The sequence below is a fragment of the Cupressus sempervirens genome, chromosome 2 (genome assembly GCF_028749045.1).
Source record: "Cupressus sempervirens isolate cs-2001-9-10 chromosome 2, ASM2874904v1, whole genome shotgun sequence".
In the NCBI taxonomy this organism is placed as follows: Eukaryota; Viridiplantae; Streptophyta; class Pinopsida; order Cupressales; family Cupressaceae; genus Cupressus; species Cupressus sempervirens.
In genome coordinates, this window is record NC_143119.1 from 308,638,100 (window position 1) to 308,699,047 (window position 60,948).

At 33.4% G+C, this 60,948-nt stretch overlaps 1 pseudogene; it reads right to left on the bottom strand.

Moving 5' to 3' along the window:
- Window positions 1-12,431: 12,431 nt before the first annotated feature.
- LOC149572316 (uncharacterized) lies at window positions 12,432-59,293 on the bottom strand (annotated as a pseudogene).
- Between the last annotated feature and the right edge of the window lie 1,655 nt (window positions 59,294-60,948).

Below are 60,948 nucleotides of genomic sequence, written 5' to 3' on the forward strand. Positions count from 1 at the left end.
GAGCACATGGAATATTATGATGGTGCAAGTGTAAGATTCGAAAACAATGAACCTTGTAACATAAAAGGAAAAGGATGTATTTATTTGACTTAAGAACTTGTATGTGACAATGCTTATTGGGTTGAAGGATTAAACCATAATCTACTAAGTGTGGCATAATTGAATAACATTGGATTCAAGGTAGAATTCATGGATGGAAAAGCCAAACTGTTGAATGGTAAAGGGAATTTGGTTGGATATGGCAAGCAAACAAAAGGTAATCAATTTTATCTTGATCTTAGTGAAAGTTCATGTTTTATTGTTCAAGTAGAAGAAAGTTGGTTATGGTACAAAAGATTATGTCATGTAAACTTTGATAATCTAGTTAAGATAAGAAAACATAGAAGAGTAAGAGGTATTCCTAGTTTGAAGAAACCTAATATGAGTCTATGCAAAAACTGTCAAACTGGTAAGAAGGGAAAGACTAGTTTCAAAAGCAAGAACTATCAGCCAGAAGAAGTCTTAGAACCTGTACATACAAACTTATGTGGACCAATTAGAATAGAGAGTTACAGTGGAGAATTTTTTTTCATTCTTTATTGATGATTATTCTAGAATGATGATTGTAATGTATCTAAAAGAAAAATTAGAATCTTTTCAAAATTTTAAGTGGTATCTGGCAAGAGTAGAAAAATAAAATAGAAAGAGATTGAAATGTTTAAGATCAGACAAAGGTGGTGAATTCATCTCCAATGAATTCAATGATTTATGCATTGAAAAAGGGATCAAAAGACAAGTATCAGCCCCTGGTACACCTCAGTAGAACGGTATAGCTAAAAGAAGCAATAGATCCATCATGGATTGTGCAAGAACATTAATAATAGAAAAGAATGTTGCAATCAAATACTAGAAGGAAGTTATCAGCACTATAGTTCATACCATGAATAGAGTACAACTGAAGAAAGATTCAAACCAAACTCCTTATCAACTATGGTATGGTTACAAACCTAATGTAAGTTACTTGAAAGTATTTAGTAGCAAATGTTATATCTTGAAAGAATCTAGAAAAAGAAAATTTGATGTCAAAGGTGATGAAGGCATATTTCTAGGATACTCATGCAGAAGTAAAACACGGAAATGTTTGAATTTGTCTACTCATAAATTCATAGAAAGTGCATATGTCAGAATTGATGAGTTTGTAGAAAAGAGTGAAGAAGAAAGCAATAAAGAGTTAGAGGATTACAAAAGACTTGTTTACTATGAAGCAGATACTCTACCAAATCTATCTAAAAGAAAGGATGCTTCACCCCTTGAGTCCCCAAAATCTCCAATAGTTATCGAGTTCCAGATAGTACAACCCGAATCACAATCTGAAGGACCCAAGTTACAGTCAAAGGCTACTGAGCTGGTTCAAATCAAGTCTAAAGGACTTGCATCATAGGCAGTGGGACTCGAGCTTGATACTGAAGTTCATGATGAAATCAATGAAACTCATTCCAATTCCAAAGAACCTATGTTAGCAAGGAATGTCAAAAGGCATCATGCACCTGATCATATCATTGGAGACAAATCTAATGGAACAATGACAAGAAGAAAATTAAAAGGTACATGTTTACTTGCTAAATTTGAACCTAGAAACACTAAAGATGCATTGGATAATGAAAGTTGGGTTGAAGAAATGAATGAAGAAATAGAACAAATAGAGAAGAACACAACTTGGACTCTTGTTCCTAGACCTAAGGATAAAAATGTAATTGGCACAAAGTGGGTGTTTAGAAACAAGCTAAATGAAGATGGAAAAGTTTCTAAAAACAAAGCAAGATTGGTGTGTAAAGGCTGTTCTCAAGATGGTATTGATTATGGTGAAATTTTTTCTCATGTTGCAAGATTAGAAGGTGTTAGAAATCTACTAGCGTATACAGCACACAGAGGATTTAAAGTCTATCAAATGGATGTTAAATCTACATTCTTGAATATAATTCTTGATGAGGAAGTCTACATTGAACAACTAGAAGATTTTGTAGATCCTACCAAAAGAGACATGGTCTACAAATTACACAAAGCATTATATGGTCTCAAGCAAGCTCCTAGAGCTTGGTCTGAAAGACTCCATGTTTACTTGATATAGATTGGCTTTAAAAGAACAAATGATAACAATAGTATATATATCAAAGAAGGACGGTACAAAAAGATTGTGTTGGTAGAAATATTTGTTGATGACACACTATTTACAGAAAATGATGACTTATTCAAGGCAGTTTTAGAAGAAATGAGTAAAGATTTTGAGATGTTTATGTTTGGAGAGATAAAATTCTTTGTTGGATTATAGATTCAGCAGAAGAAAGATGGTATCTACATTACTCAATCTAAGTATACCAAGGAGATACTAAAGAAATTTGGTATGGAAGATTCAAGACCAGTTGGAACCCCTATGTCTATTGGACATAAGCTTTCCAAAAATGATGCTTCCAAAGAGGTAGCTCAAACCACATATAGATCAATGATTGGAAAACTGCAATATGTAGTGCATACAAGGCTTGATATTGCATTAGCAGTTGGTATGGTGGCAAAATTCTCAGCAAATCCCAGAGAAAATCACATGATGGAAATCAAGAGAATCATGAGATATCTAAAAGATACTGAAGACTATGGCCTGTGGTACAAACTTGGAGGCAATTTAGACTTGAAGGGTTGATTGGGCAAGAAGTCTCGATGACAAAAAGTGTTGGAATTCTTTTAGTGAATCAATTATCCAAGGTCTAAATATACGAAATAAAACTTTTCTTATCTTAATGAACCCATAAAACATTCATATTCATGCATGCATCCAAATGGATATGTGAATACTTAAAACTTTTAGGTTACTATCTAATCAAATTGAAGAAATGTAAAGAATGAAACACAACACATCCATCAGCACACTTGACACAATGATTTAATGTCGAAACCCAATTTGGGAAAAATCACTAGTAACATGTTACTCCTTTTCACTCTTCTAAAGTGATGTCCTATGAAAGGCCAACCCTATTAAAGGTTGCAATACAAACTGTTAAATGTGACTTGGTTAAGGGATTTCAATCACCCTCTTAAGAGTGAGCCTTGTTAAAGGACTTTAGGCCATTCACTTGGAATGCCACCCTATTAAAGGATTTTCCAATGACTATTAGGTCAACCTTAATCCAAAGGATTTACCCTAGACTAATACAATTATTAGAGAGTAACAGTAGAACTTTGATCTGACACAACTTACAACTTCACTTGCAGATTACAGATCTCTATTTAGTCATCAATTATGCTTGGCTTTCATACTTTGCAGCTCCAAAAACTTGTTTGCCCTTCAAGCATTCATCTCCTTAAGCCTTCTTGCTTGGTATGCCATTGAAGACTCTTCTCTTGGATCACTTGAAGAAACAAAACCCTTAATTTCTTCTCCTCCTTAGGTTCTCACACATAACACCAATCTCTCTAGCCTCTTTCTTCATGACCATACATTCCTATATAAAGGAAATTAGAATATTTTCCCACTCATTATCCATCATCCAAATTAGGGTTTTGGATGGATTAATTAGGATACAATGTATCTACCCCATATCTTGTATTTTCTAGAAACTTCTCTTAAAATCCATTTGAATTCACCTAAAAATGGTTTACATAAAATTCTATGCCACCAGCTCATCAATCTTATCTTCTTCCTAGTTCACAAGTTCCAAGAAAACAAACTTGTCAGCTGAGATTTGGCAAATCTTTGATATTTATCATAATGTAGTAGCTTGGCATTATCAATCTTCTGATGCTTGGCACATAATGCATCACTCGGCATCAACTGTAAAATCACTTGGCATCAACTAGATTTTACTGATGCTTGGCATCAACTATCTTGCTCGACATCCACTAGAATTTGCTTTCACTCAGCTCCAACTAACTTTCTTCTTAGCTTGCACTAACTTTTCTTGGCACCTACTATCCACTTGGTCAAGCTTGGCAGACAAACTTTATTTAACTTATTCTTCTAAACTTTCTAAGTGTAGCTAGCCATTTTGTAACCTTAAGTAGATCATCAATACATCATGTCATCATTGTCTTCACTTATACTTCATTACATAATCATAACTCAACCTTTCCTCTAGGTGCTTTTGTTACATCTTATTGATCAAAACCTCCTCATTAATCAACTAAGTGATAGTACTTGAATCTTGCAAGCAATTTTCTTACCAGCAAATAGTAGGTTTGACATCAATGACAAAACAATGATTGAAACATATAATCTTCTTCACCAATCTCCTTCTTAACAATATTTCTAGTCAATGATCTCTTCAATTAGATTTCAACAAAAAGAACACTAGTGGTGGAGCATTCTTTCTTGGTAAAAGACTAGTATCTTGGACAAGAAAGAAAAAAAATGCATCTCTCAACCCACAGTAGAGGTAGAATATGTGGCAGCAATAGTTAATTGTTCTAACATTGTTTGGTTCAAACAATTGTTGACAGGAATGACGATAGAGATCAAGGATCAAGTAGTCAGATACTATGATAACACCAGTGCAATTAATATATCAAAGAATCTGGTGATGCATACCAAAACAAAGTACATTGCTATAAAATATCACTTCTTAAGAGAATTGGTGCAAGATAAAGAAGTCAGATTGGAATATGTTAATACAAAATAGAAAATTGCAAACACATTCACCAAGCCATTACCTAAGGATGCATTTTTGTATCTAAGAGGTAAGATAGGGGTCATTCCTCCATTTGAAGCTCACTAAATGAAGTTTAGTGATGCATTAATCGGACACATTGAAGATTAATTAGTTGGTGTAGTATTGACAAGGGCATATTGCAAATAAATTAGTACTTGAGGTACATTGATATTAATAGAGTTATTGTCTTTGGCATGTGTTTTCAAAGAGGGAGAAGTTTACTAGTTTACTATCATATCTCATAAAAAAATTTAATTATAATGAAAGGGAAGTTTGTTGTAAGAGGTAGAAGTTTGCTATCATAAGAAAGGGAGAAACTTGAGGCAAAAATGGTTCACAATAACAGAGGGAGTTCTCATGGATGTGAATTAGAATGAAATTAACGATATGTTCCTTACTTTATTCTTGTTCCAAAAATTCTATTGTGTTATGACATATTGTGTTGCCATCAATGCCAAAGAGGGAGATTGATGGATACAATTGATTAATTCTATATTGTCTTTGATGTTACACAAATGTCATATCATTATTAGTCAGTAGGTGATCAGCTCATTCAAAAAGTGAAGACAGTTTTTGGTATCCACCAAATGTTCTAGAGTTTGCCTAGTTTAGAAGGTAGTGTATGATGAGTTCACTCGGGCATCAAAGGAAAACCTGCAAAAGATGAGTGTTAACCAAGCTCACTCGGTTAATGAAGGAAAAGTTGGATGGAACTATTGTTAACCAAGCTCACTTGGCTACCAAAGGATCTGTGCAAGTATGCAATGTTCACTGAGTTCAATTGGTTAACACAAGAAAATCATTTCTGAGTTGGTGTCTACCAAGCAAGGTCAACTAATAAAGGATTTTCTTATTTTGACATATTGAGTTTAATTGATTTATCTAATGATTCTAGCTAACTGAGGAGATGAATATTAATTATTCTAAGTTGTATATGAGCAAACTTGACAAAATGAAAGATATAAGTATAAGGTCAAGTTGAGAATTTGAAAGTGTGTAAGAGTGTGAATGCATGGAAGATTTTAAAGACCTAATGATGCAGTAAGGAAGCCAATCAGAATATTCTATAATCTCATGAATCATCAACACAATTTATGAGTAATCTTATGAATCATGTAATCAGAATAAGGCAGCCCATAAGCAAAATATCCTTGTGGAGCTGAAAAGATATATTCAATCAGGAGGGATCAAATACAAACTAGATTTGAGATTTGTAATTAGAAATTTAGTTGCATCAAAAATTAGGTCATCTCATTGTTACTCTCTAACCATTGTAGCAGTGATCTAAATCTCTTAACAGAGTTGGCTTAATAGCTCTTTGTAAATCCTCTAACAAGGTGGCAGTTCTATTGAATTTTCTAAAGACCTTTAACAAGGCCACTTCTAACTAGGTGAATTAAATCCTCTAATAAGGTCATACCTAATAGTGTGTTTTTGTAACTTTTAACAGAGTTGGCTCCTAACAAGGCTCACTTCATAAGAGTGAAAATAGTAACTAGTTGCAATTGATGGTTTTTCCCAAATTGCATTCCCACGTTAAATCTTAGTGTCAAATGTGTTCATGCTATTTAATTTTATGTGTTTTCAACTAAGTTAAATTAATAGTAATCATAGATAACATCTTAATATTTGCAAGCTAAGTAATTACTGAGCAAACATAGTGTTTACCAAGTTACAACATTTCTTTATTTGTCGAGCATCATCAGTATTCAAATCTCAGAGTTTATTTTGTACTAACATCTAAGGGATCTGAGATTTATTTTTGTAGTAACTCATTCACCCCTCCCCTCTCAATCACTCCTCTTATATTTCCAACAGAAGTTGTCTATGTTGCTATGAAAGAAGATTTTGACAAAGATGACAAAACTGCATTAATCTATTATGTGAACAAAAGTGATAGATGGATAATTGATAGTGGATGCTTCAATCATATGATTGATGATAAAGATAGATTTAAAGATATTGATCCATACAATGGTGAATGTGTTAAATTTGGTAATGATATCCCATGTGTTATAAAAGGTAAAGGAATTATTCAACTGACTAACAAGATAACATGGGATAATGTTTACTGGGTTGAAGGACTTAAGTATAATCTATTGAATTTTTCATAGTTGAATAAATTAGGTTACAGAGTTGAATTTCACAATAGGAAGGCCAAGATACATAATTTTGATTATAAGATGATTGGAACTGGTGAGTAGAGAAGAGGTAACTTGCTCTATCTAGATTTATCAAATGAGACATGTTTGTTTCAACAACAATAAGATGTATAGTTATCGAACAAAAGATTATGTCATGTGAATTTTGACAATTTGGTGAATATCGATAAGATGAAGAAAGTAAGAGGGTTGCCTAAACTAAAGAAGCCTGGAAATGCTATGTGTAAACAATGTCAATTGGGAAAAATGACCAAGTCTAGTTTTAAGAGCAAAACATACACTGCTAGTGATATTTTGGAATTGGTTCATACTGACCTATGCGAACCCATTGATGTTCAAAGTTATTGTGGAGATTAGTATTTCATTCTATTTGTTAAATGACTACTCTGTAAATTTGACTATAATGTTTCTTAAAGATAAATCTGATGCTTTTTAGTTATTTAAGTGGTATTTAGCTAGAGTTGAAAAAGAAACAAGGAAGAGTATAAAGTCTTTGAGATCTAACAGAGGTGATCAATTTATTTCAAATGAGTTCATCACATTCTGTAATGATAGAGGAATTAAAAGATAGATGTTAGCACGAAGGACCCCTCATCAGAATGGAATAGCGAAAAGAAGAAACAAATCAAATATGTAGTGTGCAAGAACATTAATAATGGAGAAGAGCGTATCAAATTAATATTGGAGAGAAGTAGTCAGTATTATTTTCTATACCCTGAATAGAGTATAAGTCAAGAAAGAAAGAAGCATCACTTCATGTAGTGAAGAACCTATAGAATATAGTACATTCATCTATGTGGATGATGATGCTCCTAGTACACAAAATTGTTGTCTAGTGTGGAGTCTGATCAGTCCCCAAGTGGTATCAGAGCTAAGTTTTTTTTTTTAGTTATCCTCTATAGGAAAGTCTCACAGTTGAGTGGGATCAATGGCAAACGAGGGTAAGCTGAGGGTTGACAAGTTTAATGGGAAAAAAATTTAGTTATGGAAGATGCAAATGGAAGACTATCTTTATCAGAAGGATTTATGAAATCCATTTGAAGGGAAAACCAAGAATCAAAGATCTATGACAAATGATGACTGGGATCTTTTAGACAGGAAAGCACTTGGAAGCATTTGACTATGCCTGGCACCATTGATGGTATTTAATATTACAAAAGTAAAGACGACAAAAGAGTTGATGGAAACCCTAGCAAAATTGCATGAAAAGCCCTCAGCTTTAAACAAGGTATTTCTCATGAAGCATTTATTTAATATGAAGATGGCAGAAGGTGGATATGTTGCAAATCATTTAAATGAGTTTAATACTATTACTAGTTAGTTATCTTCTGTGGGTATTAATGTTGATGAAGAAATTAGGGCTTTCTTTGCCTGAAAGCTAGAATGGCTTGGTAATAGACGTGAGTAATTCTGCTTCTTGATCTAATTCCCTAAAAAATGATGATTGATCAATTTTATTTTGGGTAAGGAAACTCATAGGAAAACCTTAGGTGGATCTACATCAGGAAGTGCATTGAATGCACAAAGTGGAGGCAGAACGACTAAGAGAGGAAGCAATTCTAGAAATCGTGGGAAATCAAGAGGAAAGTCAAAGGGGAAGAGGTCTCAATCTAGAGGACTGAGAGATTGCTAGTACTATGAGAAACTAGGGCATAAGAAGAAAGATTGTTGGACTCGAAAGAACAATGAAGGAGATAAACCAAAAGGGAACAAGGAGGAAAATATGGTAAGTAACAAATTGGAAGAGGATGTTTTCCTTCTATCTTTAGAAAGTGTTGATGATTCATGGGTTTTCGATTCTAGTGCTTCATTTCATGCTACACCTCATAGAGGTTATTTTATTGATTATGTCCAAGGGGATTTTGGGCTTGTTTATTTGGGGGATAATGTGCCCTATTAGATTGTTGGAAAGGGAAAAGTTAAGATTAAGTTGTAGAATGGAAATCATTGGATACTACATCAGGTAAGACATGTTCCAAGGCTAAGTAAGAATTTAATTTCAGAAAGGCAACTCAATGATGAGGGTTGTGTAGTTACTTTTAATGATAAAAATTGGAAGGTTTCAAAAGGTTCCCTTGTAGTAGCAAAAGGTGTGAAAGTAGACACCTTATATATTTTTATAGGTCACACTATTATTTCTACTTTGATTGTTTCAAAGAAAAATGAATGTTCAGGAACAATTGTTGCATTTGAGTAGGGAGAACAAATTGCTGCTATAGATTCTGATACAACATTGTGGCACAACAGACTTGGGCACATGAGTGAGAAAGGTATGAAATTACTTCATTCAAAGAAAGTTTTACCAGGTCTAAAATGTGTTACTATGGATTTCTATGAAAGCTATGTGTATGGAAAACAAAAGAAGTTCCCCATGAAAAATGAACAAGAAAATCAAGTTGCAAGTTCCCATCAAACAGGAAATGATGGAGTGCAAATAAAAATTGTCAAGCAGTAGAGAGTGGATATCGAGCAACAGACTGAAGATGTCAAGTCATAGATAGGGAATGTTGACCATCAGATAAAAAATGTTGAGCATGCAGAACATGAATCAAAACTTGAACAAGGAAGAGGAAATGAGCCCAAGATTATTTTTCTAGATAAACTTGTAGAAGAACCAAGAAGAAAATTACCTGTGCTAGAAAAATATGTGAGAAGACATCACAAACCTAAACAAATCATTGGAGATGTTGAATCAAGTGTTATTAAAATAAGAATACTCAACAATGACACTTGATTACTTTGTGAATTTGAGCCCAAGAGAGTAAAAGATGCTTTAGACAATGAAAATTAGATTCAAGAAATGAATGAAGAAATTGGCCAGATTGAGAAAAATAATCCTTGGACTTTAATGCCAAGACCTAAAGACAAAAAAAATTATTGGAACAAAGTGAGTTTTCAGGAAAAAACTCAATGAGAATGGTGAAGTAACAATAAATAAGGAAAGATTAATATGCAAAGGATATGTATAAGGAGTTGATTATGGAGAAAATTTTGCTCTTGTGGAAAGACTTGAAGGAGACAGAACTCTCTTGCATATTTAGCCTACAATAATTTCAAGTTATATCAAATGGATGTGAAATTTGCATTTTTAAATGGTATACTTGAGGAAGAAGTGTACATTGAATAGCCTGAAGGATTTGTGGATCCAGACAAGAAAAACATGATATGTAAAATAAACAAAGCCCTTTGTGGATTGAAGAAAGCCCCAAGAGCATGGTATGAAAGATTACATAACTCTTTGGCAAAGATTGGTTTTGAAAGGACAAATGTTAATAATAACCTAGATTTGAAGAATGGTAAGAATAATGAAGTATTATTATTTAAAATATTTGTTGATGATAGTGTATTTGGAGGAAGAGAAGCATTATGTAAATTATTTGTTGATGAAATGAAAAAGGAATTTGAAATGTGTATGTTTGGTGAGATCAAATTCTTTGTTGGATTACAAGTATGTCAAATAAAGTTTGGTATTCTCATTACACAATCCAGATACATCAAGGAGATACTAGATTTTTGGTATGGAAGATTCAAGGCTAGTGAATACACCTGTCTATAGGACATAAGCTATCTAAGAATGATTAATCTATTGATGTAAACCCGACCTTATACAGATCCGTGATTGGAAAACTACAATATGTTATTCACAGAAGACCGGATTTGGCTTTGGTACTTGGGATAGTTACTAGATTTTTAGAAAATCTTAAAGAGAATCCCATGATGGTTGTAAAAAGGATAATGAGATATCTAAAAGGTACAAAAGACTATGTACTATATTAAAAAATAAGTGATAGATTTGAACTTAAGGTTCTCACTGACTCAGATTGGGCTGGGAATATTGATGATAGAAAAAGTACTAGTGGAGGAGCATTCTTTCTAGGAAAGAGATTAGTGTCATGGACAAGCAAGAAGCAGAATTGTATTTTCCAATCAATAGTTCAAGTTGAGTAGTGGAAATTGTAGTGAACTATTCAAACATAATGTGGATCAAGTAATTACTGAAAGGAATGAAGGAAGAGATTACAAATCTAGTGGTTATCTATTGTGATAACACAAGTACTATCAACATTTCAAAGAATCCAGTGATGTACACTAAGACAAAGCACATTGCCATCAAATATCACTACTTGAGAGAATTAGTTCAAGAAAAAGAAGTGAAGCTAGAATATGTGAATACCAAGGAACATACTGATGACATATTCACAAAACCATTACCTAAAGATGCTCATGCATATCTTAGAGGTAAATTAGGGGTGATTCTAATTAGAATTAAACTAGCATATTATTTTAATTAATTATGGTCTCTTATTAATTGTAATGACTTTTCAATTTTTATTTTTCCATTCAATTTCTAATGAGAATGGAGTGACCTTTAAAGTTCCATGAAGATCTATAAAGAGGACCAAGTTGAATTCAAGATCATATGATATGGACATACATCTCATTTTTTGAGATTGCCAATTTATATTAGATCTTATATATAGAGTTCATGGGTAGAAATATCAACCATGGGAGTGCCCAAATCCTATAGAGTTCCTAGGCATACATATCACTCACAAGATAGCCCAAATTTTATAAGCTCGGATACACAACTCCTCCATGAGTTTTTCCAAATTTGATTGATTTGCAGGCATACATCTCACAAGATTTTCCATAATTGTATAAAATTTTATTTAATATTATTAATAAATTGAGTTCTTGATATTGTTTATTATGTGATTACAATATCATTATTTCTTCCTTTAATATTGTCCTCTAAATTGACAAAACCATTCAAATCAATGGTATCAGGGCCAAGTTTGATCATTTTAATTGCATCGACAAGAAAGCGACATGTTTTGTATCTTTGTGTTGATAAGCTTATGTGGTATTTTAGTTCGAGAAGTTCAAATTGATGGTTGGAGCTTTAGTGTATGATTTTCCTAATATGTTGCCTACTCAACTTCTCTTGGCTTGCATGATCTAGCCATCTGGTCAAGGGACCTAATTAGCATCACATTTTTATATCCTTTCAGTTTTTAATTTACAATATGGTGGTTCACATGTGGTAGAATATTTATCGTTAGGGGCTTGTGATATTTCATGTTCTTCATCAACAAATACACCTACATTGATTTAACAAAAAATCATATGTTAGCTTGAAATCTAACATGATTTTGAATTTGTTGATAAATGTAAGGTTTTATTCCCTCCTTGTTTGTCTATCCTGCTCAAGTTTAAATTTGCAAAACCATTTAGTTAAGTCATTGTTGCAATTAACAGAGGGGCAAAGGGAAATTTTTATTCTAGCATGATAAAAGTGATAGCCAATGGAAGTAATTGTGAGCAAGGGCGATAGTGGATGGAACCAAGGATAGGTAAGGGAAAGGCCCAAGAGAGAAAAGTGGTGGTGGTGGTAAATCATTTCAAGATTGAGTATCCCCTTAAGCTTCATAAGTATATATTCCTTTAAAATTTACGCATATCTACCGAACCTTCTCTGGAAGAAGATTCTAGAAGTAGGACTAATAATGAGTCTATGGTAGATGAAAGAGATATTATTAGTAAATCCATAGACAACTTGGAGTTAGATAGAAAGTCTATCTTCGATGAAAAACTAGTCCTTTGTTTGAACAAAGTACTCTGTCACAGAAAAATGATTGGTTGGTAAAAGTTTCTAAGATAGATACGTGTATTCGGTAGGTACAACCTTCACATAATATTCAAAAGCTCCATTGGTATCATGAAGAATGTAAATAGTTCCATCCAGAGGATTTTGTATTCCAAGGTATTTTGGCCCAAAAAAAAGATCATGAACAATGTGACAGACATTAACATGTGTCTCATCCCCAAATATCTTCTAAGAAATAATAATATTCAAGCCATGCACTAAAATTTGGAAGTTTCTAGCAACCCTCTAAACATCCAAAACACCAAAAAAACCTGTCATCCTTCACCATCATCAAGTGCACACATGACATCTTTTACCATTTGCTCAAGATCATTCCAAATCCATGTAAGTGTTTACTATCCTTGTGATGATCAGTTACACCACTATGATCATGGGATGTATGCTCCCTTTCTACAAGATTAGATATATATTCAGATCCAACTGAGAAAGAGAAAGAGGCCTCCTACAGACTTAAGTGTATTGTTCCCGAGGCATGGCGATGAGCATTAGCTCGTCATAATGGAGCCTCCCAAGGAGTTTTTCCAAGCTCCCAAGGATGGAAAAATAAAGTGGTATATTAAATGTCTGGTTACTATGTTGGGAAGTGAAGAGGACATCGTAAAGGCTATGTATAGTATATTTGTCGATCGATTTTATGGATTCGGATGTCAAGTCTTAGAGGATGTAGCGAAAAAAACTTAGAGATACACTTGGAGTTTGGCATCAATATATCAACAAGATATGGTACTATTATTGTTGGAAATAAAAGTAGAGCTTGAGAATCTCACCAATTTTGAGCCTCAGGGTGGTTGTAATGATCCCAGTTTCTCATACTACTTCAAGATAAAATATAGAAACTGTGGAGAAGTGAGTCAAAAAGAAACTTTTGTTACTTTTTCAAAAATGGTGGAGCTCCCAAAAAGTAGAGGCTCAGTACATCTTGTTCAAAAGTAAAAGTTTTGTAGTAGAGAAGGGAGTGTATTGATAATTGGTGGCTAAGGCCGACCATATACCATTAAAGATAGTGAGGCCCAAGCATTTGTGTCCTTAATGCTATTTGATTTTAGAGGATATGAAACTGTGGATTTTCTTTTCAAAGATGGATGGAAAATAGTATCATTTTTTGGAACAACGTATAATTATAAACTTTTTAGAAGGGGATTTGTGGAGTTGAAACTAATGTATTTTTGTACAATAACATGATTGAATACATTTCCAAAGGTATATGAAAAGTCAAAATTGATATGACGCATAAAACTCACTTTCAAGCAGCTTGGTAGAATCATTATTGAATGCACATCCTTTCAAAGGTGATAAGACAATGGGGCCCATTGCCTCATAAGAGGGGAGGTATGATCAAAATTAAACTGGCATATTATTTTAATTAATTATGGTCTCTTATCATTTGTAATGAAGATCTATAAAGAGGACCAAGTTGAATTCAAGATCAGAATGATATGGACATACATCTCATTTGTTGAGATTGCCAATTTATATCAAATCTTATATACAAAGTTCATGGGCAAACATCTCAACCACAAGATTGCCCAATTCCTATAGAGTTCATGGGCATACATCTCATTCACAAGATAGCCCAACTTTTATGATCTTGGACACACAACTTCTCCATGAGTTTGTCTAAATTTGATTAATTTGCAAGCATACATCTCACTTATGAGATTGTCCACAATTGTATGAAATTTTATTTAATATTATGAATGAATTGAGTTATTGATATTTTTTATTATGTGTTTACAATACCATTATTTCTTCCTTTGGTATTGAACTTTCAATTAACAAAATGATTTAGATCAGATTCCCCTAACCAAAGCTACTTAAACAGACAAGGTGCATTTTTTTTTTTTTTTTTTTTTTTCAAAAATGTGCCTGGTAAACTTTTTAACGTGACCGGTAGCGCTGGCGCGACACACCCACTGGTACCACCAACGCTTTGACCTGGAGCTATGAACCAGTGAGGCCACAAATGGGGGACCTCATCCCCATGAGATTTGAACCTGGATGGCAAGGATAACAACGCAACAACTTAACCATCACAACATGCCACTATTGGCAAACAGACAAGGTGCATTGCATCACATGTGCTAATCGAAATATCCTACACAGTGATGCAATAAAACTCTACTTTAGGAAGTGCCTAAGGTAGAAAATTTAGTACAACATAACATATCAATTATGAAAAATGATAGGAATCAGAAAGACACGCAAAATCTACATAATTCATATGTATGAAGACTTTGAAGCTTAGACAACTAAGTGTCTTTGGCATTATTGTCAAAGAGGGAGAGATTACTAAAGGGAGAGAATGTTCGGATAGGGGGAGATTATAATGAGTAAAGGGAGATGAATATATAAGGGAGTTTACAAAATATTTTTATCAAAGAAGGAGAACATAAATGAGAGAGATATATCAAAGAGGGAGATTTATCATTTCAGAGGGAGAAAATCATAAAAGAAGAATCAAAATGATAGAAAATTATTTTGGATTGTATGATAACTAATATATTGATAGTATTAAGATGTTTGAGATGTTTCCATCAATTCCAAAGAGGGATATTGTTGGAAACTTACAATTGGAACAATTTTTATTTTGTCATTGATGTCAAATATATTGATAAGACATATTGCTACCTAATCTAAATGTCATATCTAATTAATTGATGAATAGGATTTGAGAAGTTTATCATAACAATAGCACCTAGAGGAAAGATTGCAGTTATGGAAAGGGAGTTACAATGGACATTTGATTAGATAAACTTTGATAAAGAAAAGTAATTGTTTATGTCAAGAAAGCTAAGCCAAGTCGAGCAATAGAATAAAAGGCTAAGGAATGCCAAGTGTTGCTAGTGTCAACCGAGCCACAGTTAGTGCTGAGAAAACTTAGTGTTGACCAAGCACCAATATCAACTGAGAAAGAATGTTGATGTCAAGCTAAAAGCTTTACAACAACTGAGTAATTCAATGATGACTGGGTGTTAAAAATTAGAGATTGCCAAGTGATAGTATGAGAATGAATTCAAGGAAATTGTGAGATCAAGTTGACACAATTGATTTCTTGGGAGATGCAAATTGTGTTGAAGATAAGATTGATGAGTTGGATCATTAAATTCGAGGAGAGAATTAGGTGAAGACCTAACAAATGGATTCTAAAGAATTTTCTAGAGGATTATAAAAAAGATGGACAAATGTAATGAATCATATCAAACTTGATCATAAACCCCCTATGACCTACAATGGTGATGGAAAATGGTAAAGTAAGAATTTCCTATTTAAAGAGGTATAAAACAAAACAAATTATTGGTCAAGGAGTGAAAGTGTATGTAAGAGGCACATACAAAAAGAGGTGGATTAGAAACACAAATTTGTGTAAGTGAATGCAAAGCTAAAGGAGAAAGCTTGCAGAGATGGTGCTGATATTAATAAGTGAATCTAAGAAGAAGGCTTAAGTGTTTTTGAGAAGAGTGCATTGATTTCTTGAAGGGTTTCCAAGTGAATCAATATCAGAGATGAAAATTAAAGGCTTATTAGTAAGACAACATAAGGACCAAATAGTGATCTCAACCTAAAAAAGTGAGTTGTAATCACACAAATCAAACCTATTATTTTATTTCTAATCATTGTAAATAGATTGTATTGAAATCCTTTTAACAGAGGTTGACTTAACAGTCATTTGAAGACTCAGCAATCTATGTAAAGCCTTTAACTAGGTGACATTCTAAGTGGAATGATAAAAGTCCTCTAACAAGGCCACTTTTAATAGGGTGATTAAATCCTTTAACAAGGTCATATTTAATATTGTTTTTTGTAACCTTTAACATGGTTGGCCCCTAATAGGGTTCACTTCAAAAGATTGAAAAATAGTGACATGTTGCTAGTGGTTTTTCCCAAATTGGGTTTCCACGTAAAACCCTAGTGTCAAATATGTGTTAAATGCTTTATATGTTTTAAACTAGATATTTTATTCATTATGGAAAGCAAGTTATGTTAAGATAATTTTGCAGTAGAGACTGAGCAATAGTAGGACAAGCAAAACAGTGAGTGTTTGTGTTTAATTCTTCAAGTGGTACTTAAGGACCCTGAGTAAATGATTCATACCCACCCCCCCGCTCTTAGTTATTCTAAACATTTCTAACAATATTTATAAAGTCTTGGATCTTTCTTTCTTTTCTCTAAACTTGGTTCACTTGGTTCTCCAAGATCTTTATCCTTTTGCTCGGGCTCCTCTAGTTGATCTGGCTAAAACTCAAGTGCCTATGTCTATGACTCAAGTTGCACTTCTTGTGATTTGAGTCAAGAACTATCTGTGACTTAGGTGCCTTTGTCTATGACTTATATTGCACTACTAGAGAATTGTTAGGTATACTTCGTTGTTGATTAACTTCCACCTTATGAGCTAAAGTTTTAGGTTCCTCTTCATAATAGACAAAATTTATGTAATCTTTAGGCTCTTTGTTGCTTTGTTCTTCATTATGAAAATTCATGAATCTTTACATGGGCACTTTCTATGACCTGATTCAGATTTTCTCACATGTCAAATGTAGTAGGACAATATTTGACTTCATCAAATTCCAAATAGTTCAAATAGGATGCAATATCAATCATCATAATATTATGATCCTTTACCTCTTTTATTTTCTCCATAGACATAGTTTTGGGTGGTGGCACATATTTATTCTCCAAGTAGAACACACCAACATCACTGATGTTTGATATATGTAGCTTCACCAATTCCTAACATGTTGAAAATTTCTATTTTCTTAGATTAGGTATCTCCCTTCTATAAGACATCCTAATCTTTAGCTTAGGTCCTTAAAACCTTTTCCTACAAGCACCAACTACTCTGATACCAATTTTTGGAAATACAAGAGAGTAACTAAGAGGGGAGGGTTGAACCAGTTACCATAAAAAAATTATTTGTCCCTTAGATGTCAATAGAAAATTCTATTGATCATGTAATACTGAATAGCTCAGTTAACACTATAATATTACTAATGCTCGGTTAGCAAAGAAATCTTAAGATTTATTAAATTTTTGTGTCCTTTAGTAACTTAGTTGTGGAAACATAAAGTGTAAGAAAATAGTATGAACATAGATGACACCAAGATTTAATTTGGAAACCCGATTTAGGAAAAACCACCTTGCAACTAGTCACAATAATCTTAACTCTTTTGAAGTGAGCCCTGTTAGGAGCCAACCCTATTAAAGGTAACAAAACATACTGTTAAGTATGACCCTGTTAGAGGATTCAGATCACCCTGTTAGGATTGGCCTAGTTAGAGGTCTTCAAACACTTTAATCTTAAAATATCACCTTGTTTGAAGATTTACAAAAATGACTATTGAGTCAACTCAGTTAAGAGATTTCTTTACTGTTATAATAGTTAGAAAGCAACAAGAACTTGACCTGATTTATGAAGCAATCTTTACAGATTTAGATCTCTATTCTGGCTTGACTTTTGGATCCTTCCTAATCAGATGTTCTTTGCAGTTTATCTTCTACACTTTTCTACTCTTCCTTTTGCCTTAGCTAACATATCCATCTTATTTTTTATTGCACTTCTCACACTTTGTCCTCAAAACTTGAACTTTGTTATATATCATAAGTTAGGACAAGTCAGCTTGATATATGCTTCTAAAATATCAATAAAAATCCAAATAGTCGGCCTCAATTAATTAATTAATTAACAAATACATTATTGTCATGTCTCTATTTTGAGATAGAATTTTAATAATAATTAGATTATATAATGTTAGTAAATAAATAATGATAATAGAGTTATATTAAAACTAATACTAAAATATAAAAATAGGAGATAATTATTAATTAATCTATATTATGAATAAAATCATATTTAGTATGATATTTTAAATAATTAAAAATAATAAAATCAAAATCAATAAATAAAGAAATTAAATTAAATACAAGAGACAATATTGTAGAAAGTATGTTAATTTTCTAAATAGAAATAAATAATATATTAATAATAAACACAAATAAGTAAGAAAATAAATAATGTATCATAGATAATATAAATTAACTAAATCTAATGAAAAGTCAAGAGATATTCAACAAATAGACATAACTCCTTAAAATTAAGATATAAAAGGGAAGAGATTTTATTTTAGAGAGGGAAAAAAGCCAAGAGGAGAAGATAGGAGTTCAAAACGGAAAAATGAAAGAGAAATATATTATGAAGAAAATAAGAAAGTGACTTTTTGAAGAGGTATCAATGATATTGAAAGGACGTGAACCTTCAAAAGGGTCATAATTATGAATAGTTGTGACTATTCAAAAATATTTTAATTATAAACTATTTGGATTTTTCCAAAGAATCTTGATTATGAAGTGTTGCTACTTTTTGAAAGGATTATAACTATGAAGTCTTGTGACTTTTCAAAATATTTCTAGTATGATGGTTTGTGACTCTTGAGAAAGAAGAAACAAAAAGAGCCAAATAAGGATCCAAATGGACCACACAAAGAGGAACGTAAGAGAGGTATGTTTATGGATTATATTTTCTTACTTATAGCTATGAACTTATTTATATTAATTAATCATACTTGTAGAATTATATATATATATATATATATATATATATATATATATATATATATATATATATATATATATATATATATATATATATATATATATATATATATATATATATATAAGGGTAGAATTTGAAATGGATAACACACATGACTTAATAGTTAAAGATTTAAGATCAAGAGAGTCTCTTTTGTGAGAAGAGAGTGATCTTAATATGGTTAATTGTTTAAGATCAAGAGAGTCTCATTAGGAAGATAGTGATCTTAATTTAGTTATAAGGCTGGAATATTCCATAGATGTTAACATATGCATATGTGTCAAGGGCCCTAGATAGCAAAAGTCTCTTCTAGGAAGGACCTTAAAGGGAGCATTCCATAGAAGACAGAGAAGTAACTAGGGATCTAAAGATCCTCAAGAGGGTTATTGATCTTGATGTGGAGATGTCTTTAAGGTTGGGTTAAGATAGAGGGTAGAATAGTGAAATATATTTTTTTATTGTATAAATTATAACATTGGTTTTGCAGATATTATTGTCCTTGCTAGTGGGGACATTACAGTGGTATCAGACATTGATCTTATCATCTTGTGGAGTTAAAGAGGATCTAGAAAAATAATTTATATGAAAGACTAATGTAGAAGGATACTAACTATTAGAAAGGATTCAAGCATATCCATGATAGCAATGTAATAATTTAGACTAAAAGAAATGTCTACTTAATATTAAGAGAAGAAATTATCTAATTGCTTGATGACAAGCAATTTGAGGAAGGGTGGACTGTCATGTCCCTATTTTGAGATAGAATTTTAGTAATAATTAGATTATACAATGTTAGTACATAAATAACGATAATAGAGTTATATTAAAACTAATACTAAAATATAAAAATAGGAGATAATTGTTAATTAATCTATATAATGAATGAAATCATATTTAGTATGATATTTTAAATAATTAAAAATAATAAAATCAAAATGAATAAATAAAGAAATTAAATTAAATACAAGAGACAATATTGTAGAAAGTATGTTAATTTTCTAAATAGAAATAAATAATATATTCATAATAAACACAAATAAGTAAGAAAATAAACAATATAACATAAATAATATAAATTAACTAAATCTAATGAAAAGTCAAGAGATATTTAACAAATAGACATGACTCCTTAAAATTAAGATATAAAAGGGAAGAGAGTTTATTTTAGAGAGCAAAAAAAAAAGCAAGAGGAGAAAATAGGAGTTCAAAAAGGAAAAAGGAAAGAGAAATATATTATGAAAAAAATAAGAAAGTGACTTTTTGAAGAGGTATCAATGATATTGAAAGGATGTGAACCTTCGAAAGGGTCATAATTATGAATAGTTGTGACTATTCAAAAACATTTTAATTATAAACTATTTGGACTTTTCTAAAGAATCTTGATTATGAAGTGTTGTGACTTTTTGAAAGGATTATCACTATGAAGTGTTGTGACTTTTCAAAATATGTCTATTATGACAATTTGTGACTCTTGAGAAAGAAGAAACAAAAAGAGCCAAATAAGGATCCAAATGGACAACAAAAAGAGGAAGGTAAGAGAGGTATGTGTATCGATTATATTTTCTTAACTATAGTTATGAACTTATTTATATTAATTAATCATACTTGTAGATTATATATATAGGTGGAATTTGAAATAACATACATGACTTAATAGTTAAATATTTAAGATCAAGAGAGTCCCTTTTGAGGGAAGAGAGTGATCTTAATATGGTTAATTGTTTAAGATCAAGAGAGTCCTCTTGGGAAGAGAGTGATCCTAATAGCTTAAGATCAAGAGAGTCTCATTAGAAAGAGAGTGATCTTAATTCAATTATAAGGTCAAAATATTTCGTAGAAGTTCACATATGCATATATGTCAAGGGCCCTAGATAGCGAAAGTCTCTTCTAGGAAGGACCTTAAAGGGAGCACTTCATAGAAGACAAAGAGGTAACTGGGGATCTAAAGATCCTCAATAGGGTTATTGATTCTAATGTGGAGACATCTTTAAGGTTGGGTTAAGATAGAAGGTAGAATAGAGAAATGTATTTTATTATTGTACAAATTTTAACATTGGTTTTGTAGATATTATTGTCCTTGCTAGTGGGGACATTACAATTATGTTGTCACTCAGTCAATACTGGGATGGAACACTTGGTTGATACTAAGACTCCTTCGATGTCCAACCACTTGGTCAATACTACAAGCCTTTTGATGCCCAACCACTTGGTCAATGTTGCAAGCAAGAATCCCTATATTAACCAACTACTTGATTAATACTGGAAAGTCTTATTTACCTAACTACTCAGTTAATACTGAGATATACAAGGTTAATACTACAAACTCTACATTCCTTAGTTAATACTAACATTTGTGTCAACATCAATGACAATATGCAATTGAAGAATTATTTTCAACAAACCCAATTTGGGAAAAAACACCCAGTAACATGGTACCACTTTTGAATCTTCTGAAGTAAGCTTGGTTAAGAGCCACCCTGTTAAAGGTTAAAAAACACATTGTTATGTGTGACCCTATTAAATTATTTAATCACTTAGTTATGAGTGGCTTGGTTAGAGGAATTTGGATCATTCCATTAGAATGTCACCTTGATTAAAGGATTTACAAAATGATGGTTAGGTCAACATTGATTAAAGGATTGTGACTTAGATAATGGTTAGAAATTAACAAAGGATTTGATCTATAAAGATACAACTCACTTTTCAAATTTAGATCTCCATTCATCTCATTTGTTGGTTTATTCACTCGAATTCATTATCATCTCCTTCTATGATCTGCTTGGTAACCCTTCAAACAATCACACTTCATCAATCTTCTCACTTTTCCTCTACTACTTTGTTCTTCATGGGTTCTCCACAAAATAACTGATCAACAACAAACCAACCTTAGAAAATATATCTTATGCCTCCTTAAATAGGTATTTTTGATCTTTTTCCACTTAAATATCACTATAGATCTTATAGTTTGGTTAGATTCATTGAATACATCCATCATTTTGTCCTTTTTCTCCTTTCTTGATACTTCTAGAAACTTCACTTTAAATCCTTTCCTTTAATCACATAACAAACTCTATTTATGCATTAAACATGCAAACTCATCAATCCTTATTATCCACATATTTTGACTGATATGAAAATTCAACTATGTCATCCTCAAACTCGATTATTTCACAAACTATTATTTTTCCGACACATGATCATCACGATGTCTTTTTTATCGGTCATCACTAGATTGCTCAGCCTCTATTGTTCTGTCTCACTTGGCTTACACTGGCTTGCTCAATTTTCACTATGCTTAGTCACTACTACATTTTCCCTCTTAAACTTTATTGGCCATAACTATCACTCTGTTAATACTATTAAGTTCCTTAATCTTTTATTTCAACTCCTTCATTGGTTGACTATATTTCACTAGGATTTGCTTATGTTAAACTCAACACTTCCATACTTCATACACTGATTAAACAACACAATATCTTGTCAAAGACTAACTAATCAAGTGCACATTATAATTCCAACATACTTGCTCCTCTTCACACAACAACTTCACTAGTTCATCTAGTTATCTCTTTTTCAAATCCTCTTCATCAATCAACAAATATGGCACTCTATACTATTAGTAAATTTCTCTCCAACAGGTTTGATATCAATGACAACACAATAATTTTTCCAATTGTAGTTTCCAATAATCATAATCTCCCTCTTTGGCATTGATGGCAACACCTCTCATTACCATGCAAATGCAAAAGATATTTTCATAATTTATCAGTAACAACTCCTTCTATGATTTGATACAGAACTTCATTAATATCATTAGTTTCATATTGATTCTCATCTTATGATCATGTATATTTCTCCTTCTATGATGTAAATTGTATATTCTTCAATGCTAGAACCAGTTGTATTACTAACTATATTAGCTCCCTCTTGCCATATCTCTTCTTGTGATTTAGCTTCAGATTATAATCATTCAATGACACCACCTCTAATCATATTCTCCCTCACTCATTATGCTATAGGATGGTAACTTGGCAATACATTCTCCCTCTTTATATGTAGCATATAATGGTAAATTAAATACATTCTCCCTCTTTGACAATAATTCCAAAGACATTCATTCATATAAAAAAACATCTTCATGTCATTGTCTAACTGATATTTCAAGATCACAATCTCTTTCATCTTTACCTTGACTCTTTGTGGTCTCATCTACTTCATGCTTCAGTCCATTATTTCACAATCTTTAGGTAGCTACTAAAGTGTGACTTCCTACATCAATGTGTAAGATATTCTAATCATATCATTTGATGCAATACTGCATCACTTCTCAACTTTCTTTAGATAAGGGAATGACCCCTAACTTGCCTTTTAGATACTCATAAGAATCCTTAGGTAATGCCTTAGTGATCAATATATAAGCTGTCTATTCCTATGGTTAACATACTCTAGTCTCACTTTTTTGTCTTGTACCAACACTCTCAAGTAATGATACTTGATAGCAATGTGTTTAGTCTTTCTATGCATATTCTTGGATATGTTTATAGCACTTGTGTTATCACAATATATTATAATAGGTTTAGTAACCTCTTCCTTCATAATTTTCAACAAATGCTTGATTCACACAATATTAGAGAAATTAACTCTTTCATCAATATACTCAGTCTCTTTTGTAGACTAGGAAATATAGTTTTGCTTCTTTCTTGTCCATGAGATCAATCTCCTTCCTAGAAAGAAAATGTCTCCACTTGTACTCTTTCTATCATCAATTTTCTAGTCCAATCAGTATCTATATAAACCTTTGGCTCAAAATTTTCACTTTTCTTATAGCATAATCCATAGTCTTTTGTTCCTTTCAGATATCTTAGTATTCTTTCATAATGATTAAGTGTTTTTCTCTAGGATTAGAAAAAAAACTAGTAACAATACCAACTGCTAATGCAATGTCAAGTCTGCTATGTACAACATATTATAGTTTTCCAATCATGGACATATATAATGTTTGATTTGCCTCATCTGAATCATCATTCCTTGAATTTTTGTCACCAGTAATCTTAGGTGTTCCAACTAGTCTTGAATCCTCCATTGAAAAAGTCTTCAATATCTCCTTGATATACTTTGATTGTGTAATGTATATACCTTTCCTCATCTGATAGACTTGTAAAACAACAAAGACCTTGATCTCTCCAAACATTGACATCTCAAATCCTTTCTTCATCTCATTAGAAAACTATTTACACAAAATATCATGTCCTCCAAATATGACATCATCAACAAAAATTGCAGCTAGCAATATCGTGTTCTCATATTCACTTTTTAAGTACACATTACTATTATCATGAGTTCTTGCAAAACAAATTTTCACCAAATGTCTATGTAACCTTCCATACCATGCTCTAGGGGCTCATTGCAAACCATATAATTCTTTATGCAACTTGCATACCATATTCTTCTTTCTAGGATCAACAAATCCTTCAGGTTGATCAATGTAGACTTCTTCTAAGATTCCATTCAAAAATGCAGATTTGACATCTATTTGGTATAACTTGAATCCTTTGTAAGTAGCATATACAAGAAAAGTTATCAATTTTTCCAACCTTGCAACCAGGGCAAATGTTTCTCCATTGTCAATTCCTTCATCTTGTGCATATCCCTTACAAACTAGTCTTGCCTTGTTCCTTGTGACTTCACCTTTTTCATTCATCTTATTTCTAAATACCCACTTAATTCCAATTACATTCTTGTCCTTTGGTCTAGGTACCATTGTTTGGGTCTTGTTCTTCTCTATTTGATTGATTTCATCATTCATTTCCTTAATTCAATCTTCATTCTCCAAAGCATCTTTAATTGATTTAGGCTCAACTTCACATATTAAACATGTGTCATTCTTCAATGTACGGCTTGTCATGACTCCTAAATATCTGCTTCTAATGATTTGGTTTGGTATATGATTCTTCCTTACATACCTTTCTAACATAAGTTTAGGTTTTCTTTCCTCTTGTTGTGATTCACTCTATTTTGTGTGTTTACCTTCATCAGGTATCTCTAGCTGCAACTCAACATTGTTTGTCTGATGTTCAATTTCTTCTCTTTGATGTTTGGTTTCTTCTGTCTATGACTCATATCATACATTCTGAAGCTTGACAACCTATTGATGCTCGATAGAGCTTTTCTATTGAACCTCGGTGGTACCTAGCTATTGATTCTTGGCAACCTATTTCTCTTGTTCAAGTAAAGTATTAGGTTCTCCTTCATATATGTAAAGAATTTTTTCTAATCTTTAGGTTCTTTCTTGCATTCCTCTTCATCCTTTTCTAAAAATTCATTGACTCTAACATTTTCACTTTCTACCATATTGTTAGTGTTAGAATTCAAACATCTATAAGTCTTTCTTTTAGTGGAATATGCTAGGAAAATACCTTTGTATCAAGTTTTCCTTTCCTTTCATCTTTCATTATGTAACACTTGCTTCCAAAAACTTTGAAATAATTCACATTAGGTGCATAGCCATACCAAAGTGCAAAAAGGTTTTTTTGTACCTTTCTTAACTTTAACTCAGTTAAGAGTATAGATTGTAGTACTTACATCTTCTCTCTAATACTTATGTGAAACATTCTTCTCCATGATCAGTGGTTTTGCATAGTCCATGATTGATTTATTCCTTCTTTTAGCTATTCCAATTTTCAGTGGAGTTCTTGGTGCACTCATTTGTCTCTTGACTCCTTTTTCATTTTAGAATATGTTGAACTCATCTTATATGAATTCATCTCATCTATCTAATCCCAAACACTTCAGACTCTTATCTGTTTCTTTTTCAACACTAGCCAAATACCACTTAAACATTTGAAATACATCATATTTTTCTTTAAGGAACATCATAATCAACATTCTAGAGAAGTCATCAACAAATAGAATGAAATATTTGTCACCATGATAGCTTTTCACTCAATGAGACCACATAAGTCAATATGAACTAACTCCAAAATATCATTAAAATAATAATTCTTGCTCTTGAAACTAGACTTTGTCATTTTTCCCATTTGACATTGTTTGCACATCACCTTATCAGATTTGTTCAATCTTGGTAATCTTCTCACTAATGCTTACTAAATTATCAAGATTCACATGACATAGCCTCTTATGCCATAACCAAATATCTTCAAATCATGCAAATAGATAAGTATATATCTTTAGATCGGTCTAGATAGAACAAATTACCTTGATCACCACTTCCAATTAGTTCACTAGCAACATCATAAATCTTTTCCTTTGTGTTTTGGAATTCAAATTGGTAGCCTGAACTGATTAACTATGCCACACTCAACAAGTTATATTTCAAACCATCAATCTAATATTTATTTTTACAAATGATCTTATCATTCAATATAATTGATCCTTTACCTTTCACATAACATGGTGCATCGTTTCCAAACTTAACACTACTTCCATTATAATTTTCTAGCTTTTCAAACTTACTTGTATCACCTGTAATATGATGTGAACAACTACTATCAATTATCCATCTATAATTATTGTTTACATGTGAAATCAATACAGTTTTCTCATCTTTGTCGAATTCATATTTTATTACTACATAAACAACTTCTTCATCATTCTCACCAAAATCACTATCTAAACCATCTTCTTCATCAATGTAACAAGATTTCTTACATTTTCCTTTGTAGTCTTTATTACCTCAGTTGTCTCTATTGTCTCTCCTTCCTCAATATTTGTTGTCTTTCCTTTATTCTTTTTCATCTCTATCAAGACATCTTCTAGAAATTTGACCAATTTTGTTACATTTAAAATAGATAATAGAGAGTTTACTTTTGTATTTTCCTTTTCATCTTGGTAGACTCCTTGCTAGTAATTCTTCTAACACATCAAGTTCATCATCTAATTCACTATCACTATCCACATGCCTACTCTTCTTCTTTCTCTTAGATCCATCAAGGGTTAGTTGAGACTTCAAAGAACATTTAATACTAGATGGTGTATAATTATCAAAATTTGATAAGTCAAATACAGTGAGTCTACTGATCAGATAATCCAAGGTTAGTCATTACCAAGTGTACATCTCAATTATTGAATTATAGATGCTCTAATTGCATAAATAGGAAGTAAAGTCCATAGTCTCATCAAATATGATTCCTCCATCTCCTCTAAGAGAATTCACAACCTCTTTGATTTGGCCACAATACTGTGCAATAGTTTCACCTTCTTTCATTCTCATGTCATCAAATTTGCCTCTCAAAATTTTAGCATTAACACTCAACACATTTTTGTCTCCTCCATGGATTTGAGCCAACTTATCCCACATTTTCTTTGTAGTATTGCATTCCTTTACATCATCAAATTCAACATAACTCAAGGAAGATGCCAAATCTATCATCATTTAATTATGCTCTTACTTCTCCTTCATTTTTTCAATAGACATGGGTCTAGAAACTTCAATGTATCCATTCTCCAGGTAGTATAATGCAAAATCTTCAACTCTAGATAGATATAATTTCATTAGTCATTTCCATGTTGGAAAGTTCTCCTTGTTTAACTTAGGTACATATCTCTTGTACATTATGATCTTTAGCTTAAGTCCTTCAAAATTTCTTTACAAGAACCTATGCTTTGATACCAATTGTTAGAATATTCAAAATAACTAAGCAAGGTAGGGGGAAGGTGAATTAGTTATCTTCAGGTCTAGATGTGCCAATTCAAGTTTTACTAACTTCAAACAACTCAAACAAACTCATAAAACCACTTGGTCCATATAGCAACTCTTTAGCAACTTATCATATTCATTTATCGCTTAACTCTATGTTCAGTATATGCCAACTACTAGTAAATAAACAACAATAAATAGCATGCATCACACATATAAAATTCAAACATGTTTGACACCAAATATTTAACATGGAAACCCAATTTGGGAAAAGCCACCAAGTAACATGCTACCACTTTTCACTCTTCTGAAGTGAGCTCGGTTAAGAGCCAACCTTGTTAAAGGTTACAAAATACATTACTAGGTGTGACCTTGTAAAAGGATTTAATCACCTTGTTAACAGTGGCTTTGTTAGAGGACTTTGAATCATTCCACTAGAATGTCACCTTGATTAAAGGATTTACAAAATAGTTGTTAGGTCAACCTTGATTAAAGGATTTTGACTGTCACAATGGTTAGAAAGTAACAATAGGTTTGATATGTAAAAATAAAACTCACTTTGCAAATTCAAATCTTCATTCATCTCATTTTTTGGTTCATTAACTGGACTTCATTATCATCTCCTACTTTGATCTCCTTGGCAACCCTTCAAGCAATCAAACTTCACCAATCTAAATTTTTCTCTACTACTCTGTTCTTCATAGGTTCTCCACAAAATCACCAATCAATAATGAACCGAACTTATAAAACATCTCTTATGCCTCCTTAAATAGGTAGCTTTGATATTTTTTCACTCAAAAATCACCATAGATCTTAGGGATTTCTTAGATTCAATGAATCTATCCATCATGTTGTCCTTCTACTCCTTTCTTGATACTTCTAGAAACTTCACTCTAAATCCTTGTCTTTGATCGCATAAAAAACTCTATTCATACATTAAATATGTCATTCGTCAATATTTATCATCCATACATTTTGACTAGTCCAAAAATTCAACTATGTCGGCCTCAAACTTGATTATTTCACAAACTATTATTCTGCTGGCACTTGGTCGTCATTGCTTCATTCTACTCTGTCATCACTGGATTGCTCGGTCTCTACTATTTTGTCTCACTTGAATTACATTGGCTTGGTTGGCCATAACTATCACTTCGCTAATATTGTTAAGTTCCTTAATCTTTTTTTTCAACTCCTTCATTAACTAACTACATTTCACTAGGCTTTTCCTATGTTTAACTTAACACTTCCATACTTCATACACTAATTAAACAACACATTATATTGTCAACAACTAGCTAATCAAGTGCCCATTATAATTCCAACATACTTGCTTCTCTTCACTCAACAACTTCACTAGCTCATCTAGCTATCTCTTTTTCTAATCCTCTTCATCAATCAACATATATGGTACTCTACACTATTAGTAAATGTCTCAGTAGTGGGTTTCACATCAATTACAACACAACAATTATTCCAATTTTAATTTCCAACACATATAGGTATCTCATACGAAGCATAAATGATACATGGTCCATAAACATATATGCATCTCATCAATCATGCTCATATATATATATATATATATATATATATATATATATATATATATATATATATATATATATATATATATATATATATATATATGTATGTATGTATGTATGTATGTATGTATGTATGTATGTATGTATGTATTTGTATCTGTATATGTATATGTATATGTATATATGTATATATGTATGTATGTATATGTATATGTATATGTGTGTGTGTGTGTGTGTGTGTATCCCACAAAAGAATAAAAGTTTATCCGCAATCCAACAAGTGTCCATCATAAAAATACATAGGTAAGTACGCCCTCAAAAATATGTAAGTACATCATAGTCTCAAAATACATCCATAAAATGCAACATATTAGTGATCATTTGATGGAGGGTTTGATCTCGATGATAGTGAGGATTATGGGTGCAAGAGTGCCAATAGCATGGTGGTCACTAATGTTGGCAAAGCTATATAGTGATCTGCACCAAATTGTATATCATTGTGATACTTTGACTATGGGGAGGAGTATTGGATTTGCAAATCTCCTATAGGTTTTGGCATGGGAGCATATTGTTGTGTTTGGACCAATTGGACAGAGAGATCGATAGGTTAAGGAGCCAAGATTTTATAGTTGGGTAGAGTTGTTGACTTATCATCATATAGATGATTTGGATTACTAGCAGGCTATGATGGATGATATTCGAGTGGTCATAAGGTGACCATATATTGGAGTAGGTCCCTAGGTAGATGACCAGGCATAATTACCTTATAACTTTACTCTAGGTTTTATTTTTGGTAGATGGGACTACATTGTGGAGCAGTACTACCAAGACACGGTATTGTGGTAATTTGGGTTGCCATAGGATGTACCTATAGACCCAATATGGTATCAATGGGTTACAGGTGAGCCTATTACTACAATGGTGAGCACCCCATCAAGTTGGGAGAGCCAAAGTAGTTCCATTTTTTGGGGGAGAGGATGCAAGAGAAGCAAGGAGCGGTTGGTATGAGTTTAGGGTAGGTAGAAAAGTGGAGGTTACATTGGTGGATTGATGGAGGCAGAGAGATGTTGGGGGAGGTGAGGAGATGAGAGGAGTAGAGGAGGAGAGAGAAGAAGAGGAGGGGAGGGGAGGGGAGGAAATGAGTAACAAATGGATGTTGATGGTTGGTAGGGTCTGTAGGTGTCACTTGCTACATAGGTACCTACAGGGGGATCTAGAGGAGGGGAGGACTTGGTCTAGGGGCTAGATACACCTCTTTAGAGTAAGCACACACAGTAACGAGCCAATTTTAGAGAGAGATAAATTGCAAGTTGAGCGGGATCAGTTTCATACTAAGCGAGATGTCCTTTAGGGCCATTTTGATAGGTTACAGTTTGGAGCAAGATGGTTTGTTCGCAGAGAGGGATAAGGCCTAGATGGGGCAGGGTAGACTTGTCAGGAGGTTGGAGTCTTTAGAGGCAAAGAGCGGGAGATTACAGTGGAGGAGAATGGGAGAACCAAGGATGCTACCACCACATTTAGATCCATTTCAAGTGATACCCAGGTTAGATATAGATGCAAGGGACTCACCTCACATCGGTACAACTGTGTCTAGAGAAAGGTATCCTAACACTAATCCTTATACAAAAAAAATTGCACGCCTCATTGGTTGTGTTGCATCCAAGTAAAGATGAAGAGAAATTTGTCCCTATTGGATCCTTAATGGAACGCTAGGACCCACTAATCATTGCACATCCTCTAGAGTCACAGTCACCTCTCCTCTCAAGAGATGGAATGTCATTGTCTTAGAATGCCACCTCTCGCATAATGCAGCAACGATCACCATATATATCCATCGATGAGGTGTTTGTGTGAAATATCCATCCCAATCCAATTGCATCCACCATTTCCCACTCCACAACCAAAAATTGGTCAGCTACCCGCAACACTGACGTATGCCTCTCATGAGATACTAGTGTATCGAGTGACAATTACATCCATAGAATCAAGAAACCTATTAGTCTTTGTCATACCAAATTCTACATAACCTATTTCCTACAAATTTTCTTCATCACCCCTTCCCCCACCCCATCCATCCCACCTAATTTTTTTAACTAAACTCATAGTCACATTAGCAGGAACTCACTTTCCCCTAACCAAATTTGAGTACCCACAATCTCTTATAAAAATCACAATTCAGGCGACATAAACATTGGCAGGACCACTGAGATCAATTTTCCTCTAGTCAAACCCTAACTACCAATTCTCATGTTGACTACCTCTTTTCCCACAAGAACACATTTCCATGGCTAGGAACATGTCACGGTCATCGAGAACATGTTCTTGCACTCAAAATCACGTCCCTGCATTAAAATTTGTGAACCCATAATAAATACAAACAAACCATTTTCTAACCTATTAAACACACCCTTGTTGCAGGACCACGATCCTACACACCAAGCTCACAATCCCACCATACTAGTGTCCACAAGAACATAATTCTCCCCCCCAAGAATGCAAATATCAAAAAAAAAAAAAGTGACAAGCAAAGTTCAAGACCTACCTCTATGTCTACCACTCCTTGTACCCATACTTGTCACACCATCTTTGATCAATGTGTCAATCGTTCATGATCCACCATCTCACTAAATCAAATTTAAAACCAAATCAACAAAGTCTTGCAAGTCAAAATGAGCTCCAATAACCTATAACAACCCTTATGCACCCTCATATAGGACCCTTCAAAGGTTCTTTTTCCAATTTTTTCATCCATGCCCATTTTTTATCCCATTCCTCACTATCTTGCATCCCACACACTAATTTCAACCCTCACTCACCTTTTTGCATACTCCTTCTCACCTAACATTTAACAAATTTTGAGAGGTCGTCGAGTCTCATTTTCTCTCCCTGTCATCTTCTTGAGGGGGGATCACATAGTATAGTCTTTAATCAAGATTGGGGCAACCTAGTTGCTTTAAAACCTTCTTCACATCCTCCATTATTTAAAAGATGTCTTTAAATAGTGTTTAATTAATTATTAACTATTTAATTATTTTAGCATTATCCCCTAATTAATCATTTATTCAATTAATTATATTCCAATTAAAAAATTAACAGACAACCAATAGTCCAATTTATTAATAAAATCTCCCTTCCTCTATTAAATTAAATAATTCCAAAATAGATTTAATTTATCTCCAAAACCCTTCTCTATCTAATTTATTTAATTAATTAAATTCCTCCACCTACAAACTCATCCTCTAAACCAACAATTACCCAAACTCATCTCATGCACCAATAATTCCTCTTTTAATTAAATTATTTATTTAATTAATTAAATCTCATGCACCAACCATTTCTCTTTTAATTAAATTATTTATTTATTTAATTAAATTTCATGCACCCATAATTCCCCTTTTAATTAAATAATTCATTTATTTAATTAAGCTCACCCACCAACCTTTTTCTCTAACAAATCCATCCACCTTCGACATCCTCCAATTAACTAATCCACCTCACCCCCCCTTAATTGAAACACATCACCTCCTCTTCCATGTCTAAAATCCCTCTCCAAATTACTTGCATAAATTAAGACACGATTTATTCTTCCTGACTCAAGCCCAAGTCCACTCCCATGCCACATATCCCTCATCCACCTCTAAACATAGAAGTTCATCTCCTCTACCTATCTTAGTAAACTTAAGCCTATCTCACACCTCACTCATTTAACTATCCATCAAGAATTATTATCTCTTCCTCACCAAATTACCTATAAATTGAATTCTTTGCTCCTCACAAATCATCTAGCTTCTGAGTAAACTCATTCTATTATTTTAAGAGCTAATACTATCAAAGCACTATTTGGCGCTGTTAAGATTTTCATGCACTCATCCTTGGTCATCCATTATTGAAGCATTGAGCATCCATTGAGCACACATCCATCATCATGACCACATCAACACATAAAGGAGGATACAAAGGTATTCAAATTTACTTTCTCATTGTTTGAGTTTCTTATTGGTTTATCATATATGTTTGTTAATTGATTTAGTTTGTTAGACATTTGGCTTTGGCTTTATATCTTTTGCATCTTGATTCTAACACATACAGTCCTATGTGTGCATAATGAGTGGAGTGATCATGTTGGAGTTAGAGCTCTTTTGGTAGTTTTTGGTAATTTTATCCTTATTTCTTGGGCAGACCTTGGAGATTATTTTCATGAGCTCAGGTTTGTGGAAGTTATCTTATGTGATCTTAGACCTGGATCATTGGATGGTATGTGGGCCTATGTCTAATGTTTCATACTCTTATTTTGTCTTATGAGTTAGTTATGCATTGTAAGCTTGGGGCTTGTCCTAAGTGTTAGTTAATATGGTAGGTTGACTTCTAGCTTGAGTGCTTATTTAACTTAACTTGTGTTAGTTTGTGGTGATTGATTAGGGAAATATTGTACATACTCCATAATTCCTCGGTGGGGTTGTTAGTGAAATTTTGCACATGTGTAAAATTTAAGTATGCATATGAGGAAAACACATGAATGTCATTCAAAACATAGAAAATGTCCTTGTATTATTCATTTTCAAATATGCAATTTTATGGAAAGGTGATGGAAATGAAATATCTCACACAAGTCATGAGTCTAACTACTATCTTTCATACATAATGAGAATAAGAAAAATACAACATAGGAAGATAGAGTCAAAGGTAACCAGTCATTTCCTTTCAACCTTTGACTAGTTAAATGTCCTTAGATGATGCTCTTGGTATAACTCTCGATCAGATAGCTCTGGGTCTTCATTCTCCTGCATGGGAAAAAGTGGGGTTAGATCTTTTAAGATCTAAGCAATGACTGATTATCTGCAACTATTTACCCACATATGCAATATTTTTCTTATTATGAATACATATAAAAAATAGTATTCGAAGTGCTCAAATGACAAGTTAATTCTGATATGAAACCTTTAGTTATAATCAGAAACAAGCATGTTGATCTCATAAGGAATAAGTACAAATCACAGAAGAATAGTTTTTGAGTGTCACGAGCCTGTGCTCGAACCTCATAAAATATTCTTTTAGATATCATGGAATGAGATAGTTCAGTACTTAGTCAGTTGCTCTAGAATATGATGAAGAGTTTGCATAACTTGCTTCAAGAAGATTTAAAAAATTGAACTTTACTTTTGAGTGAAAGAGGAGATCAAGCATTATTAATTGCCTAGTTTCAATGAAACAGATGTGGCAAATGTGAAAGATTTTGATGAAAATCTAAGCAAAAAAGGCTAAAGTGCTTCATAAAGAAAAATCTAGCTTAGTAAATTCTAATACTATCAGATGCTGATTAGAGTTGACTGCTACAAAGGAAGACTACAGGGGATTGCAGTTGGGATTCATTATGAACCTCAGGACTCTTACATTGACAGAAACGGAATAGCATGCATTTTGCTGATAGTGTACTCCTATTATTTACTTTTAGTTGGAAAGAATCTACAATGCTATGATGATAGAACATTGGCCAATGCTGATAGTTTTTTAAAACAACAACAACAAGAGATTGTAATATCACAGAGAGAAAATTGACCAACTTCTCTAAATGCTCTGCAAAAGACTTATAAGAGAAAATGTGCAAGGCTGTAAAGAGGAAAATGCACAAACTGTTGTTACAGTAGGTTCATTATTTGTTTTTACATGAAAAAACTATTATTTTATTAATAGGAACCTCAAACATCTACTCAGAATCCTCTGTTGATATGGGAATAGCACTGCAATTAGAAGCAATGGGTTTTTAGACTCAGAACAAATTTGTGTTTGATGTGCTGAAAAGAGTGTTGCCCCACTTTTCACCATATACAATTTTTGCAAAGTGGAAAGTAAACTAATGTCATGTTTTGTCAAAGTTTGGTTGATAGGTCTTTCCTCTTTAGGTGTTGAGTTTCTCCATCGGGTTTTCATCTTTTCCCTTCTCCCGTGTCACATATAGCCCGGGTGGGTATTTCTTGATTATCATGAGTCTTAGGCGTAGTTTAGAAGCATACTCGATGGGGATTCTCGAATTGTGCTACATCATTTGAATTTATTGCAGCTCATTTAGTCTAGAAATAGAGAAAATTGAATTGACAAAAAATCAGGTTCTGACTTCTCCATAGCAAGTTTTCGCACCTCGAGGGTGATTTTTCGCAAAGGCTGGCAAATGCTATTTGTAAGCTTTATTGAAATAAAGTGAATCATGCTATGAAAATATCATTCAAATGATGTCATGATCTCATAGTGAGAATCAATTTAAAGTCTAGAAAATGATCAGAATAGTGATCGACGAAAAATCAGGAAAGAGCTTCTCCGTGGCGAACTCCGAAGTCAAAAGTCAATTTTTCGAAGAGGTGTATGTAAAGGTATTAAGAGAGACATGGGTCCCACCTCTCACTTGCAAAGTTGGTTTCGAGTTTTTTGGAGGCTTAAAATAAAGTGAATAGGGCAGAAGAAGTAAAACAATGGACCTGGGTGAAAAACAAAGTTTCTTCTTCTCCATAGCAGGTTTTCGCACACAAAAGGTGAAACTCTACAACGATCCATAAATGCTATCTATAGGCTGAAACAAGGAAAGGTAAGCCATATTATGGTCAAATCATTCAGAATTATCATGCTTTCATAGCAAAAATTACTCAGAACTTATTAAGATGATGGGATAAGCATCGGCGGAAAACTTAGAAGTAGTTTCTCCTTTGGTGGGTTTTGAACCAAGAAGTAAGTTTTTCGCAAAGGCCTAAAAAGAAGAGTAAAGTTACTAGCGGCCCCATTTTCCATTTGCGAAGCCTCTTTTATGTTTTCCAAGGGTTTGTATTAAAGTGCCTATGGTGTTGATGGTGAAAGCAAAGCTTAAGAGGAAAATTAGAAATATGCTTCTTCGCTGCGGGTTTTCTACCCTCAAAGGCCATTTTTCACATTTCAAAGAAAGTCATTCCTGCAAGCATGGTAAGTATATGAGTCGATTTCTAATTATTTTGGGCAAGTAATTAGAAGCAAATCAATGAATTGATAAGGCTTTTGCAAGCATAATTGAGTTAAGCGAATTTTGCCCTAGGAAGTTCTCCGTTCTTAGTTTTTTGAAAGATAGGTGAAAATGGAAAGTAAACCAGTAATTAATGAGAGTTACCATTGAGCCAATGGAAATAGTGAAAAGACAAAGATAAATCTGTTAGAACCTTTACATCCACCAATCCAACGGATTTACCCTTAATTTCACTTGTATGGCGCAATTTATGAAATTCAACGGGCAAATCTAGGGTTATTTTATAAAGAGGGAAGTAACAGATTTTCAAACTACCATTTCACTGTTATACTGTTGTACTGGATAGTGCTTTCAATTAATTTTCAAAGTTACAGAGTTACTCCTTGTATTTTTTGCAATTGTTTGAATTTCTGCTATCACACATCAAATAAAATGGCAACAAGATTCACGGGTTTTGATGGATTGGGTGGAATTAAGTCAGCATGGTCGACTATCACAAATACTTCACTCCGTTTTTATGATATGCAAGATTTTAAAAGGAGATTAAGAGCAAAGCCAATTCATCCCATAATGGAAAAACTTCGGTGAAGTGGATTAGTGGAAGCAGTTGGGTTCCCTGTAGCAGTACAAGCCTCGGAGTTGATTTTGGAATGCATCAATCGTTACAACCTGGATACAAAGCAGATTCTATTGCTTGACCAAACAGTGCTAATTTCAATTGATCGACAAGCAGTGGTGAATTGCTTGTGGATTCCAGAACAAGAGGATTTCTCTGATTTAACAATGAGTGGAGCCATGTCTGAGTACTCTTTGAAGAAGATGGTTTGGAGGAGGGAGATCATGTAGTCTTGGTTTCAAAAGCTAAGGGGAGCTAAGAATAAAGTCCCTAAAAATCTTTTCAGCACATACCTCAAACCAAAAATTATTGACATTTTGGTTCTATTATATCGACTCAAATGTGAGGTAGAAGCTTTTAATTTTGTAGAGAAGTACTTTTTGGTGCAAGTTATTTGCTTAGACACATAGTATATTGACTGGGCATATGAGGTTAGTGAGCATCTTTCTAGGGCTCTCAGTGTAGCCAAGTTTTATAATTCATTTTATATGTCCTCTTTCTTGATGTACATGTTGGCTTCCCTTCAATTGTGGTCGGGACTCCCTAGAATTGAGAATTTTCCTAATAATGTAAAAAGTTATGAGTTTTATCCATGCTTGCAATTACAGAATACTTATGCAAAATACATCTAGGTAAATGATGCATTCACCATGAGAATTTGCAGGGAACTCCAAGGATGTCTAGAGCGGAGATTCAGTCCAGAAGCGATGGTGACCATCAATCAATTTGGTAGTTATTTCATTCAGTTCTCATCATTTTCTTATTTGCGTCTTGCAGCGTTTGATGGTTTTCCAATGAAACTGCCTAGGTATCCAAATGATATGATCGTGCTCGTGGAGATAGTGAGGCAAGCAATTCAAGTGAACGTGTTGAGCACCAGCTTGAGGAAGAAAGGGTATGAATTCCCTATAAGAGTTGGAGCATACAGTTGTGAAACCAGGTCAGATGCAAAGAATATACTCAAAGCATTCAAGAGTAAGTACAAATTGGAAGAGTATGAAGCAGTAAGGCCCCTATTTGATCCTAATGGATATGCCAGAGATATACTCCAAATTGGAAGCGTAATCAAACATGTGACAACCATGGAAGATTATTGGGAAAACTATAAAAATGCATTGGAGAGTCGAGATCGTGCCTTTGTGAGGTTTACAATTGATCAGGTAAAGACATATGAAATAAATCTAGATGTGGAAGGGCTGGAGGATGACGGTCAAAATATGTACAGTAATACATATATGACTAAGTTGAGGAATACTCCCATTAGTTTCAAACCATATGTCGACATAGAAGAAAACTTCGATGTCATGATGGCAAGAATTATTAAAAGTACTGGGAAGTGGATTTAATGGACAGCTAAGAAAATTCAGAGTAGCAGCGAAACTACTCAAGCTTCTCTAACCATAGCTACTACAACTTCATCTCAAAGTGCCACTCCTAGTGCTACTGCCACAGCCGCTCAAGGACCAGCCCAATTTGTGGGAGTAGGTGACCAACCTCCGGAGAAGAATGTTCCAATAGCCCCAACCTGTCAAGGTGGATCACTACTAGTCATTGGAGCTCAAGCTGAAGCTGAAAAAGAAATGGAAGAACAAAAATATGGATCTCCTGCTCCAGTCTCACCTCCACATGTCACTCCAACTCTATCTCCTCATGTCGCCCCTATCTTATCCCCTCATCATAGCCCTACTCCATCTGTAAGTGCTCTTGTTCTTAAGCCTGTTGGTTCTCCTATTCAAATAGTAGAGATTGGAGATGATAAAAGTAGTAGTAGCGAATCCACTGAGTCCAATGAAGTTGCAAGGAAAACTCAAGAAGAGGAGAAAGCTCCAAGTTCATCTAGGCTTCTTTCTCGAGATCCAAAGACCCCCTTTTCCGCAACTACAGCAACAATGACTCCAATAAAGAAGAAAATGTTCAGCATTGAATCACTTGGAACAACCTCCAAAGTGATTAGTACAGAGTCTTGGCTCAAAGATACTTTGGAGAAGAAGAGGAAAAGAAAAGATGAAAGTTTTCCTTCAAAGGATGTTGTATCTCAAGCAATTCACTCAGGATCTGCCATAGTAAAAGCTAAAAAGTAAAAGACCTTGTCAATATTGGGACAAGATCCAGAAACAGAACACTTAACTATGGAGGTAGCAAAACCAAATAAGGCAGCGAGAATTGAAGATATGACACCAGAAGACTTCACTCTGCATTCAATTGATCTGGGAGAGGTGAGACATGACACAAAGGTAGGCCTATGGAAATCGAGTAATGAGGTGATAGAAGAGCAACTGGAGAACCTCAAGTCATCAAAGGTCAGAATGAAAGCTGAAATAGAAGAGTTGAGAAGATTCATCAGGCAATTAGTTGTCCCATTGGCAACTATTACCAGTGTGCTCACCATTGAAAATCCTTCAGCAGAAGAGGTACAAGCCTTCGTATCATAGCTCCAAAAGGATAGACATTTTGGCCAGATCAAAAAATAATGGATTGAGAAGCTCAGTACAGATGGAGTTGTTCTGATTGATCAAATTGGAAATGTTATCCTTCGGTTAGAAATTGAGAAGGATAACATCACTTCTAATCACAACACTTTGGCCGCAGAAAAGGAAAGGTGTGACAAATGTATTTCTCTCCTAAATATGGTCATCCAAATGAAGGCAAAAGAGGTAGTTGAAGAAAATATTTTGAAGAAGGGTACTGAGCCTTTGTTCGAATGGTTTCAAAACATGCAATTCAAGCAGGAGATGATTCAAGAGGCAGAAGGACTCAAAGAAACAAAGGAAAGGGTGAAGAAGACCCAAGACAGAGCATTTGAGCTCATGCAAGGATTACACACTGATCCACAAAACAGTGGGCAAGGAAAGGCTCTCATTGGGGTGGAAGTAATGAAAAATAACTTCTCTGCATACTTGAGTAATCTATCTAGGATGACTTCAAGCGACTCAAACAGAGTGGTAGAGTTGCAGACACTTAGTGGATATGTACATATGGCATCTGAAGAGTTGACAAGTCAGCTAAAAGTAGTAAAGGATTTGGCTCAAGAGCATTCAAAGTGGCTCTTAAGATTCACCAATGTACATGTGCCTAGTCATGAGGAAATGATCCCAATTATAGTGGTTGCCAGAACATATAGGACGAAAACTGAAAAGGGGAAGAAGTCCAAGTGATTCAGATTCCCCCCTTTTTTTTATTTTCTGTTGTAAATTTTGAAATCTTTGTTTATATTTTGATATGATAAATTGGCATCTTGCCATTTGTCATCAAGATAAGATGAACTGATTAATATTCCCAGTGTAACGGTCATCTCTCAAATCCTATATGTATGAAATTCAATGATTAATAAAAGGTCGGCAAAATTTTTGGTGTGAAGTACTATCTGTTGCAGAGACAATTGAATGGCACTTTATTTCAATCATTTTCTGTTCCAGTAGGTACTGTGATTAGTTAGTATTTCCTTTCTACGTTATAGAGAACTAAGAAAGAACAGAGTTTCATTTCCCCTATTTTCTGGAATACGAATGAATGTAATAAGTATTGTTATAATTCATTTGAAGAAAGGATTTTGTAATTTTTCCCTGATTCATCAGTTGTAGTTTAGATTTGATTTTCAACTTATCTTAGTTTTGTACGAGTGGATTTATGAATTCATAAGAAATGTGGATGCGTGAATCTGTTTCAGTATTGTGAAGTATTCTTGCCTGAATTAAGTTCTAGTTAGGCTTAATTTGGTTTGCCTCTCCTGCTCTTAGGTTAAGAGCATACTCCACATTAGTCTTAGGAATAAAACATAATTCCTTGAACATCATTCACATAGGGAGTTGTACCTCAATTTAGAGGGAAACTAGACATTCTTAGAAACAGTTTCCCAACTATTGTGTAAAGTCATTCTTCGTTATAAGTTTGGGCACATAAAAAGAGGAAAAGAAGAACAAATCTATTTACCAACAAAGAGCTACAAATTTCAGCACCAGCATTCAACAAGGAAAGAGAAAAACACCCAGATTTTTGTTTCTAAAACAATACTCATGCACATTCAAAAAATTGTGCTTCTAGTTTAGCACAGAATGGCAAGCAAAGCAAAGAAAATACTTCTTTCATACAACAAAGTGTGCCTTTTCAAATCAGAAGCAAAAAGTTACCTACAAATATGGTTGAATATGGCGGCTCGAAATAGACAAACAACAAGAAGAAATTACTAAGAATGACTTCGAATATGATGGCTACACCAGAAAAATGTGCTTCCATTCATGGAAAAATTGATGAAATCTCCTCTAGCGAACCTTAGCCGACTCCTTCTCACATTCTCTCCAGCCAACGTGAAACACAAATGAGCAACTTTAGGGTTGCAAATACAATATATTTCCCTTTCTCCATTTCATGAATTTTGAAGTCCGCAGGAACTTTGGTGGTTTTTTATTTCCCATTTCATTTTTTTTACAAAGTCTTGTTTATGCCACGAGTTAGTGTTTTTTTTTAAACACTTATTTCTTTTTGCAAAATGTATGTAAAGTAAAGATATATAATAGTGATATTATAAACTATTTTATATTTTTATTAGAATTTGCAAACCTTTAAACATGCGTTCCTTTTACTATTCAATGTTTTACTATGTCTAACACTTAGGATAAGTGTGACATGTGTTTAAAGGAAGAGGAAGAGGATAAATAATAGCTGAAGACTTAGTGTTTCAAATATTTTGAATTATGAGGAGGGATTGTAGGGATTTCAATTTGGGTTGAATTTAGACTTTGACCAAGCATTTTAGAGGTCTTTATGGCCAGTTAGAGCACTTTTGGAGGATTTTGACATGAGTCATGGGTCTCATTATGACTTAGTGCAATTGTTAGAAAGTGAGTCATCTTCTTGATAAGTTTTGACTCCCTTTTTGGAGGCTTGATTTTTGCATTCGACCCAAAGTTGTTTTGGGGGTACTTATTGAGTTTTGTAACTCATTTGAGGAGTTCAAATTATGCAAAGAAGTGGATGTGACTTCTATTTTGAGTCCTTGGTTTTTTTTTAGAATTTGTAATTCATCTTGGGAAATTCAATACAGGTGACAGGATTTTGATTATGCTATTTGGTCTCAAATTTAAGCCTTCTTTCTTCCTATAGTTCTGTGTGTGTACCAAAATGATTTGATGAAGTAATTTGTGAACTATTATTGTTCCTGGTTAGTTTGTCTCATTTTAGCATCTAGTTGTAGGAAAGTAAGTTTATTTGTAGGTTGTAATATGTGTTTTAAAGGTGAAATTAGTAAATGAGAGGCATCTGTTTTCCTCCTTTTGTTAATTTATCCTTCAAACCTTATTACAAATCACTTATGCAGATCTTTACAGAAAGATGTGTTTTGATGTACGTCAAGTAGCTGTATAATCTTTCTCTGTTAACTGTGTTTGAGTTTTCCATGTCTTTTTGGTGTATCACCATTTCATAGTTTAGGCTGTAGGTTTAGGTTCATTTTCAATAGCTTCTTCCCTTTTCCCTTCAAGTTTAAGTTAGGATCTTGGAAATATTACTGAATATCCAATAGGAGTCGGCCTCGAATCTGGAGGTCTCATTTCATTTGTATGTCCCACGAAGTGAAGTGATTCCCATGTTAAGTAAGTATTACTGAACTCTTTCAGTTCAGTACTGGGTGAAAATCTTGAAACTTAATAGGGGTCTAGGGCTGGGTCGGGCCTTGAGCGAGGGTTTTGGGGTATAGCTGCCGAGATATTCTTTTGGGGACTATTTTATCATTTTTGTGCTAACATGTTGTAATTAACCCTAAAGTGGCAAAAACACTTATATAAAAAGGGACTAGGGTTAGGGATTTTATAAGGTGTGATGTGTTAATTGTCTATTGGAGAAATATTGAGTTGTAAGGGATTACAGAATGTAATCAAGTTGTAATCACTAGATAGTAATAATATTGGACTCATTGTTTGGTGGATGTAGCCCAAGGATTGGGTGAACCACATTAAATCTTGGTGTTTTCTTTTCTCTTCTGTGTGATTTATTATTTTCTAATATTGATTATATATGCATATAATTGTTATTTATGTCTATTGTTAATCCTAACAACTTGTTAGGCCAACCTATGGCTTGGTTGAGTATAAGTGGAGGGTCTTGTGGTGTTTAGTTATTTATTCATGAGGGAGTTGAGCAGGAGTATCTGAGAAGAGTGAAGTTTAGCAGAGTTAGTAGTTGACTGTAGGCTTTGGAAATAAGAAGATTGCTTGGTGGCTTCTGAGCTCAAGTTTAGATTCTTTTTGGGGTTTCATTTAGAGTGTGGTTCTAGGTTAACTTGGGTTTGGATCTTGTGAGGTCTTGCATAATTGTTATTTTAATTGCTTATGTATTTGGCCATAACCTCAAGGGCTTATAGTTAGGCATGTTGGATGTAAATGAGAATATGTGTTGCAATTGATCTAAATCTCCGTGTATTCGTTATATTGTCATTGTGTGTTTATTTGTTAGGGGCTTGGTCATCTCCTTTGGAGATTCACCTGCCTTGCATTGCATTAAGTGGTATTAGAGAAAAGGTTTGAATTGGTTAGTGATTGTTAGGCATTTTTTGTAGAGGGTTTACAAAGATGTTGGAAGATGCCTTCGAGAAGATTGGACCCTAGGGAAATTTAAGATCTCTGTGATGTTGTGGAGACTAAGATTTTAGAGAAGGTTGGATCATATTTCAGATCTAAGATGGAACTAATGAAGAATGATATGGTCACTGAGATCATAAGAGATATAGCTAGTGTACCAAGGAATGTGGGTACTAAAGATGGTTATGAGGAAGCTACTTCAGAATTTGAGGTTGATAGATCTAATGGAGAAGATAGAACTGATCACATGGAGAGATTTGTGGAAGGCATAATTGGTCGGTGGGATAGATTTGAAGCTTGGTTGAAACTAAAGCATAAAATGGATGTTTCTAATTTCTTAGGTACTTTGAATTCTAAGGACCTAATTTACTAAATTGGTGAGATGGAAGACTACTCTAAGTTAGAGGATATTGGAGATCCTCTTAGAGTAAGGTTGACACAAAATAAGTTGAAAGTACATTCTACTTTATGGTGAAAATAATTGCAGAGAGGCAGAGAAGAGGAAGGTTTTATAAAAATCACTAGGTTGAGATTGACGATAACAAAATTGAAGGCTAAGTTCATTCCTTTTAATTATGAACTTGAGGTGTTTAAAAGATTGAATAATCTGAAACAAAAGGATATGGTTGTGAAAGATAATATCAAGGAGTTCTACAACCTAACTATTTGGTCTGGACATAGAGAACTTTCTAAAGAAAATGTGGCTAGGTATATTAATGGTTTGAGATCCAATAATAGGGATGAAATTGGCATGTTGATAATTGATTCAGTTGAGGATTCTTATTAGTATTCTTTAAGGGAAGAAGATAAGTTGAAGAGAAGACATCAAGGTGATTCCCAAGGGAAGAAGAAAAGAAACACTTGGTGAAGGATAAACAAATTGTTGAGGATGAACTAAAACGTGTTGAATAGAGGAACATAATAGGTAGAGGTGTATTTAAATGTACTTCCTTCAGATATAGTAAAGAAGGACATAGATATTTTGAATGTCCCAGTGATGATAGAAAGGTCAGAGATAAAAGAATTGTTGTGGTGAATGAGAATGAGGATTCAGTGAATGAGCCTAAGGTGGAGGATAACTTACTATTTTGACAACTACTGTTTGGTAAAAAGGTGTTGGAACCTTTTCAAAGAAGAATTTTTTTTAAGACTTGATGTAAGTCTAAAGGTAATTGCTAGAATGCAATTGTAGATAGTGGTAGTACTCATAACCTAGTTGCTGCGGAGATGGTTTAGAAACTTGATTTGAAAAGAGCGAGACATCATTTTCATCATAAGATCAGGTGGTTGCAAGATGAACATGATTTGGAATTGAGAGAATAATGTTTTATTGATTTTTAGATTGGGCAGTATGTTGACTAGGTGTTGTGTGATATTGTGGCCATGAGAAGTTGTCGCATATTGCTTGGTAGACCTTGGTAGTATAATTGCAAAGCAGTGGATGATTGTGTCAAGAATGTGTTTACTGTTGAGAAGGGTGGAAAGAAGTTTTCACTAATTCCTTTGCAGAATGCAGAGCTTGGTAGGAGGAACCTATGTTTTGGTAGGCAAGTTGAGTTGAAGGGCCCTTGGAGGGTTGGAGATTAGCATGGGAAACATACTTGTAGCACACCAAAGACAAATGTGAAGATGACAACTGCAAGAAAGGAGTTACGAAAGAGGAAAAAAATCAATAGTGCACAAGATGATAATGTGGAGGACATGTATGTAAAGAACTAGTTTAGGGTTTATGAGTTGAATCTTGGAAGATGTCCTTCCAACTATTGAGAACATCTTTTTACACCTAGGTGTCTGATGCAGGAGCATCTTGGGATAGTGGATAATCCTATAGAAACACTAGGCTTGGTTTTTGTTGACCTTATGTTTCACACAGATAGGGTTATATTTGAGGCATATTGGTGGACCTTGGAGCTTGTGCTAAGTGTTAGTTAATCTACCAGGATGACTTATGGCTTGAGTATTTATTTAATTTAACTTTCTAGGCCAACTTGTGGCTTGGTTTAGTATAAGTAGAGGGTCTTGTGATGTCTAGAGTCAATCATTCATGAGGGAGTTAAACAAGAGTATTTGAGAGGAGTGAAGTTTAGCAGAGATAGTAGTTTATTGTGGGCTTAAGAAAAAATAAGATTGTTTGGTGGCTCATGAGCTCAAGTTTAGATTCTTCTTGGGGTTTCTTCCAAATTGTGTTTCTAGGATAACTTGGATTTGGATCTTGTGAAGTCTTACATATTTTTTATTGTAATTTCTTATGTATTTGACTGTAACCCAAAAGACCTTACAACCAGGTATGTTGGATGTAAATATGATAATTCTATTATGAGAATATGTGTTACAATTGATCTAAATTTTTGTGTATTGGATAAATAACCCTTGTGTGGTTATTTTCTAGGGACCTGGTCATCTCCTTTGGAGACTCACTTACCTTGCGCTATATCAATTAGAGATAAGAAAAAATTAATTGCAATTTAATCAAGATTATAAATAAGAAAAAAAATTGAATTAAATTCAAATAAGTTCACCTTGGGAAAGGTGATTGTGCACATGATTAAGGATAAGACAAGATCAAATATACTTTCATTAAGATTAAGAAGAAGATTAAGATGTACACAAGGACTAGTGAATAAGCTGAAATTTGAATTAAAATAAATTTAATCCAAATAGGTTAAAGGAATATTATCCAAGTGGGGGGATTGAAATAAATAAAATTTATTTAAATAAAGGAGATGGGGGAACTATAAATTAAAATAAATTTAATATATTGAGAGAATAGTGTTCAAATATTGTCATGATAGTGTCAACAACATTGTCACCCTCCCTAAAGATGCAATTATTTTGTTCTTTCCACATGTACCGACAAATTTGTGGGGGAATTATATTCCAAAACTATCTAACAAGTGGATGCTTTGAAGGACAAGACCAATTATAAATAAATTATTGAATATCCTCTATGAAGGTTCAAGCAATATCAAATATTCCAATGATTTTATACCACATTACAAAGGAAAAAGGACAATGTATGAAGAGGTGATTAATACTTTTTGCCTCCTTCAATAGAACACATTAGTTGGCCAACTAGAAGCCACATTTCACCAGGTTATCTTAAGTGAAGATCTTACCATAAATTATTTTCTATAGGGAAAAAATGATTTTTGGAAAAAGATTGCTGTTTCGCACTTTTTCCCAACAAAAAATATCAAATTTATCTCTTTAGCACAGTGGTGACAATAAGGGGATACATTCTCATACACTATAGCTTAGGTCTATTAACCCCACTTAGATTTAAGAGAAATAAAATTGTGAAGAGACTTGTCAACTACAACATTCACACAAAATTGAGCATAAACTAACTTGGATGCCTCAAGGGTGACAGTGTCAGTTGTGACATAATGACTAAATAAGTTATCAATCCATTTAAACAACCACTCATCCCAAAATTCTAGAGGAAGACCTAAATGATAAATTGTTGACAATTGGCTAATGAGGATATGTAATTATTGTCATTTATGGCAACACGTGACATACATGCTTACAGGAAACCTTAGAAATAAAGATACTCAGCTTTTGGTACTCAAAAAATTGTCTAAGTATGGAATTTGGTAAATAGTAGTGTATTGTTTTGTTTATAACTTGGTGCTGATGTCATATTATGACTAGAAAAGTTAGATGGAGATAGTATACATGTTGATGATGATGTGCATAACCTTGGAAGTTAGTATGGACTATAAAAAATAGAGATATTTGTGTTTTAAGTGAAGCAAGACAACATAATTAAAGGAAAGAATTATTTTGTTTACAAAATAATTACTTGTCCAATTAGGGATGACATCCTAGATGTTTACTCTAAGTTGGAAAAATGTATTGTGGTCTTAGTCGACCTAGTAACAATTTGTGCAAAGGCATGGTATTTATGAAAAGGACATCTTGTGAATTCAAGTGTGCTATCTTGGAGAAATTGTGTTAAGCAATTGTATGCAAACTTTTGTGAAAAGTGATATATGAAAAGTTTGTGAAGCTATTTTGTGATCTGAGATTGAATTGAGAAAGATTATATATTCCAGAAGTTTAATTGCTTGTTTGGGCAGTAAGCTCTTCTTGTAATTGGAAATGCATGTTTGGGCAGTGGGCTCATCTTGCATCTACTGTACTACAAGTCCTAACAAGGTTGGAATCTCCTAACAGGGATTCAAAGTCTCCTAACAAGGTTCATCCTCTAACAGGGAACTTATATATCAGTACATTATCTAGTGGATATCATCTGCACCGGGGTTTTCCCTTGGCCAAGGTTTCCCTAGTTAAAAAATTATGGTGTTATGAGTTATCTTTGTGCATGGTTACTATTATTGTTCAACATTACTTTATTACTTTGTTATGTATGGTTTAAAGTAAGAAATAATATCTAGTTGGAAACTGAAGTTTGTAGATTACTGATTCACCACCCCCCCCCCCCCCCCCCTTAGTTATCCCTATTTCTAACAGTTGGTATCATAGCATAGTTACTTAGATCCCTATGGATATGGAACATTTGATGAACAACCTTGAAGAGGCACTTGAACAAATTGATCTCCTTATCAAAGAAAGAGATAAGCTGAAGGACAAATATGAAGACTCCAAAGTATACATTGGACAATTGAAGGAAAAGATTGAACATCTCAAATCCAAGCTTGAATCTACTGAATTTGAAACTAGCGATGATGATTATGCAAAGCTAAAGATAGAGTACAAGATCTTGAAGCATGAACTAAAGATTACAAATCTGAAGTTGAATTTGAGGAGTGATCCTAGCAAAGTTGAATCTGATTTGAAAATTGAGAATGCAGATCTTAGAGCAAGTCTAGCAAAGAAGACATCGGAACTTGAAAGATTGAAAGAAGATCATGAAGAACTTTAGAAATACAATACCATTGTGAAAGGTGAATTAACTTAGTGCAAGTAGCAACTTTAGAAGCTCTATTCTAGTAGAGAAAAGCTTGATGATTCAATGTCAATACAGAGACCTACTTATGATAAGACTAGTCTTGGTTATCTATTTAACATGTCTGTGAAGAAACCTGAGATTTGTTCATATCCGAAAGAAAAAGATAAAACTAATGATAAGATTGAATCTAGTCAATCTTTTGATAAACCTAAAGAAGTTGGACAACACAAGGAAGTTGAAATTTTGGATGAACCAAATAAAATGTAATCTCCTAAGGAAACCAAGTATGAATTTAGAGGTAAGTGTTTTTCATGTAATGAAATAGGTCATATGAAAAGAGATTGTACAAATAAGTCATTTAATCATTTTAAGGACTTTTATTGTCATAATTGTCATGGTATGGGTCATTAAGCAATTGATTATAAGAAACCTAAATATGATAATAATAGAAGGAATAGTAGAATGTCTAGAAATACTAACCTTGCAGATAGAAGAAGATCTAATGAAAAAACATCAAGAGAAGGAAGACCTTATGAGGAAAGAAGATAGATCATGTGTTATAAGTGTAAAAACTTTGGACACATAGCTCAAAATTGTCATGCACCTGATAATCAACAAAATCCTAGAAGTAGAACACCAGCATGTCAGTTATGCAACAACTTCATACATACAACAAAGTATTGTAGAATTGACAAAAACTTTAGAGATAGAAGGAAAAATGGAAAAAACTTCAAAAATAGAAGGAAAGATGGAAGAAATGTTAGAAATGACAGAAGGAACCATGAGAGGAACTCTAGAACTAACAAAGACAATGAGGAACAAAGGAATGTTGTCAGTGAACTTCGAGAAGAACTCAATGAGGCATTTGTAAAAGGATTAGACATCTCAAAAGAAAAGCTAGAAGATGATGAGACAAGAAGAATGAAGTCAGTTATCAAATTCAATTCAATTAAGTTGAATTAAGCTTGTTTGTAGCACCAAAATTTGTAACTTCATCTAGAGATCGAACTAGAGGAAACAAAGTTGGAAAAAGGTGTACCCAATTAAGTTTAGATGGTATCTAAGCTCTCTTGTAATTTGGAGCTTATCTGAACAAGTTACGAAGGAATTAAGAGTTACTAGTATTAGAGATAAAGTCAATTCTATAACAGAAGATGAAAACTATGTTTTTGCTGAAAATTTTGTGAAGTGAAGTTTAGTAGAGCTTTGTCATGATAAAAGAAAGCTATGGAAAACCTCAGGTAGCATTTGAAGATCAAATAGAAGATCTTGAGTATTTATTTGATTACAAAATGTAATTGATAGCTTTTTTGTGTTTGCAAAGTACACAATTAATGCAAGTTCAAGTTGATGGAATAAATGGAGTACATACTTGATTTATACTTCATTGTGATTATATCCGAAATAGAGAGCACTCAGAAGCGACTTGTTAAGATGATTTCGAAGCAAACCCTATTTTTGGACAGAGGTATTTTATCATTTTTCACAAATTTATTTAGTAAAAGTTCATATTTCACAATGTTGAGAATGAGGACATACCTAAGTTGAAGATTGTTTCTGTGAAACCCATAGAAGGAAACCCTAGTTCAACATTATCTATTACTCTGAACAATGTAGTATGTTTGGAAGATGTAGGAAATTATCTTAACAATAACTTTGAATCTATTGGGAGTGAATATATGAAAAAGGATACAAAATTAGTTTTCAACCATGATATGACTATGAAGCCCATATTTGAACATTTGAAGGAACTAGACCTGTTTAAATATCATTTCTACTATGTATTGGACATCGATGAGTGGACTCAGATCATATTAAGTAGAATACATGATGGAAAATTATGGATGCAAGATAGTCTAATTGATATTTTAGCCGACCTTATTCATGAGGTAATTGGTCTTTGTAAACAAGGCAATGTACCCATAGGTGAGAAAATGGTTAAGAAGAAAGTTGAGAGTTATACCAAAGTAGTGTATAATGGAAAGGTCATGATGATTAACACCATTAAGAAAGATGATGTAATATTCATGAGTAGAATCATTGCCTACTTTGTATGTGCAAGTTCAAAGATTGATGAATTATCAGTCGGATCTGTCTATGCAGCCTACAAAATATGTGTAGAAAAGGAACAAGTAAACTGTAGTGAAATTCTAAGAATGCAACTACTTAAAAACCTAGAAAAGATCAAAAGGACTAAGAATGGTATGTTTAGATTCCAATCACTAATTAATCACATATTCTTTCATGTGCTTAAAAGATTTCCATATTTGTCAGTCATAGAGATTATGAAGAGTAATAGATGTACAATGGAAAAGATTACTAATGTATGTAGAAGACATCCTGCAGATAAGATATTGGATAGTGGAAAATTGATTATGAGGCAGAGATTCAGAATTGCACCTGCAATTATAGATAGATTTAAAGATGACATTTGTATTATGGTTGATACAGATTTTACTTATATATAATCAATAGAACCTTGAGAAACATTTCTTGATCCCTTAGGTTATGGATTGAGTGATGATATTGTAGTTGGATATATTGATTTATTGTTGAAACTAGAGAAAGATAAAACATAATATAGATTTGGAACCTATGATGAGATTACCCATTCAGCTCATTAGGAATCCTTGGAGAAGGCTTCTCACAAGAAAATAGAAGCTATAATGAAGAAAGCTTTATTAGAGGCCAATATGACTGAGAGTGAGTCTCAAGTAGTCAGGAAAACCATGAAACAAGGTATATTGAATGTGTAAGCTTTGTTAGTATTTGTTTCAGAGACATCTTCAAAACAAAGCATCCCCTATGCAGCAGTGTCAAATGTGCAACCAAGTGAGCCAAAAAGAAAATCTGAGAGATTAGTGGAAGCTATGACCACAAAGAAGCTCGACAACCCTAGAAGCTAAAGATAGAGAAAATAAACTCAACTATTGCTAATGAGGGCAACTTTGTTTAGATGAACAAATTTTATGATTTGTATAACAACTTTGAGAAAGATTGGATTGATATCTCTATTGTGAGATACATTATAGCTGATAATCTAAAGCTCAAGGATATTGAGGGCATAGTAAACTAGAAAGTCTATGACAGACTTATTGAGAAGAAGGCCCCGACTAGATAAGAAGATTTATAACTTTATAAGTCTATGCTAAGGACTATTTGAAAGACTGACAATGAAGAAGAAATTAAGAGATTATTGAATAATCTAGCACCTTACTTGAGAAATAAAGTGAGACCATTTTTGTTTATGGTGGGTGAGAAAGATAAGTTAAAAAGTGAGACTGTAGTAGCAATAAGTCAAATGTTGACAGAATCTAAGGTAGCATCTTCACCTGCACCCAGAACCTTGGAAGTGTTAGTGAGCAATGACACAATGCATATAGATCAGACCAATGTTACCATTAACATTGAGGATACTAACTTGTTTGAGAGTTCAGAACCACCTGAATCTCATTCCAAGGATATTGAAGATAAACTAAGGCAAATTGAAGAAGAGAAGAGTTTACTAGAAGAAGAGAAAAAGAAAATAGAAGAGGCCAAGTAGAAATTGCTTGAGGATGAAATGAAAAGAAAAGAAGAGGAGAAAAAGAAAGGATTAGCCAAAGAAGAAATAAGAAAGAAAATTGGAAAGAAGAGATTTGAAGAGGAAGAGAAGAGAGAAAATGAAAGGAAGGAAAGAGAAGAAAAAGAGGAAGAAGAAAGAAGAATCAGAGAGGCAACTAAGAAGAAGCAAAGGGAGGATGACTCTAAACCTTCTAGTTCATCAACTCCACTATCACTTACTAGCCTAGCAATTGATGCTGACGATCAAATTGACTTGATCTCATCCTTATCAAAACTCATTCAAAAGAATAGAATAGTGAAGAGCTTGTAGAAAACCTTGATGGAGGTTACTGACAGGCTACATAGTACTCTGGTAGTACAACACACAAAGGTAGATCCAAAATAGAGGGCACAGGTAGTGCTAAAGTCATTTGATGAGGAATTCACTAATTTTTTGAGTGTTGCAAAAACAAAGGAACAAATTTCACATGATGCTAACTTTTTTAGCACCATTTGTCAAAATTTTAAGAATGATTTGATAAGTCTTGATACTTGTATCAAGGAACTGCAGAAGTGTCAACAGGATGGTAAGATACTGTACATTAATTGTACCCTATCTTATAGACTGGCTAAGGATTTTGACAGTCAGATTAGAAGAAAGATGAGTGAGCTAGAAGCTCTATCTAGCTAGATTCAACATTCATCTTGTAAGATTGATGATTTTGAAGGACACGTGGCTAGTATTCACAATGATATCAAGAATCTAGAACTTTAGAAGGAACAAATTTTGAGAAGAGTATCAAATTTCAGAGTGTTTATTGCTCTAAAAGTATCTATTGTTGAGAAACAGTTGGAGGAATGTGTCAAGGCCAAGGACACCTATTCTAACTTTTTGTATTTAGACCTTAATGCCGTTGAGATTGCATCATATGCCTTATGTGTAATTCTCACCCCTATTGAATCTACCAAGGATATATGGACTAAAGGTATGGGTAATCTTAAGGCAAACTTTGATGATCACATGAAGATACTATCAGTGTAAGGCAAAAGTGCAAAAGTTTTTGACAATAGTTTTTGGACAATTTTTTTGACATTTTGACATTTGTCATTGATGTCAAAGGGGGAGAGATACAATAGAAAATTGTAAATCAGGTAAAAAGGATTGTAAAGTATATTGTAAGGGGGAGCATATATAAAGATGGATAATTGTAATAGATGTAATGTGAATGTATTATTTTTGTTAAGTTTTTGTTACTTAGCCAATTTTCCCATTTTTTAGCCATCAATGACGAAGGGGGAGATTATTAATGATTGTCTAATGAGGATATGTAATTGTTTTCATTTATGGAAACACATGATGTACATGCTTACAAGAAACCTCAGAAATACAGATACTTAGCTTTTGGTAATTAGAAAATTGTCCAAGTATGGAATTTGGTATACAATAGTGTATTATTTTGTTTATAACTCATTGCTAATGTCATATTATGACTAGTGAAGTTAGATGGAGATAGTATACATGTTGATGATAATGTGTATAACCTCAAAAGTTAGTACAGATTGCATGAAACAGAGATATTCATGTTTCAAGTGAAACAAGACAGTGAAATTAAAGGAAAGGAATTATTTTGTTTACAAAATAATTACTTGTTCAGTTAGGGTCGACATCCTAGATGCTTCCTCTAAGTTGGAAAAGTGTATTGTGGTCTTATCTGACGTAGCAACAATTTATGTAAAGGCATGGTATTTATGCAAAGGACATCTTGTGAATTCAAGTGTGCTATCTTGGAGAAACTGTGTTGAGCAATTGTATGCGAACTTTTGTGAAAGCAATATATGCGAAGTTTGTGAAGCTATATTGTGATCTAAGATCTAACTATGAAAGATTTTATATTACAGAAGTCTGATTACTTGTTTGTGTAGTAAGCTCTTCTTGTAATTGGAAGTGCATGTTTGGGTAGTGGGCTCATCTTGCATCTACTATACTACAACTCCTAACAGGGTTGGAATCTCCTAATAGGGATTCAAAATCTCTTAACGGGGACTCCTTATACTAAATTTTCTTATTGAATCCTAAAAGGGTCCATCTGTTGGGTGATGCGACGCGCTCCCCTGCCCACAGGTGGTTAATTATGTGGTGTTCCATGTTCACTAACAGTCATGGCTTTTGGTGCAACGGTAAAGGCTTGTTATGAGAGTTATTCTTGCAGGATATTGGTTTATGTATTGTGGATGTCCTTGATACTACATGGATTCACTTCTTTGAGATGTTGTGAGTGGATTGGTTATAGATTTGATATTATCTTTTGCAGTGGGAGCTTCTTGGTATATATGTGGCAGGTATTTCTCTTGAAGCTTGTGATTGCAGGTTATAGATTGGATATGTTGGTGATATGAGAATTCACTTGTTATACCTTTGAGGTATGGATAGTTGGATGGGTTTGGCACTTGTTGTGGGTGCTATTTCAGCTATGGATATTTTGACAACTACGGATACATGTGATTACCTTTGGATCAGGTTTTTTGTGCTTGGAATTTTAGTTGGTACAGGATTTTATGATCTTCTAATGCGACAGGTTGGGTGGTTTTCTCTTTGGATGGCTTCTATGTATGTCCAGTGGGAGTGGCATAATAGGAGGTGAGATCATTCATGTTCGAGATGCTGAATACTTTGATTTTGTTGCGGGTACCAGGATGAAGCACTTGGTGTATTTTGATCCATGATGGTGGATGTGTTGGGAGGGATTGTTCCCTTGTTCATTTGTGTGGCTATGGATTGACCCTATGCAATGTATACAACAAGTGGGAGATTGTTGAGATAATGGGTGTTGCACACATTGCATAATATTGTTATTTTATTATTTTATTTTTATTATGTAATGTTGTACCTAGATGGACGTGCAACATGTAAAGATTTCCATGAAATATTCTTGATGAGTTGTATTGTAACATTGTGATAATATTTGATGTAATTATTTAATATTGGGGGAAAGAATTAAATGCCCAATATTAAATGTGGGGTTAGTGGGTTAGGTAGCACATGGTTTTAGCACATGGTTTATGTAATACCACTTAGTGGTTTTGTGGGTCTTGCTACTATATAAGCAGCCACAAGGGTAGTTGTTGTAGAGAGAGTGACAAGAAGAAGACAAAAGGCAAGAGTCGAGCGGGACAAGGCTTGATAGGTTAGCCAAGGGAGCATTTGTGAAGGTTGGAAGCATGGCATGGGATGTGTGGATTCATGCTTGTTCACATAGTTTGCTCGGTTGTGGCTATGGCCATGAAGGCTTCCATGGTTGTATGGCAATGGTATTTTTGCTGAATAATACATGGTGATGGATGCTTTTGGAGGCTGGGTTTTTCCCTTAATGAGGGTTTCCCAGGGTATATCTTGTGTCACATTTTATGGGTATGTTGTCTATTCTCTTGCATGTGGATTTTAATTTCGTATTTATTTCAGATCTATTATGGGTTATGTGGAAACGGTTATATTCTTTATTGCCAAGTTTTCTTACAAGGATCTCCCCCTCGACGCGCATATCAGGTGCTTATGCGGGTCGGGAAGGCATCGGGGAGATTTGAACCCATGACCAAGCCAAAACTAGGCTCTGATACCAATTGTTGGGCCCACTTGCTGTTGCACCAAAAGCCATGACTGTTAGTGAACATGGAACACCACATAATTAACCACCTGTGGGCAGGGGAGCGCGTCACATCACCCAACACCATCCTCTAACAAAGAACTTATATATTAGTATATTATCTAGTGGGTATTGGGGTTTTCCCTTGGCTAGGGTCCCTAGTTAACAAAATATGGTGTTATGAGTTATCTTTGTGCATGGTTACTGTTACTGTTCAACATTAATTTATTACTTTGTTATGTATGGTTTAAAGTGAGAAATAATATCTAGTTGGCAACTAAAGTTTGTAGATTACTGATTCAACCCCCAAGTAATCCCTATTTCTAACATAAACCCACCCATGAGCCAACCTATTGAGTTCAACACTAGAGTCAAAACTTTGTTTCTAAGTAGAGAGAACCAATGCACATTATCAATAATTCTAGGACCCATTTATGATTAGATTAAGATCCTTATCCATTGTGAAATTGAATAAAAATAACCCAATAGGCATCATCGAGATACATACACTCCCTTTGGGCTTCTAGTGCACATTTACCTATAGAGCCTAGCCATGCCAATGGTAGGCCAAAAAGTAAGGAGTCTCCCAACTAGGAACAAGGGATGAAGAGACCATTTTATCCATAACTAAGTTTGAAGGGTTGATCTCTGAGTCAACCTTTACTAGCAAAATTTGGGGCTAGATAAACTCCAAAATATCGATCGGTTGGGCAGTTAAGGTGTTTTTGTAGGCACCATTCTAGGCAAGAGGGGTATGGCTCCCCTATATAGAAGAGGAGTTGTCTCCCTTGGTGTTCGAGAAGGAGGATACCTCTTCCTGAGCAACAATATACTTTACAACGAGGGTAGGATAGACTTGCTCCACCTTAGGTTGAGAGCTAGCAAAATCTAGAACTTTGTGGGATTCCATAGCAATGACAATGACCATTATAATACTAGAGGCAACCACCATTGTCCCTTCACTTGAGAGCCAAGAAGTATAGCCAAATCCAAACAAATGGGTGCCTCAAGAGTAGAAGGGGGTCAAGATCAAGGAGGGATGAGCCATCCCTAGTAGATCCAACTATGTGTGTCCAAGCAAAGAAGGAAATTCAAAAAAATTGGGTGGAAAAGAAGGGAAGGGGTTTAGCTTCATAAAGCTTATGTCAAAGGAAATAGTTGATATATTTTAAATTTGCTATCATTATACTTTTATAAAATTTTCTAGTATTTATTTGAATTTATCTTATAATTGTATGGGCCCTTAGTAATTTGGATATTTTGATTTTCTTATCTCATGCATATATATTTTCAAAATTTAATATATATTTCAATTAACAAGAGCTCCGATAGAGCTCAAGTCCATGCATTATGTTATTGGCCAAAGTTTTTTTAAAAAAAATGTTATATAGTAATAATTTTAAACTGAAAAAAAAATAAATTAAATAGATTATTTTAAACTAAATAATTTTACTAAGACAATATAGATATAAATAACATTTTTAATAGTATAAACATAAGGATGAACAAAACAAGTTTATAAATCTAAGAGGGAACAATAATTAACTAATTACAATATTTAAAAATATACTTAAAAATAATATATAAGCTTATTAATTAATATAATTTTAATAAATTAATCATTTAAAGACATGAAACTATTATCACCATAGTTTTTTCTAATATCAATTATATTGAAATCAATAATCAAAATGTTTATAAAAGGTTTCTTTTTTAAATATATCTGTAAGTTTATAATTAAAAATTTCCATTCTTGAATTTTTGTTACTATCAATATATTTATATATTTTACATTAGTATTATATTATTTTATCTAATTTACTGATAAAAAATAATATTTTATCTAATTTATCATTTCTTATATAGTTAAAAGATATAAAGTTGTTTTTTTACACTTTATCCCCTTTCCATCTATTCTAAGCTTAATGAGTATCAATTTAGCACCCACATGGTTAATGCCATGAAAGTACTTGATTTGAAGATGTGAAGAGAGTTGATTACTTTTTGGGAAAATATTGGAACATTGTGTCTTACAAAAATTGGTGCTAACCAATAAGAAATTAGAATTTGTTTTTGGTTGGTAATACTGATTTCTTTATTCCATGAAGCTGGGAGGAGCTTTCCCCGAAGCAAGAGTGGAAACAAGGGTTCCACCATCTCATCAAAAACCAAGCAGACAATACAAAAAATATAGAAATAAAAACAAACTCAACAAACAAACTATTTTGTGTGAATCCTGAGAACCATGTCAAGTTTTCATGGAAGTCTATTCTTCTTTTGTTTGACCACTTGCCATCCTTCTTCTATTCTCAAGGTTTTGATCTATTGTAAACATGGAAGCACACGAGGTTCATACCCACACTCCTCAGCATTAGATCCCACACATCCACCATATTTTCATCCTAGGCTACAACTTTTTGTACACTATGTTTTATCCCTTTAGGCTTCTTCCTTATCGTTGGTCTACCCACCTCCACTAGAGAAACCTTCCCAATACCGCTAGCATCACCGCCCCCAAGGTTGTCATTATCCGTCTGCTTCCTCAAAGAGCATTCAAGCTCAGGAGGCACTTCACCATCCTCATCACCAGCTACTACCTCAAAGAAACTACATCATTTCTCTACCTTTTTGTCTACTGTATAATGCCGAGTCGATACATCTTTCCACCATGTCGAGGTCTTAGGAGCCCTTCCCTACTCACATTCTTCAACAACATGTCCTATTTGAAAATACCTTCTACATTTGAAGGGGATATCTTCATAATCCCATGATTGTGTCAAACAACCCTTATAAATATTAACAATAATCTCAGTTGGAAAACTCCTCTCAAAGTCCATTTCAACCAGTAAATGAGAAAAAGTAGAATGAAGGAGGCTTGACGAGCATCATCAGCCATAAAAAACACAACTAAAGAATTTCCAATAGCTTCTAGCATAGAATCAAACCAAAGATGAAGGAGTAGATTCAGAAGCCTTGAACCCAAATCAAAACCCTATCAATTTTTTTTTGTCGTTGGACAAAATTCTGGGTGCCATAGTTTCAACATCAATGACAACTTATCCTCCCAGCACCAAAAATAATCACACATAAATCTATTTTTATCTGTAACACTTTCAAACACCATAATGAAAAAACCTTAAGCTGCTAGATAGATTTGGACCCCTTATCCAAAATTAGCTCCCAATGCTCAGAAATCCAAGAATGCAACATTGGTAAGCTTGGCCAAAACCCTTGAAAGCGACGAAAAACCCCCAACTCAGAGAACATAGAGAGATTGTGAGCAATCTCATCCTCAACTTTCATACTGGCTTTGACTGTGACAATCATCGAAGAGGGACACAAGGCCACAGTCTGACTAGGTATGCAAAAGCCCTCTCTTCCAACTGGCTTTGACCATCCCCAACTCACCCCCTACTCTGAGATCATCTTAGTATGCCCATTATGCCCTTGTTTGGCATTACCTTGTTGATTTTCTACACAAAGAGCGCCATTGTCCAAAGTTTGACTTCTGTTCCCAGCCACTGGTAGACTTGCATGCATGTTGCTTGTGCCCTTACGCTTCAACACTCTGTCCTCCCCTAGATCCTTGCCATCTCCAGACAAACTCTACAACATCAACCTTCTGTGTCGTTTTCCTCTTTCCCTTGAAGATGCACCCAACATGAAGCGAAAACTAGCATGCTTCATTCACACCTTCAGCGGTGTCAAATCTGTTGATGGAGTCTTGACCATAGCACGACGACCACTAGAAGCCTTGGCATGCAGAAAAATGGTGCCATTTTTGCCCACAATCCAGTCCCGAGTTGTACATAAATATATTTAGAAAATAAACCACTTTAAATTGTTAGATTTTTTTAATTGTAAAAACTAATAGAAACAATTTCAATTTAAGCTATAATGTGCGATATTATTTCAAACTATTTATTTCCTATCTCTATAAAATTCTGTCTAAAAAAAGAGTTGATATATTTTAAATTTGCTATCTTTATATATTTTGTCTTATTTGTTTAGACTTACCTAATAATTAATTAGATTTTTAATAATTTAGATCTTTTGATATATATATATATATATATATGTATGTATGTATGTATGTATGTATGTATGTATGTATGTATGTATGTATACATACATACATACATGCATACATATAACTCATCGGTAAACGACTGAAGCCTAGATTAATTTAGCCGATAGGCTATTTGTGGGAACTTTGTTCCCAAAAATTAAATTTTTGACGGAAAATTTGCAAGTTGGCCGAAAAAGTTGTTAGTTTGGTTAGAAAATTGAAAATTCTTTCCGTTAATTATTTACCAGCCATTTTTATTATTATCTCCCTCCACTTTTAACTCTTATTTTGATATTTATTAGATGTTATCTCCACTTTTAACTATTATTTTTCTTTTTCTATTTATTAGTTGTGATCTCCACATTAGCTCATGTTGTGATTTATTCATTTAACTTTTGATTTTTAAAATTGATGTAGATTTTAGTTTTTAAAATTTTAATTTTTTTTAATATTAGTTTAATTTTTTCTTTAAGCATTATTTTTTAGTTTCTATAATTTATTTAGTCAATAGAATATTTGTTAGACATATTATATTTTTGTATTTTTCTTATTAATTTTTCATAATAGTGTCTTTGATGATTTTTTAAAATGATATTTGATAAATTTAATTTAAATAAATAATATTTATTAATCTATTTAAAAGATTTTAATAAATATTATGTTATTTAAATTTAAAATTATTAATAATCTAATTTGTTCACATAAGATTATATTTTAAATGTCCACTTTTAACTATTGTTTTTCTTTTCTTATTTATTTAAAAAATAGTTACTTGTGATCTTCACATTAAATTATGTTATGATCTCTATTTGTTAAAATTTTAATTTTTTAAATTGGTTTAAATTACTTTAAATTATTATTTTTATATTAATTAAATTTTTCTTTAAATATTATTTTTTCAGTGTCTATAATTTATTTAGTCAATAGAATATTTGTTAGAGATGTCATTATTTTTCATATTTTTTTATTGTATTTCTTCGTAATAAATTTTTTGATGGTTTTTTTTTAATGATTATTTTTTTCATATATGATAAATTGAATTTAATTGTAAAATCTTGAAATTATTGAACATGTTTTTTAAGCAATATTCAAATTTCTTAAATATTGTAAATTTTAATCTTCAACTTTTTTATTTTTGTATTTTTATTTTGAAAAAATTTATATTTACATTATTTAATGTTCATTCTATGTCTTTCTCTTAAATCTCATCTTCTATCGGCGTTATTTTTGTATTTTTATTTTGAAAAAACTTATATTTACATTATTTAATGTTCATTCTATGTACAAAAGCATGCGATTGCTAATTATTATTATTTGT